At 36.8% G+C, this 72,089-nt stretch overlaps 2 protein-coding genes and 1 pseudogene across 2 annotated transcripts; all 3 read left to right on the forward strand.

The window, feature by feature from the left end:
* Nucleotides 1–5,869: 5,869 nt before the first annotated feature.
* Nucleotides 5,870–18,022, forward strand: LOC107798889 (proteasome subunit beta type-1-like). The gene is made up of 7 exons (XM_016621922.2): nucleotides 5,870–6,030; nucleotides 6,104–6,211; nucleotides 13,889–13,970; nucleotides 15,869–15,998; nucleotides 16,094–16,236; nucleotides 17,365–17,451; nucleotides 17,756–18,022. Exons 1-7 carry the CDS (start codon nucleotides 5,984–5,986, stop codon nucleotides 17,828–17,830), a joined length of 672 nt encoding a protein of 223 aa, XP_016477408.2. The 5' UTR covers nucleotides 5,870–5,983; the 3' UTR covers nucleotides 17,831–18,022.
* Nucleotides 18,023–19,948: 1,926 nt separating this feature from the next.
* On the forward strand, nucleotides 19,949–21,606 carry LOC142175094 (uncharacterized). The gene is made up of 2 exons (XM_075241588.1): nucleotides 19,949–20,585; nucleotides 20,659–21,606. Exons 1-2 carry the CDS (start codon nucleotides 20,467–20,469, stop codon nucleotides 21,284–21,286), a joined length of 747 nt encoding a protein of 248 aa, XP_075097689.1. The 5' UTR covers nucleotides 19,949–20,466; the 3' UTR covers nucleotides 21,287–21,606.
* Nucleotides 21,607–30,751: 9,145 nt separating this feature from the next.
* LOC142161793 (AAA-ATPase At5g17760-like) lies at nucleotides 30,752–33,929 on the forward strand (annotated as a pseudogene).
* Nucleotides 33,930–72,089: the final 38,160 nt, after the last annotated feature.

The following is a 72,089-nucleotide window of genomic DNA, read 5'->3' on the forward strand; positions in this document are numbered from 1 at the left end:
CATACAAGAAGCTGAACTCAGCAATGCAGAGTGGATAAGGAGTCGCTATGAACAATTGGCCCTTATCGATGGAAAGAGGATAAACGCAGTATGTCACGGCCAACTTTACCAAAATAGAATGACTAGAGATTTCAACAAAAGAGTCAAACTAAGACAGTTCCCACCAGGGCAACTAGTATTGAAGAAAATCTTCCCGCATCAAGATGAAGCCAAAGGGAAATTCTCTCCCAACTGGCAAGGTCCGTACGTGGTTCACAGGGTCCTAACAGGAGGAGCACTCATACTTGCAAAAATGGATGGGGAAATCTGGCCAAAACCAATCAATTCAGACGTAGTCAAGAGATAATATGCCTAAATTATTTCACATTTATTTTCTAATGTAATTGAACTATGCTTGACCTAATTCCCGTTTAAGAGGAGATACGTAGGTAACCTTATGGGTTCGGTCATATCATAATAAAATTTTCATTTCCCCTAAAATCAGAAACTAAGGCAGAATTTTGAGGAGAGTCCTCAAAATTCTGGAGCAAGTCCAGCCAGTGCCATCACATGCCAGGAAGTCAGTAATCAGTCAAGAATTGGGGCAGAATTTTGAGAAGGATTCTCAAAATTCCGAAGAAGATTCAGCAGGGTCCAGTATCCGCAAACAGTTAAAAATCATCTACCAAACTGAGGCAGAATTTTGAGGAGGATCCTCAAAATTTTAATATAAGAGAGATGCAATACCTTTGAAATGTGTCACAGTCGCTAGTTCATCAAAAATTATTTGATATATCAATACGCTTCCAAAACAATTCTATTTTTTTTCAATGATTGCATATTTTTCGAAAATTCTATTTCCATAACAGTTAGGCGCTACCTAGGGGAACTCGAATGGGGATTCCAGAGCGGAGCAGAGCAAGGTCGGTAGACGAAGCAAGAACTAACCTCCCCTCAAAAAAACTTACAATTTTTCTTTGAATGCAAGCACATTTGATGTAACGGTAGCATTCGCGAAACATGTATACACAAAGCAAATTCACCATCCATCTGACCATCAGATACCGAATATATCTCCAGCTAAGACATACACTACCCTTATCTGCTATTCTCTCTTTGCATGGGACTAATCCCTGTCCCCCACATTTGTATGGGACTAATCCCTGTCCTCCATTTTTGCATAAGTCTAATCATGGACTCCACATTTACATGGGACTAATCCATGTCCCCCACATTTGCATGGGACTAATCCATGTCCTCCGTATTTGCATAAGTCTAATATCTGACTCTATATTCGCATGAGGCTAATCCCTAACTCCATATTTGCATAAGGCTAACCCTTGCTTCCCATTTGCATGAGTCTAATCTCTGACTCCACGTTTGTATGAGTCTAATCCTTGACTCCATACTTGCATGAGTTTAATTCCTGAATCCATATTTGCATGAGGCTAACCCTTGCCTCCATATTCGCATAGGTCTAATCCTTGATTCTATACTTGCATGAGTCTAATCTCTGACTCCATATTCACATGAGGCTAATCCGTGCCTCCATATTTGCATGAGTCTAGTCCTTGACTCCATATTCGTATGAGTATAGTCCTTGACTATATATTTGCATGAGGCTAGTCCTTGCCTCCCCATTTGCATAAGGTTAATCCTTGCCTCCCCACTTGCACGGGACTAAGCATTGTCCCTCTTTGCACAGATATTGCTCTATTTCTACTACTATCTATTTGCTTTTCAATCAGGCTAAGCTCTGCCCTCCATTTCACAAGACTAAGCCTTGTCTTGCTACATCATATTATTGTATATCATGGGCTGAAACAATGCCAATCTATCCAAAAGTGTCATAGTCTAAAGGCATCATTCTCATAGCCGGAAGACACCATACCATGGCCTGAGGATCTCTCGAACTTGCATATCATTATTCAAAGGCGTCATGGTTAGGAGGCACCATTTTCATGGCCTGAGAACACCATTTCATGGACTACGAATCCCTCAATAAACAATTCATGGTCCATGACATCATGGTCCAAGGACGTCATCTTTAACCATCCGAAGACAACCTTCATGGTCCGAAAGGAATCTGCATCATGTTTAAATTTTCGCGAATACGTTTGTAGCATAATTTATCTGGAGGTAACCAGTAAGAAACCACTATCCTAGCAGGATCAATCTCGCTCCAGTTCCCTCCAACCGTCCGAGCCTTAACCGCTCACCGTAGCCGTTTCCACATCTCGTGTCTGTTCTTGCAATAATTTCATTGGCCTACTTCGCGGGTGAATCCAGAACTACACATGGCCTAATTCCTATAAAACTAGGGATATGCAGGCAACTAGAAAACCGGAGTTCGGCCTCTATCTTTCAAAATATCCCATCCGGTCAAAATTAGCCATCATTTCTTTACCCGAAAACTCTTTCATCCTTCTCGGGTAAAGAGGGGCAGCTGTTGATACCCAATTTGTTTTTATATATTTTTTATATGTGTAAATACCATTAAAATAGCATATATATGCATATATAAGTATGCACAAGGTTTTTATAATTTTTTCATAATTTTAAGGATTTAAATTGATTTATTTCCTCCCCTTTTATTCATAAAATCCCAATAATTATTCCCCAAATTATTGTTATGATGGTTTATTCATTTAATTTCTATACTTATACCAAAATATGGTTAATCTATTTTTATGCATTTTTATAATTGCATTTGGTATTTTTAAGCTAAATTGCATATAATTGCAATGTTAGCCCATTTAATGTATAATTACATTTTATATGCATAAAATTGGTCCCTATATTTTAAAATGATAATTACATATTTTAAATCATTTTGGTATAGAAAATTATTTTTTCAAAAGTTGTTTATTACTTATTATAAATTAAATAGGGAAAAGTGACTATTTAAATTATAGCCGGATTTGGCATTTCAATTGCAGCCCAAATTGGACCGAACCCAACCCAATTTCTTATTAAAATACCCAAACCAGACCCTATATACACTTATCCAAACTCGGAACCCATCTACCCGGTCAAATCCTGGCCGTTGATCTCCCAGATCAACGGTCCATACCCATTCTTTCCTTTTTAAATCCTAATACCCCCTAACCCTAGTCATTCTTTATAGCCCACCGCCTCTAAATCCTCTCATCTCCTCTCTTATCTCAACCTAACCTTAAATCCTTTTCAACTGCCTCCTTTCTCCGATCTTCTCCGGCGACCACTCTTCAACCTCAGGCCTCCAATGGCTCCTCCATTGCCTTGCTCATCCTCTCTGAGGCTGTCAAGGGCCCTGGGTCATGCCAACTTGTATCTAGGGTTGCTGTTTTGGCTGTTCATGGCTTCTCCGGTGTGATTTTGGGCAAAGTCATACTATATTTGTTATGATCTTTGAAGTTTTAAGCAGGTTCTTCCATCTGTATTTAGGTTTCTTTTAAAACCCTAATTTTCGTTTGTATCTCTTAGATCTGGGCCATTTTTAAACGATTCGAGTCTGTTACTTCTAAGAAGTTCGAATTTTGAAGAACAATCCATACTTCCTGGCCGTTGATGGTCTTGGGGAAGAAGGCCACATGTCCTCGAAGGCCTTGCTCGATCCAAGACATTGGGTCTTGGTTTAGAGGGAGTGGTAGTGTTACATAAGTGGGTGGGTGGAAGGGTATTTGCGGCGGGAAGGGTGGTTGATTTGCAATTAGAAACCGTTGGGAGATTTGCATTAGTGTGGGAGTCGTTTGTGGAGTTGTGAGGAGTGGAGTTAGTTGATATAGAGGAGGAGGAAGTATTGCTTGAGTAAGTGTTTAGAGGTTATGATTGAAATAATTTTGTTGAAGATTGTATTTTCATATGGTTTGAGGTTTCTTGGGGAGAAGGATTAATGGTGATTGGTTCTTTAAGGTTTGGTGACATTTGGCCAGTGGGTTGGGCCAAGTGTATGTCAAAGTTGTGGGTTGTTTGAAGATTTGGACGTTCAATTGGATTTGTAGTAGTATTTAGCATAGGTGTCAGTAGGTTAAGGTTTAGTGTGTTGCATGGTTTTGCTATGCCACTTGGCAAAATTGGATTAGCTTGTGTGTTATTTGGAGATGTGGACTGCCTAGAGGGTATCGAAGAGGTGGTTTTGGAGGAATGTTTGTATTTGAAATTATCCGTTAGGGATTTAGAGTTGTAGGAATTATTGTCTTCCTCCATGAAAGATGAGAATTTATTAGAGGTACGAATACTATTAATGTCCTCTTTTATGGAAGAATGCATTCTAGTTGTGGGCATGTGATCCAAGGCTTTTGGGTTTTCAAAATCTTGGGAAGAGGAGGTGGTAGTGTAATTAAATAATGAAGGCTCTGAAGACGAAGAGACAACATTAAAATCAGATTTTTTTGATTTGTAAATTTTCTTTTGAGTGTTAAGGTACTTACCTGATGTTGCATCAATTTTGTTTTATGGCTATACCTGTTTTGGAATTTGGGGAGGCATCGCGACTTTGTTTTTTTTGTACGGAGTGAAGCTTCTCTGTATTATTGTATTTGTTGGAGTTTTTTCTCTTCGTGAAGGAGACAGTGTGCCACTTATCATTTGGTAGAGGATGTTCGTCGTATGGCTTTTGAATTTCCATGACTACTGGGATTTTTGGGATGTATGGGCAGGAGGTGTTAGTGTGTCCTAGCCGACCACATTTTTGCATAAATGTTTTTCCCTTCATATGATAGTTGTTGGAGGTGAGATCCAATTAGAATGCTAGGTTGGACCAGATTCTCTAGTGGAATCTCAATATATAATCTTGCATAGCGATCCCTTAGTGTTGCACTGGTGCATGCATCCACCTTTAGAAACTTTCTAATAGAATTCCCAATCTTACTTAGTATTACTCCATCATAGAATTCCGCAGGTAGTTATGGTAGGCGTACCCATGCGGCCGTGTGAATATGTTTTTCTTTTCATGCTACAAAGTTTGGTTCCAATTATGTAACTGATAGGTAGTGACCATTAATGAACCAAGGACCATTTTGTAGGGCTTGGATCTTGTTTTCTTCCTTAGTGAATATCACAAAGTAGTCATGGCCTAGGTCGATCAGGAGGAATGGCTTTGTGGGTTTTCATAGTTTGATGATTTTCTCCATTAGATATTGGTATTGTATACGCTTCCCAATTAGTTTAATAATTAGGGAGTGTTTCCATGAAGAGTACATACGGCTTCAATCTTCATCTGTTAAAATGGATGTGTTTGATGCCTTTGGTGTTCAGTGTAGTTAAATCTTCTTCCTCAATCTTTTCTTCCTCCATAGGTTGGGTTGAGCAAGAGGGTGGGGATTCAACTTGGTTGGCGTTGTTTTCGAGGTGTATTGTCCCAGAATCTGCCATCATTTCGTAAGCTAGGAGTTTGTTTTTGAAAGAAGATATTTGCCCTATCGTATTCATTGGTTATATCGAGAGGTTTTGGGGGAATGAAATTTCCCAGATCAATGTCTGGGTTTTGAATGAGTTGTTGCATGAAGGTTTGAAGGTGGTATTGCAATCTCTAGTGTCTAGTTCTGAATAGTACATTTTAGATGAAATAATAGTTTCACACTAAAAAATCCAAGTCTTCAATTTTCCACGTGAACGGACAATGTCCAAACACAAAGTATTTGGTTAAGTTAATGAAAAAGAGTAGTTGAGTTAAAATTGAAATTGAAGAGTATACAAGAAATAAATGGACCAAATTATAACAAACACTGTTTAACAAATAATTTTTGATATATTCCAAATATTGGTAACGTACGTACTTAAAAAAAGCAAAAAATTGCAGAAATATGACACTTCTTTGGGTGGTCTTTTACTATTGACCCCTGTTTGCTTCATGGACAGAACATTGGGCCTAATGAGGAAGTAGTCGGGGGCCTTCTAATAATAAGCCCATCTTACTGCGTAGAGTCGATGACTTGTTGAAGACGAATCATCAGTTCTTCCCTCTTTCTTCAAATTCAATCTTCTTCTTCAGCCCTAGCTCTCTCTCTCTCAACGAATCACCATGACGAAGCAGCAAGCTAACTGGTCTCCTTATGACAACAATGGCGGGTAATGTTTCATTAATTACTATTGTTTCCCTTGTCCATGTCGGTGCTTATGTCCTATCCGTACCACTTTGCAGAACGTGCGTGGCAGTAGCAGGAGCAGATTACTGTGTAATTGCAGCAGATACTCGCATGTCCACTGGCTACAACATTCTTACTCGCGATTACTCCAAGATCATTAAACTGTACGTTTTTTTTTGTTTCAGTTACTAACTTGTTTTTTGTTCCGTTGAGCTGGTTAATATTACGGAATAGGCTAATCACAGCTTATATACTGCATTATATATTTGATTGTTGGAGTCAATGCATTGCAATCTCGAAAAATTAAGTTTGGTTGGTAATTGGAAGCCTAGTTAGTTTGGTGTTTCCGTAGATAGTAAAAGTAGGCCTTCTATACTGCACAATTTTATCATAAGCTTTGGAATAGGGGAGAACACTAGTAGCAATTGGAGTGGCACTGGGCATGGCTTTACCTTTTTCCGTTAATAATGTGGCCTCAAAGCAATTGTCTGCCTTCTCCTTTTCTTTTTCTTTGCTTAAATACTTGGATAAAATGAAGTTATTTTGTGTTGGTTGAATATGAGTAAACTGTTAATACATGGAGTAGTAAATATTTAGCAAAAAATCTATTTTAACTGCTAGCAAATTATTCAAATTGTTGCTGTTTCCGTATCAAGTGAATGAACCAAACTATTATTTAATTTTTTTTATAAAAAAAAAAAGACTAACAAAGAACCATCACTTCAAGCCATAACTATTTACTTAAAATTATAATTATTATATTATAATACAAAGAAAAGAAGAGAACTAATCTCATTTAGGTGATGCTAGACAATTGAGAAGGAGAGGAGGCTGGACTAGAGGTGTTAATAGTTAATCGGGCGGGCTGTTCTGGGCTGGACACGGAAAAAAACAGCCCGTCCAGTTATCGTTCCGAGCTGGTTAGTGGGCTGGGTTCCGGGCTGTTACGGGCTGGGATATTTTGGGTTTTTTGGGCCCGTCAGGGTTCGGGCTTAATAGGTCCGGACCGCGCCGGGCTATTTTTTTTTTTTTAAAGTATATTTTGTTTTTCTTATTCAATGCTATTGATACTTAAGTGTTTGCAAACTTTTAAGGCTTAGAATTAAACTTTAATTACACCAACAACTCTTCTAACTAGCACTAACTTTAAAATTGAAATTTGAAAGTAAGTGGCTAAAAAAATTATTTAATAAGACCAATAGGCAATATGTAAGGATCAAACTCCGAAAGCTTTCATTTTATATTTTCATTGAATAATAAATAATACTTCAAATGAATTTGCAAGTTCTATATTTGATTTTTTTATTTTTGAACTTGCAAATTAAAAATTTGCAACAATTATAAAAAATAAGAAAGAGTACATCACATGCTTTGCATCATTTTTGTAAGTTCATCCATGTCAACATGAGGTTCTTGGTTTCCGGCATTACTTGAATCGGAACCATAAACCATTATATCTCCAATTTCTTGGTCCTCCGCTTCATCTACCTCTTCACGCTCTTGATTTCGTCGTTCTGATCTTATTCAATCTCCGAAGCACACTAGAATTTCCAAAGCGTTGTTTCCCAATGAATGACAAGTATCTCCTAGTTGCTTCCTTGCTTGGCTAAATGCGCTCTCTGATGCGACTGTTGAAATCGACACATTTATCACGTCTCGAGTCATGGCCAAAAGAACAGGAAATTGATTTGAGTTGCTCCTCCACCGACCTAGCGGTAGAAATTCCTTTGTGCGGGGCTCTGGTGACTTTTGCAAGTAGAATTGGAGTTCATCAATATTCCTGCTACTGGTTTGTTGATGCTCTCCTAGTGTAGACCAAATCAAATAATCTTCAACATCATCATTATCATCCAAAGCACCGGTCCCAGATGTTGAAACTGAACTTGAAGGAATATTTGCATGTACAGCAGCAAAAACATCAACAATGTTAGCATAATAATTATAATAAGTTTGTAAATGTTTGCGTAGATCAGAAATACGTTTCAATATAAGGAGTTTCAGTTGGTCCAATATCCATATAAACATATAAAGCAGTGATTAATTGACGACAAGTGGCCATTTTGATAGAAGGGTTTAAAATAGCACCAATTAGGTAAATAGGGGGAATTGGGTAGATATTTTTTAAATTTATCTAGCATAGATTCAACAACAGAAGTATATCCTTCTTTCTTCTTCAAATTATGGAGTAAAAGAGAAATTTCAGCAATATGAACTAAACCATTTGCAATAGTAGGATAACAAGCTCCAGAAAACTCAAGTGTAGCCACATAAAATTTTTGTAAATTTTTTACAACATCTTCGATGGCATCCCAAGTTCTAGATGTTAACAAACGGTTAGGATTGGTACAATGAGAATTAGCAACTTCAGTTATAGGCATTTTATATTTATAACAACATTTTAAGAATAAATAAGTATAATTCCACCTAGTAGCTATTTCTTGAGGCATGAGTCTTGGTTTAGTCCATATTGTACACATTTTTCCCTAAATGCATTTAATCTAACACTTCTATTATTTCCTTGAATTACACCAACAACTCTTCTAACTAAAGTGATCTCATCTCTAAATAATTCAAGGCCACCCTTCACAATTAAATTATAAATATGACATGCACATCTAACATGAAATGTTTCAAGAAGTGGGGGGTGTAGATGCAATTTTAATATTGTAATAGCAACATTGTTGTTAGAAGCATTATCAAATGACATACGCAAAACTTTTTTTGCAAGATTATAAAATATAGCAACTTCATGGATTGTATTATTTATAAATGCACCGGTATGGCTTTGATCTTCGTCATATTTAAAAGTAATAATATGTTTTTGCATACAAAAATTATGATATATCCAATGGCATGTAACAGTCAAATAATCATTTCCACTTACAATACGGCCAATATCAGAAGTAAGAGAAACTCTACAAGAAAGACTGACGAACAAATAACGGATATATGTATGATATTGTCCAAAAAGCCTAAAGATATCAGCTCTACAAGTACTTCTAGGAATACCGTTCCCCCTCCCTTACCTCCGGTCTCATGTTTATAAACTTCCTTACAAATTTTACATCTTACATAATTTTTATCTTTTTCAACTCTTTCAAAAAAATTCCAACACTTCTTAATCTTCGATTCTTCTTAATAGGGAGGGGAGGCCTACTTGTATTACCATGACCTCCACCCCTAATATTTTGAGTTTGACTAGCATTACTAGGTGTAGCTGGTGATGTTTCAAGATTATCAGGTGATTGAATATCATCTAAATTATCATCTATACCATAATTTTCTTGAAGTCGCTCATAATTTACATTTAAATTTTCAGGTGAACTTTCAGAAATATGTGTAAAGCTACTAGAAGAACCAACACCACCTCTTGATTTTTTAGAAGTTTTACTCTTGCTACTACCGCCCCTACTAGTGCACGCTATTTTGGCTGCTCTTAATATATCTATTAAGTAAATTAAATTAATAATTCTAAATAATAAAATAAAAATATACACCAAAGAAGAGAAAGAGATGCAACGAGTGTACCGGGATTCCGGATGTCGCACTAAATTTGATATCAAACTTCAGTTGATAGACCTATACGTGATACCACACTTCACTTGAATACTTGATATTTGATAATAATAATTTTGTAGTGGCTAAACTAAATATTTGATGAAATTTGAAATAATAAGTAAATGAGAATTAAAGAGCAATAATCAATATTATCAAGAGAGAATTAGAGTAGTAAGAGAGTAAATTGTGAGAAAAATGAAGAAGAAGGGGGGCTATTTATAGTTTTAAAAGGTTAAAATTGTAATTTATCAATTATTAGAGGGTGGGGGGCTATTTTCTCAAGGGGGTAGGCCGAAATGGCCATTTCTGCAAAAAGGGCCGTTGCCCAATGGTCATTTTTGAATTTGACCGTTGGCAACGGTCCAGAAATTTAAAAAATAAAATAAAATTTTTTGTAACGGTAACCGGGCTATAGCCCGGTAAAAATCCGATAACGGGTAACCGGGTTCCGGTGCACCAGTTACCAAAATTTTGTTCGTCCAAGCCCGTCTCCCCGCCCAACCCTTCCCAGCCCGTCTCCATCCCCTACAGTACCGGGCTGACTTGGGCTGAACTGGGTCTAACCGGGTTATGAACAGGCCAGCCCGGCCCGATTAACAGGTATAGGCTGGACCAAGGGGTGGGAGAGTGCTGGTTGGCAAAGGAGAAAAAGGGAGTGCACAAAAGATCAGTATGCAAATCTGGATTGCATTTCTGTTTTGATGAGTCATGTGTGGACTATTTGCAGTTCTGTTTTACTTGTTTGCTTGACGAGGTTTGGTCACTACATAAAATAAAAGTTAGCATGAGGCAATACCAAGTTCAAACTTGTGGCTTCTTTTGAACCCACTTGATCTCTGCAACACGGTTCGTCTTTTATGTAAAACTAGTTTCTCGGCACGTGCGTTGCACGTGTATGCCGAGTCATATAGTACACGATTTAATAAAATAATATCAAATTAATAAAACAAAATTTTAAATAAATAAAGAATAAAGTACGTACAAGATTTTTTGAATGATTAACATGGATCTTCATCATATAATGGCTTGTATATCAGGGTCAAATAATTGGATATCGCCTGAACCTACAAAGATGAAAAATTAAAATTTAATTAGATTCATGTGTTGGTTCCAATGATCCAATCTAATACCATAGTTTGAAAATCCATTGCAAAGAGACAATTAACTTAAGACAAACAGAATAATATGTGAATGTGGTGCAATGGTAAAACAGGCTGAAACATAAGCTGCTAATATCTTCATTAAAGTAAATGTATAAAACATAATCGATTAAGTTAGGAATTTAATATTGCACAAAAAAACTTTATAAGGTTAAGTAGCTGAATATTTAATTTGAAATATCTTATTTAGTGATTAATTCAAAAATATTACTTTGAGATTGTTTTGACAATTAATGTCCTTCTTTCTTTTTTTGACGTTACAATAATTACTATTATTACGCCGGTGTTCTAAACAAGTTTGGGGTTTCTTATCTTTTCATGCTAAAGTATTAATTTATTCTCCAAGTTCATCATTTAAACGCAATTTCATAGGTCATTTAATATCTAAAGGACTTGAATATGTCACTTGAAGCACAACTGAAGTTAACATAGTTTGACAATGCTTCTTTCTCATGGTGGAAGTATACATTTCGAAATACAAAATTATGGTCAAGCATATAATGCTAAATATTGCTCCATCTGTTTTAATTTAGATGACACACTTTCCTTATTAGTCCGTTAAAAAAAACACATTTCTATATTTGAAACAATTTAAATTTTTTATTTTACCCACTTTTACCTTAATGAAAAGCTTTTATAGCCACAAAAATATCATGGCCCCACAAATATTTTGCCCCTCGAGCTTTTAGGACCACATATTTCAAAAGTATTCTTTTTTCCTTAACTTTGTGCCAAGTGAAACTACATCATCTAAATTGAAACGGAGGGAGTAATGGATTATGCTTCTCTTAAGAGACGCCAAATTCACAAAAGTCGCCAATTTTAAAATAATATCCAAAAATATCAACATTATTTAATCTCATAACAAAACAACTTTCAAGTATAGGCACAAGATCCTTCCAAATAAAATATTTTAGATCATTTCCCACTATGAAACTATATTTTCACGTACTCTTATACAGTCAAACCTCTCTATAACAACCTCGTTTGTTTCGGATATTTTTGGATGTTATAGCGAATTGTTGTTATAGAAAACATATATTATAATAGAACATGAGATTTGGTTCCGAAAAAATTTGGCTTCTATAGCGAAGTGCTATTATATAAGAATGCTGATATAGAGAGGTCTGACTGTACATGTAACAATAATAAACGTCAACTAACGACTTTTAATTTAGTAATAAAATAATGAAGTTAATTTTAATATTAACTAATTCATTCTTAAATACAATAAACATGTATTTCAAGATCATCATAAAGATATCATGTATCCTAACATTTATATCGATTGTGTTTCATCAAAAATACAAAGTCAGAATATAATAAATAAATAATAAGTAAAGTTATGGAAATGCCTGATTTTGTTGCTAGATTCTCCTTGATTCATCCCCTAGAATCAGAGGCGGACCCAGGATTTGAGCGCTATGGGGGCACCACTGTATGCTAATCACCAGCGATAAAATTCTAAAGAAGAAAAAAAAAAACCGAATATATATATATATATATATATATATATATATATATATATATATATATATATATATAAGAGAAACAGAGATTTCTTCGCAAAATGGGTGTATGGGAAGAGAATGAATAAAATTAATTAAGTTGACTATTGTGTATTAGTATAAATTATAAATGAAATAAAAAAGAAGAAGATAAAAGTAAAAAAATAATTTGCTATTAAATATAAATTATATTGTAATCAAAGAACTAAAATATTAATAAAGTTAACTATTATATATTAGTACTAAATTATAATTGAATTAAAAAAAAGAGATAAAAGTAAAAGATAAAGCAATTTGCTATTAAATATAAATTATATTGTACTCAAAGAATAAAAATAGAAAGGAGGGGAAAAAAAACTAAAGGGCCAAAGGGGGTTTCGAACATACGTCCCCAGCAAAGTTAGGAATTTAAGGCCACAAATCAACCACTTCACCCATCCGCCTCTTTGTTTCTGGGGGCACACTTAAAATATTTAAGGTGTCCCATATATATATATATATATATCGAGACCCCTCACCTCACCACATAGGTCCGCCTCTGCCTAGAATCATAGACCAAAGCTTACATGTTTCTATCCTCTCTTGGATTTCAAACTGATGCAGATCAGAATGCTAAGACCTACAACAAGAAATAGCAACCGTATTTAAGGCAAATATAAAGATCTCGCCTTGAAATCCATCTGATGCCCTTCATTTGTCGCAAGCAACCATCGTGACTTTTCTATCATACTCTTGAAAGTATATTAAACTATGAACTATGCAAATCTAATGTTGAAATATTACATATTGAGAAAATGATTCAACAATATTTCCAAGACTCATGTAGTATATATAAGACATGGTTGTATGTTTTTTGTTTTACCCACTCAACTATAACTCGGCTAAAACTTACACAGCTAAAGAGTTAGAGGCACTAACAATGGACAAATTAAACAGTAATATTAAAATTTATATTTATATATTTAGCACAAGACAATGTCAAGGCAATTAAAGTAGTAATTTTCTTTTGAATTCATTTTAATACTACTGCTAGAAATTGAATGCTATAAGTACGGGGGACTTTTATATCATGAAGTAATAATTGCAATATTTGTAAACATTTCCATCTCATATCTTTTGGCAGCTGATGCCGAAGGGATGCGTCCAATGGCAATTAGATCTGCCTGTTCTTGATTTGACGTTATATTTTTAAAGAGTAGAAAAATTAGTTAATTTAGAAGGGCATTTAAGTAATTTGACTTTTTAGTTATAGGGTTCCCACTTTTATAGTAATGTAGATGTATTCTACCTTTAGTACGTAAAAACTGTATTTGCTTACTACCATGCATATAGTAAATCCTTTTGAGAAGCGGATTGAGAAACCCACTACCCTATATGTGCCTCTGGCATGGGAGGGAGAGAGTGCAGCAATGGTTGCACTTCCAGGATAAACAATAAAGTTAGATACCAGGTCTCTGCCTATGAATTTTAGCATGATAGAATGAATTAAAAGGATATGCCGTAGATGTAATTTTCTTCACTTTATGTCATGATACTAATTGGTTTCTCTCCTATCTTTACACGCAAACCTTTTTCTAATACACCAGCCTTGTGTGTTAACTATCTGACTATGTAGAGCGGATAAATGTGTGCTGGCGTCTTCAGGATTTCAAGCTGACGTGAGAGCTTTGCAAAAGGTTTTGGCAGCTAGGCATCTGGTAAAATACTGAAGTTTTTTGCTAATCCTTTTTTCTTCAGACAGTTAGGTAGGGAGCATGCAAGCTGTCGTCGTATTAACTTTCAGTGCGCTTCACCTGTTTGTGCTATCTGATCTTTTCATGTGGGAGCAGATGGGCTTGTTGAGAACAACAGTACTGATTGTTAGGTTGCATTATGTGCTTGCTTTATTATATGAAAAGAGATCACATTATGTGGTAGAAAGACAGCAATAGAGGCCATAGTCTGATACATTAGATTTAAAATAAATTTAGCGGGAGGAAATGATTGTTTGGCAGGAGGGGGGGGGGGGGTAAAAATGAATCCATAAATTAAAGCTCTTCGTGTTTAAAGGAAATACAAGATCAGAAAAGATCGAATCTTACAAAAGATGCAAGTTGCACACATAGAGGATAAAATCGTTTGAAATGGTTTTGGTCATGGTTTACATAGATTGGTCCATAGGTGTAAAGATGGAGATAGAAGGTATTAAAAAGGGACGAGATAGACCTATATTAGATTGAAGGAACTTATCTCGAAAGACCTAAAATCCCTCGAAATACATGCAAATTTAGGGGGAAAAAGTAAAATATAATAGAAGCAAAAGGTACATGTTGGCGACACCAGCATTAAGGCTTAGTCATGGTGCCATGCTTTATTCGCCCCAACTTGTTTGAGACTGAGGCATACTTATTGTTGTTGGAATGAAATTGTCCGAATGAAGCGAAATGGAAGGTGAGGATTCATATGCCGCCCCGACTAGTACGGTATTGAGATGTTGTTGTGGGGTCTGGTTTTCCTTCTTTCTTTCTTCTTTTTAAGGGGAAATTTTGGATTGGACTGACGAAGGTATTGAATAGGGTACAAGAAGTTTTGGATTAGACTGAAAATTCATTTGCCCACAAGCATAAACTGTATAATGTTTTTCTTTTTAATATTTCTTTAGTTGTTACTTTTCATTTTTATTTAGTTTTATCACTTTATAACAACTGTAGAAAATACAGAAAATTCAAATATAAAAAACAAAAAGCTCTAGTAAATGTGGAAATTTAGTGTTCCATACTTAAATGTTAATTGTATTATGAAATGGATTGATTATCTTTCCCGAAGAAAAATTGATTTGAGCTGGTTACTTATTATAGCTTATTGATATGTTTAAGCCAATGTTTTTGTCTTTGAAATTTTTTTGTTCCACTTTTGGTTCTGTCCGTATCAAATGCAAGATACAAGCATTACAGTTCCATGGAACTAATAGTTACAGTTCCATGGATAATTACCAAAATATATCTATGGTTTGCAAATTGGAAAAAGGTCGGAAAATTGACTTGCTTGGGATTGTGTCTGGTGTTTGCTTAATGCAGGATGTGGTTCATAGGTAGGTTGTTATGTAATTACATGTGAAGTTTGGCTTACTTTTTAACAAAGAATTAGCCCATAAGTGAGTGAATGAAAAGTTAAATTTGATCTAATTTGTATTGTATTTGAGTTTTCAGGAATCATAAAAAGCGAGTACTTAAGTAAAAGACTACAAAGGAAAATAAAAATTAGTCCAATAACTGTAGAGCAGGCAAGTGCAGCTTAAACTCTAATTAGGATAATAGTTTACTAATGCAATGAAATTCTCATAGCAGGATCCTTGAACACCACTTCCCTTTATATATTTACAGTCTTAGAAAAGCAATTTTATTCACCATGGTAAACCATTTTGCATTGAAGCATGGGAGGAGGGGAGGAGTAATTTCGAAGCTGCTTAATGTTGTTTAATTTTGCAAAGTAAAGGTGCAATCACTTGTAATTTTGCCTCACATTATAATCTGGTTGTATTACAATCCCCTATTAGCATTTACATCCTTAATGAGATATCGGATATGACGTTCTGATGTTTGTTATTTGAAAATAGATCTACCAGCATCAGCACAATAAGCAGATGAGCTGTCCAGCTATGGGCCAGCTGCTTTCAAACACGCTATACTACAAACGTTTCTTCCCCTACTATTCGTTCAATGTTCTAGGTGGCCTTGACAATGAAGGTAATCGGTTATCGGTGGAAATGTTCTCTTCGGGTTATTTATTTGTAGTGTTTGCTGGTAAGCAGCTTATATAATATCATCCATAAATCTTGTAGGAAAGGGATGTGTCTTCACATATGATGCTGTTGGATCATATGAGAGGGTTGGCTACAGCTCTCAAGGTTCTGGTTCAACTCTGATCATGCCTTTCCTGGACAACCAACTGAAGTCTCCCAGCCCTCTCTTGCTGCCTGCCAAGGTTTGGTCCATGCTTTAATGAGAAAATTTCACATAAGAACAACTGGACTCCCTACTTTTCAATTTTATAGCCCATTTTTCAATTTACAACCAACTAACCCAAAAATAATAGGTTAATACTCAATATTCAACTCCAATAGATTCTCGAAATTACTATTTAATTTCTAAAAAAGATTGCTCAAGCTTTTAAAATAATTTTTGAATCAGTAACTGTGACTCAAATATTAGTTCAACAAACCAAATCCATTTGGGTGGTGAAAATTAGATTTTTAACAAGCTTAAATATGTGGGTTTAAATTTTGAATTTGATTTTATAAGAAATTTAGAGTGTGTGTTATTTAGAATTGTTAGAAATAGTATAATGAGGTTGTATATAAAATTTGAAGTCATTTAATGGAGATTTGGACTGGTTTTGAACAAGAATTGTAAGTGAAAATCGTGGAAGAAGTTCGTCTACAGACGCTTGTATAAAGGTGTATAAGATGTGCTTATACACTATTATACAAGATTATACAAAATTATACAAAAAGCTGACTTCGTCTTCTACCTTGCGTCTTTTCTGAAATTTAACTCAAATCTTGTTAAAATCTACTCCAAATCACTTCAAATTTAAATTTTTAACTCCTTTTGATATTTTCAACCAATTAGAACAACACCCAATTCAAATAACTAACAAATTCAGAAAATCCTATTTTCTAAAGCAAAGCTTTGACTGGCCTTCAATGGTAGGCTTCTACTCTTCAATTTTTTGACATTGCAAATAGGGGGGAAAAGCAGAAAATACACGGCCCTTTGAAGCATATGTAGAAGATGTAACAAGAAGAGAGTGAAGGAATGGTTGTGAGATTTAACTCCATAACTTTTAGAAGCAATGGTTGTAAAAACACAGATTTTGAATTTGCTAATGCTTTCAAAATATGTACAATATGGGCTAGGTAAGGTAAAACTTAAAAATATGGGTCATTGTTTTGTTATGGTGTGAAGTCATGTGTATTTTCTTGTAATTCTTTCTACTTTAATCTGTTCAAATTTTCTCTCACATAGATGAAACATTGGATATTCTCCTAAAAAATGAGGAGAAAGATAAAAAGATGCTCTCTTCCTAATGAAGATTCCATGACCTCCACAGGATGCTGTTACTCCACTTTCCGAATCAGAAGCCATTGATTTAGTTAAGACATGTTTCGCTTCAGCAACAGAAAGGGATATATACACTGTAAGTCATTTATATGATGCCTTTTAGGCAATCTGTTGTAGAATTCAAATTCGTTTACTTCTTGGACTTTGGGTTCATTAAGCACGACTAAACATCCAATTGCCTTTCCCTTTTTCTCCCCTCCCCTCCAGCCCCTACTTTGGCTTTGCTTTATATGTTTCACAAATACCTGTTAAGTGGTGAAATATTTAGGTGGTCTTTTCCTATATACTTAGTTGACTGGTGAAACTTTGTTTCACATTATTAGGAAAAAGCTTTTACTATCAGCCTATATTTCTGAATAATTTGCTCCGCTTAATTGCAGGGTGACAGGCTGGAGATAGTCGTATTAAATGCTGATGGCATTCGTAGGGAAGAAATGGATCTGAGGAAAGATTAATTTCTTGTGTCTCGTTCCTGAGTTTCTTGTTTCATTTAGCTTGTAAGGCGAGATTGTGTGTAGACAGTTAACTCCACCAGATATTTCTGTAGATCATTGCCCATCAGTTGTTAATTTTTTATCATTAATGAACTGAATTTCGTATTATAAAATATTTTACTAATTTATTAAAAAGATTGGCAGTTTAAACTAGTAGTAATTTTGTTTGACAAAGGAGGTAAGAGGTTCAGACTTCAGAGGGGTTGGTGGTATTCGTTGTCAGCTTCTCCTGCCAAGTGGTGTCCTTGGGAAACTATCTGTGGGGCTTCTTCCAAAGTGGATTTTAATTATCTGGTAAGCTTTCATAAGAAAGGAAACTTTTTGGCTCAAATTGGTATGTACAGTGGACAAGCTTTGGGATCAGAATGGTGCTTCTGTTTCCTTAAATTATTATGGAAGGCTCAATTCTGTATCTTCTGACATTTGGCTAACGTCTCTTTCGAAATGATGATATATATGCAAGTGTATTGATATTAGTGTCTGGACGCTGATCATACACAGGAAATATCAGGTCATGGTTTAATCATGTTTATATTTTGCTCTTTTTGTTGTTAACTGGTTGCTTGCATGTATGTAGGAGTACTAGTTTTAAGGGATGATTGGTAAGCCCGATCTTTCTTTTCTGTCCCCTAATTTGGCTGGAATAAGCAGTTAATACTCTCTTAAAATTTTTATGACCTTTCTTCAGATTTTAAGTAGAGTCAAGACTCAACTTCAACCAAATATTGTCTGGGTGCGTACTTTTTTGTCCATGAAATGCTATTTTTTCTTTTAAAAATTAACCTTTCTTCTGATGCCTCAGTTTGAGCATATTGCCAGCTGTTTGTGATGTTGAAATAACAATACTAGAAAAGAGAGATGACCTGGAATTAGGTTTGGATTGAGACCGAAAAGGATCTTTCTCCACAAATAGCACTATGTAATCCCACGCCTATCCTAAATTCCTAATCAAAACGGTGGTATTCTACATCTAAAGTGCAACTTTTTACGGAAAAGGTTGGCATGCTAATGCTGTTGTAGTTTGACCTCATCTGGTTCAAACATCTGTTCAATATTTTTATTTGATGAATGGAGACAAAGGGGCATTTTCGAATATACTTCATATTTTTCTCATGGATTTATGTTGTCCCACTAGGTATAATTTATTAAAAGCACGATCATGAATTTCTGCTTGTCACAATTTGGACCACTTTAGGTTCCTTTTATAGAAATTTTAGAGCTCATACAATTGTGTATATGGACAAGTGTCAGCCTCAGACGCTATAAAGTACTTCATTTAATATATCCAACGGTCGTTTTACTTACCAGCACACATATAGCTTCCCCTTCCTCCCCGGCTGAGATCGATTATTATTTACTATAATAAGTTTTTCCTTATTTATGTAAGTTCTGCTGTCCTATCCATGTATACAAGAGTACAAAGCAGCATTATTTAATTCTTTTACCTTGTTTGGATTAATATTCTAATTTATATTGGTTTCAGAAATTGACTAGTTTCAACCCAAACTAACTTGGTTTTGGTTTTTCTTGTTTGAGTCCGGAACCTTTTCGTTGTCTTTTGGGACAAAAGATACACAAATAGGTGTAAAAAAAAGTTACATTTATATATATAACGCTAAATCACACCACGCTATACCTTAACAGTAACTTTTGCCGTTAAGATATAGCGTGGTGTGATTTAGCGTTATATATACTGACATTTACTGACACAGGTATAGCGTGCTGTACTTTCACGCTATATATAGCGTACAAATACAACACGTACCCCTTATTATGGGCCCACCAATAAGTTAACTGATATAAAAATAATTTAAATGTGTATAGCGTATATTCAAAGAGCGCTATACATCAAAAATTTCAACCCCCCCGGGCTTGCACATTTCCTATATAAAGGGGTTAGGATTTTAGGAAAATCCATTCACAAAAAATTCTAACTCCCATTCAGTCTTTTCTTCTTGTTAAATTCTCAAGCATTTTTTCGTAATGTCTGAAGAGCGTAGAATAAGAGTTTCATTATATTGGGGGAGGGGTGGGGTGGTGAGGTTGTGATGGAGAATAACTCAGTGAGGTATAGTTTATCTCCACGGGGTCATGTTAAATTACCACTTACAATGGAGTACGATAAATTGATATCGTTGTTATGCAAAAAAATGAGTGTGAGGAAACACCGAGTGATACTTAAAGTAATCGGAAGATATCCGTATTCCGTCACTCCGCAAGGGTATGCTTTTTACTCGGAGTTAAACATCTACGATGATGAAACTTTGAGGGATTTTCTGAGGACTCCGGATGAATATCGGGAATTTCTTGTAATCAAAATGTTGGATATGTACGTCAAGGTCGAAGATGTTCCCAACAATGAGGTTGCCGGACAGGTTCCGGGTAACCCCCAGTCATCGAGTGGTTATTCTGGAGCAGTTTTTTCCGGACAAGTTCTGGATGAAAGAGTTTTCCTTGATTTAAACTTATCACCCCCTGTTTTCCTAATTCACAAGACGAGTGGTAAACTTTAATTTTCCTTTGTGTTACGATTCTACATTTTTGTTGTATTGAATTTGTATTAACGCTCATACATTTAACAGGGGTACCGACCAGATATGAATTTTACAAATTATGAACCCAAGCATAGTTTTGGTATGTTGGATCATGGTGGTCCATCCGGTAGTCATCACCTAAATAAAAATGTCCATCATGGAATTTCATCACATTACGACTTGTAAGTGAAGTGATACAGCTATATGGAAAGTATTTATTAATTTCAGTAGCTTATTATTTTGTTGATTGTGCAGTGAAAACGAGCAAGTTGAACCACATGTACTCACTCAATTACCCGAAGATGACGTATTAAATCGGGATCTGGCAGATGCACAGAGTGAGGAAGAGAACAGTGATTACGACAACAATGCTGATGAATCTGGAGACGATACACCCTTTCCTTGTGAGGATGGTGATGAGGAGGATGAAAAGGAAGGACCTGATTCGACCAGAGAGTATGCTCCACCCCCTAGACGAAGTGTGTACGAGTCCCAAGTGCCGTTTCATTCAAGGGAGATTCCTTACCTTGATAACTATCCAAGCATGCCGGAAGTGGAAGCTCTCACAAGGGATTTTGATGAAATTCGGATAGCAATGTGGGATGAGTCTAGACCAACGGTGCTGGCAAAGGGCATGCTTTTTCATGATAAAGCGCGTGTAAACAGGTCTTGTAAAATGCACAATGTAAAAGAGTGTCGTGAGATGGCGGTATGTGAGTCAAGTCCGGTTGTATACAAGGTTGTTGATTTTGTCCATGTGATTGGATGTTGCGTGCGAGCAAGAAGAAGACAGGTCTGTGGAAAGTGGGTAAATACATTCCCACCCACACATGCGAAATGGACACATTCAACGGGAATCACTTCAACTTGGATATTGACTTGATTTCTCTTGTCCTTATCCACACATCGAAGCGTCCATAAGGTATAAAATCAAAGAGTGCATTACATCAGTCCACCAAGAACATGGCCATACCATTACCAAAAGAAAAGGCATATCTCGGGCTCAAACGAGCGTTTGAAATAGTCTATGGTAACTAGGATAAGTCATTTGCAGCTCTGCCCAGGTACATGGCCGCACTGCAGTACTTTAACCCCAGGATGGTTGTTGAATGGAAGCTTGAGCGGAGTCCGGGTAAACCAGAATATATATTCAATTACGTGTTCTGGGCGTTTAAACCAACAATTGATGGTTTTTCGCATTGTCGGCCCATAATATCCATAGAAAACACTCATGTCTATGGAAAGTACGATATCAAGCTATTGATAGCCGTGGCAGTAGATGCTAATGGACATATATTTCCTCTAGCTTTTGCTATGTAGCAACCCCTTTGGGAGGGTACTACTTAGGAAAACAAATCTAATTTCCTATTTACAAAATATTAAAAGAGATATTAATAAAAATATTTAGAATAATTTTAGTAGCGGAAGTAGGCCCATGCGAAAAGGTTGAAAGTGAAATATATATATTTATTTTAAAATACACCATAATTTTATTTTAAATGAAATACAATGTCAAAACATTAACAGATTAAAGCAACTTCCTAACTGATTTATACAATCATTCAAAATCACCGCAAGTTTATATTGTACATAAATTTCAAACTATCGGGTATATATAAAAAACAAAGGAAACTAGTTTTCTCCTTTTCTACATATTTACAAGAGAAAGTGTAAATTCAGCATATTACAAGTCTTGAGTTATTAAAACACCCTAATACAATAAAATAGGTTACAAATTCAAGCTACAAGATTTTGGTCTTTAAAATCCAACAAGCCTCCAAATAACATAAGTGTGACATATATATATATATATATATATATATATATATATATATATATATATATATATATATATATATATATATATATCATGTATATCATGTACACGTCCCAAAACTATGCAAACCAAGGTGCATATGCAAATATGATCTCCATAAATTCTCCCAAAGAGACTACTTCACCCTGGCCATCTTCAGATTTCATCCCGAACATTTCCTACGATAGAAAACAACTATCGCTAAGCATAAAGCTTAGTGGTGTATAAACTTTAGGCTTGAAGTCATTAAATTCTCCAATTCCCCTTTTCAGTCATAGTTAGCTCAATTTAACATAATTTAAAATAAGTGAACAAATATATCAAACATACCAATATCAAACTTTGAAGTGTTTCCAAATATCAATAACAATGTTCAAGAGTCTAGAAAGTGTATACTATCAATTTAAGGAAGTATACCAAATATCCATTTTTCGCCCAATATGTACGTCATGCCATCACACTAAGCATAATCAGATATCAAGATGGACCGAAGCCCCAAATTAAGTAGGGTCAAAACCCAATAGACAAGAGAATCAAGAACCATATTAAAAATGGCTTCCTAGTTCGTACTTAACACGGACAAATTCCATAATCCAAGACGAACTACAAATCCAAAGTCAAGATGACAAAAGATACGAATCAAGAGGCATGCCAAGTGAGTGACCAAGTCACTGCCACAAGAAGGAAAAAGTCCCAACAAGAATGCAAAATGATCAAACAATCCGTACGAATGGGCGATTTAGCAAATTTCTTACAAGACTTGATATAATCCGAATATAACAATATAATTCGAAGACAAGAAAAATAATATATCAGGTTATTTCAACATATTTCCAGCAAGCAAAACGAGTACAAGTTTATACACAAACCTTGGTATTTTACCACAAAACAGTTCAATCACAACTTGGGGACGTTCGAATCGTCTACGCCGTAAACAAACCAAATCTGTCCACTTCCTCAAACACTTCCCCTTTGATTTTTTTCAAGGGTTTATATACCTTAAATATATAATCAATTATCTAAATAAGTTCAGTGATTTAACAAGTCAACTAAACATGATATTGGTGAAAATTACCCAAAAACGTTTGAAACAGAAATTCTGGACAGTATCACTATTCCGAGTTGTGACTCAGCTTTGAAGATCTATACGGACAAACTAGACTTTATAGTCTTCACAAAAGTTGTAGATTTATGTCTTACCGTTTCAGAACATCTTGAATCACCACCATATCAATTTTTAACAAAACGTTATGCTAAGATTACTAACAGCAGTACATGGAGTATTTCAAGAACTGAAAATCTGGGCAGCACCTGTCCTGTACTTTTTGACCCTTTTCAGGTATATACCAACAAAACTAGATTTTGTTTCCTTCATAAAAATTATATATTTATGAAATATCTTTCCATAAAGTCCTGGATCACTTAAATCGGAGCTCTGTACAAAATGATATGTAGAAAATACTAGTAGATGTCTAGTATAAAAACGAGTTTAGAAACTTACCAAGAGGAGCAACTTGATCTTCACCAAAAACGAATTTTGTGCGTTGATTTAGTAGAAATCCATGGTTTTGTTTTTTTGATGAAACTTCAGCTTCTTGTTCTTACGGAGGAGAGAGAGAGATAGAGATAGAGAGATAGAGATAGAAAGATAGAGATAGAAAGAGAGAGAGGTAGATAGTTATTCTTCTTTGTTTATGAAGAGTAAAAGAATAGGGAGTTTATGGATAAATATGAAATAAAATGGTTCCCCAACTACTAAATATTCTTAGATAAATACAAAAGGTTGGAAACCCAAAACTTAATTATATACTATATTTACTAACAACTCGTCAAAATAATATTAAGTGTTACATATAGCAACACCATGGAACTTCATTGCCAATATTAACACAACCTAAAGTAAGAAATTTTCATATATTGACCATTCTATATTTAGGAAGTGCAAAGTAAAATATTTCCTCGTTATAAAAAAAATGCTCAATCAAGAATGCAAATATTGTAAAAAATTTGGGGTGTTACATGCTATTTGTGCCAATGAAAGCCAAAAGATTTGGACGTTGTTTTTGAACCACTTGAAAGAGCACATTGTCAAACAACATTCCGGTATTTGTCTAATATATGATCGGCACGGTGGTATCTTAAGTTCTGTGGAAAACTTGTCTGCGTGGCAAAAACCTTATGCCTACCACCGTTACTGTGTGAGGCACTTTAAAGCCAATTTCCAGAAGGCATATCCCAACAAGGATCTGCATGATTTGATGTGGATGGCAGCAACAGACCACAAACAACATAAATTTCGGAGGCACATGGAATCTATTAGGCAAGAAGACGAGGCAGCCTATCGTTGGTTAATGCGGCATGACCCTGAAAAGTGGACTTTACATGCGGATGGTGGCAGACGTTGGGGAACTCTAACTACAAATGTGTCAGAGTTTTTCAACGGGTTATTGAAGTTCGCAAGAGGATTGCCTGTCACGGGCATGGTACGGATGTCATTCAAGCAGATGGCGGAGAGGTTTGTTGAGAGGTATGCAGCTGCAACGTCATTGATGGAAAGGGGTGTTGATTTTATACTAGTGCCGATGAAGAGATTTGAGAAATACAGATGGCGAGCACATTGGCATTCATTTTTGCAGTATGATAACAAAAGAAATGTTTTTGAAGTTCGCACTGCTATCCATCGAAATCGAGGGAATAATGTACATACTGTAAATGAATCTACAAGGTTATGCTCGTGTGGGAAATGGTCCATCTACCACATGCCTTGCTCACATGCCATCAAGTGCTTTCAAAAAGTTGGTTTAGGTATAACCAACTATGTTGATCAATAATATAGTGTTGTGAAGTACCTAAACACATATAGTGGGTAGTTCTAGCCAGTGGGTGCTGAGCATTATTGGCCGCCTGAGCCATTTAAAATGGTGTGTAACAAGTCCTATTTGCGTTGAATATAGGTGCAGAAGAGAACGTGTATACGAAACCAAATGGATGTTAGTGATACCGTATATGCTCGCAAATAGGACACGATCGTCGAAAATGTCCTTTGGGTGGTAACAGTAATCAAGCTCGTGGTGGATGTTCTTCTATTGTGCCTAACTATCAATGAGTTTATGTTGTAATATTTAGTTGTTTTGTTTATGTTGCAAGATTTATAAAATAAAATTATGTTTGTTAATTATGAGTTGAACTTTTCCATTTCAGTTTTGTTAATGATAATTAAAAAAATTATATATTCAGAAGAACTTGAAACAACATTGAAATTTCATAAAGCTGATTAATTTAATGTTAATTATGTTTGTTTTTTTATTTATTTGTGTTGTCTTGTCAACCTGAAAAAGCTGCCCAACTGACATAAAGTTGATTCGTACCCGTCAGAACCTTTAACACGCAAAGCATAACGCGGTCAAATACTACGCCATGTGTATATATAGAGCGGTGAAATAATACGTTATATGTGTTGTCTTGTCCAACTGAAAAAGCTAGCCAACTGACATAAAGTTGATTCGTACCCGTCAAAACCTTTAACACGCAAAGCATAGCGCGGTCAAATACTACGTTATGCGTATATCTAGAGCGGTGAAATAATACGTTATATGTGTTGTCTTGCCTATAAATAACAGGCTCATTCTAGTTATTTTATGCACTCAACAATAACTAAAATATGCACAAATGTCTCAACCTATTTATGTACCAAGGTACAAGTGTGGAAAAAAATGCCAGATGCGAAGTTGTTGGGATAATGGTGAAGCTGGACGCCGCTACTGGGAATGTTTGAACAAGTTTTATAAGGTTCCCGGCAAACCTATTTGCGATTTTGAGGTATGGATTGATGAACACTGTTATCAGGAATACTACAAAGAATTATTGAACGATCTTAATGATTTTGTTTAAAACAGTGGGAACGTGAAAAAGAACATAAAAGGGAGGTTGTGGAGTTGAAAACGAAACTTAAAGAGGTAGAAGATGAAAAAAAGAAGCTGGAAGAACAATTTAAGTGGTTGGAGCAGAAAATAATGGGCGGTAGTGACTAAACATTGACATGTGTTTGTTTAGTGTATCGCTTTATCTTTATGTTTCTTGTGTCGTGTATTTTTATTAGTTGTATTGACTTTTAATTATGTTAAGTTGCTATGTTTGTGTTTATGTTTGTATTTGTGTTTGTGTTTTAGTATTAAACTAAATTAGTTGTAATGAACTTTATTTTTATTAATTGGAATAGAATTTAAGTGTTTGTGTTGTAGTACGAAACTAACTAATGAACGGAGAGTTAAAAAAGTAATGCGCGTATTATATAAAAATTGTTGTTAATGTATATACAAAAATATTATTTACATCAAAAAGATAAAACAAGAAAATCAATGTGTCCTGCATCCAGTGTACTTCAACGCAGCCGCTAGCCTGAGGCGCATCCCATCCCGCTTGGGTACGCTATCAGGATCGTCATCATCAAGTCGCCTCCTAATAGCCGGATGTGCTGCATCATGAACATCAGTGGTGCTGACAGGATCAGTAAAAGGGGCCGCCAGTCTAGTAGAAACCTACATAAGAATAGATAGCTCAATATAGCGGCGCGACCAAACTGGCGAAGTACCCGCTCCAAGGCATGATGCTCCACAATATCGAGGCATATGAGCGGGGCAGAAGTGCTCCAAATCAATTGGCCGGCCCAGCAATAAGCTGGTAGGCCAGCTATCAAATCATCGTTGTACGGTGTCCAGATGAACTATCAAATAAGAACACAAATCATGAGTATGCGCAACACTAAGTTAATCTATACCAGGTAAGTTTAGGTACATATTTACTTGTGCGCCCTCCAACAGATCCAACACATCCCTACAGAGGGGGATATTATGATAGGAATCATACTCTCATGAAAGTGTACGGCGGAGAACCCACCTCCTGGATAGAGGGAGTTCCGGAAGTGCTACATTAGGAGGTAATTGTGGTAGAGGTGGCTGAACCTGCAAGAACTGCTCCCAAGCCCAAACCTAACATAGAAAGTTGACGTCAGGTTTAAGATAAATTCTAACTAGGTAGAGTTGGAACTGATGAACAGATTATTCGAATATATTGTCACCTGTAGAAGCGGCAGAAAACCACAAACATCTCTCTGAGTGCCCATGCTTGCCCGACACATACTCCTGTACATGTAGGCGAGAACATCAGCACTCCAGCTGTAATAGGGTAACTCATCTAGCAGCTGAATATAATGAAGAAATCTCAGGCTGACTAGGTTCCCCGAACTGTTCGGGAACAAGACCCCTCCAAATAGAAGAAGCAACAACAACCCCGTATACCGAGTAATATGTACCTCCTCTGTATCGTTGGTAATAATGGGGTGGAGTACCTCCAGGTACTGTCTAATAGGGGTCAAAGAAAACCGACTGGCACCCGACGAAAATATCTCATCCTCTGGCCTGAAACCCGTGAGCTCCTGCAGCATGTCCCAATAATCATCGCGCGACATAGATCTCATAGCAATAGGCAGTGAAATGGGCATGCCATCAACGGGTAGGCCATATAAAACCTCCACGTCCTGAAGCGTGATAGTGGCCTCGCCAATGGGCAGGTGAAAGGTGTGCGTCTCCGGTCGCCACCGCTCAATCAACGCTGTGATCAAAGCCCAGTTGAACTGCATCCGCCCGATCTCAATAATCCTATAAAATCCCATATCCTGTAGGCGCTGGACTACACGCTCGTGGAGATCTCTGAGCCTCAAAAAATCCCACAGGTTGTCCACTCTCCTAGCGCGGAGAGTCTGGGATAGTAACTCCCCTTCCCATATATGGGCGGACCTATGATCGCCCTGTAACACTAATATCTCACGAGAGTAAGGGCCGGGATGTATAGACGGCGCGCATCCATGTCGTCAACTGTAAATTAAACAACATTAATTGTATGTTTAATTATATAATTATAAAAAATATATATACCTATTGGGTTCCAGGCTCGGTATATGAGGCCCAGTTAGGGGTGGGCATACTTTTGTCGGAACCGAATAAATCGACCGAACCGATTTTTTTTATTTCGGTTTCGGTTATTCGGTTTGTTCGGTCGGTTTCGGTTTAAAATTTTAAAATTTTGGTTTCTCGGTTAGGTTTTCGGTTATTAAGTTTTTTAGTTCAGTTAACCGAAAAACCGAATTATTAACATATATGTTCTTTAAGTTATATATAGGCTAAGCCCATAGGTAATAAATTAATACTATTAGGTCCAATCTATCAAAGACTCAACTCAATTAAGTAAGTCCATCAACTTTCCAATCTTAATGACTTTCAGTCTATTAAAACTTCCATAGCATATGTGATAGATACCGGGAAAATTTCACACAAAGTTGTAATTTACACTATGTTTGAATTTTATGATCCATAAAGTGTGCAAAGTTTAGTCTATTTTTTCTATAAACACAATATTTCCAATAATTTCAAAGTTTTGGGAAAAATCAATAAATTCGCCAATCGTATTATTACATAGAAGGAGTCCAATATGATAATGTTCAAACCGAAAACCGAAATAACCGAACCGAAATTAGAATAACCGAACTGAACCAAACTTATTTCAGTTCGGTTTCGGTTACTACTTTTACAAAATCGAAAACCGAATAACCGAACCGAATTTCTTCAAACCGAACCGAACCGACCGAATGCCCACCCTAGGCCCAGTAGCACCAACTATCATGAATAAATATTTGTGTTAAATTCAACATTCTGATAATTTTGTGTGTGTTTGTTTTATAATTTAAATTCTTAATTTATAATTATTTAATTGTACAAAATATATATACCTATTGGGTTCCAGACTCGATATTTGAGGCCCAATAGCACCAAACTATCATTAATAATTATATGTGTCAAATTCAATATTTTGATAATTTTGTGTATGTTTGTTTTAAAAATTTAAATTCTTAATTTTTAATTATTTAATTGTACAAAGTATATATACCTATTGGGTTCCAGGCTCGATATTTGAGGCCCAGTAGAACCAAACTATTATTAATAATTATGTGTGTCAAATTCAATATTTTAATAGTTTTGTGTATGTTTGTTTTAAAAATTTAAATTTTTAATTTTTAATTATTTAATTGTACAAAGTATATTTACCTATTGGGTTCCAGACTCGATATTTGAGGCCCAGTAGTATCAAACTATCATTAATAATTATGTGTGTGTTTGTTTTAAAAATTTAAATTCTTAATTTTTAATTATTTAATTGTACAAAATATATATACCTATTGGGCTCTAGGCTTGATATTTGAGGCCCAGTAGCACCAAATTATCATGAATAATTATGTGTGTCAAATTCAATATTTTGATAATTTTGTGTGTGTTTGTTTTAAAAATTTAAATTCTTAATTTTTAATTATTTAATTGTACAAAGTATATATTTTCATCTACCAATATAAGCAATACTTAAACTATAGGGATTCTACGCTAAAATACTCTACAGTTTACTATGCTAACAGGTTCTACAATTTACTATGCTAATAAATAATCTAAACTAAATATAAACAACAAATACATTTTAATCACATAAATTCACAAAAATACATATAACATTTTAGTTTCACAAAAATTAAACACAAACCGGCATGGAAACAGTAATATCTAAATCCTGATATTAACAGAAAAAATTATTTCTCAATTTTACATTTTTTTAGAACACTAATATCTAAGTCTGGAAAAATATAACATACTAGTTTCGCAAATAAAACATAAAACGATATGGAAACACATTCAATCAACTAATAAATATGCATTATTATATAAGTTTCGACATAAAATAAATCGAAATACCTCGATGTAATGTTTTGTGTGAAAAGTTGAATCCGAAAGAGTGAAACCACAATAATATGATTCTCTACTACGATGTGGGACCTACGTTCTTAACATTTTGTGTGACAGGTGGGAACCACAATTTTTTTTACAAAAGACGCTGGGGGGGAGGGGACCAGAAATGGCTTGAAAGTAAAAAAATGGGGGAGGCTCGTTTCTGGTCGGGGAAGAAGACGAGGGGCATTATTTAATTAGGGGTATAGCGTGCTGTATTTGTACGCTATATATAGCGTGAAAATACAGCAGGTTGTACCTGTGTCAGTAAATGTCAGTATATATAATGCGGAAAAATACCACGCTATACCTTAACGACAAAAGTTACCGTTAAGGTATAACGTGGTGTGATTTGACGTTATATATATATATATAAATGTAACTTTTTTTATACCTATTTGTGTATCTTTTGTCCAAAAAGACAACAAAAAGGTTCCGGCTTTCTTGTTTCCCCAAGATTTTAATGATTCTTTTTTTTTCAAAACACCGCACCAAAATCAATACCAAAATAAAATCTAAAAAGCCATCTACTATTTCAAGGATCTCACTCGTTATAAATTTTCAGTTACTTGTAGAAAAGGAAAATTTCACTCCCTTGGGTAGTAGGAGTCGAATTATAAAAATTAGTACTAGTATTAATAGTTCATGCAAGTATTACGAACTTGTCTGCTTTTTCCAAGTGGTGAAAAGGTTTATGGAAATTAAGATGGCGAGTTTGTCGAGCATTCCTTCAGCCTCGTCAATGTTCCAGGCCTATGCCTCAATGAATGCTTCAATTACCCTTTTTAAGACAATGTTGAATCAAGTGGTTCCTCGTCAAGTCCAGTACTATATTGTCTCCAAAATTCGCAGTTATTATCGTCCTCATTCATCAAACATAACTCTGGTTATAGGAGAAAAAGATGGCATAGCTATCAACAAAGTCTATAATGCTTATGAAATCTACTTGTCAGCCAAATCCAACCCTGAATTTCAACGTTTCAGAGTTAGCAAAAGACCCAAAGACCCAAAAGTGAACGTAAAATTCGGCAATTGTGGAAAAATTACTGATTCTTTTGAAGGGATTCAATTGGTCTGGAGATACGTTCACGAAGCTGTCTCAAAGAACTCCTCACAAGACGGTGATTCTGGTCGAGGTAACTTTGCTTCTGAGAAACAATACTTTGAGCTAAGCTTTAAAAAAGCAACACAATGAAAAAATCGTGAATTGTTACATCCCTTTTGTACTTGAAAAAGCCAAAGTCATGTCTGATGAGAAAAAGGTTGTTAAGTTGAATTCTCTAGCTAATGGTCCAACTTTTAATTCTATACTTTGGGATTCCGTCAACCTTGAGCACCCTTCAACTTTTGAGACACTAGCATTAGAACCAGCACTGAAGAAAGCTATAATAGAGGATCTTGATAGGTTTTTAAAGAGGAAAGAGTTTTATAGAAGAGTAGGAAAAGCTTGGAAAAGAGGATACTTATTGTATGGACCACCAGAAACAGGGAAATCAAGTTTGATTGCAGCAATAACTAATTATCTAAAATTTGACATTTATGATATAAACTTGTCTCATATAAGGCGAGACTCGGATTTGAGAAAGTTGCTGTTGAGCACGAAGAATAGGTCTATACTTGTCATTGAAGACATTGATTGCAGCGTGGATATGCCTGAGAGAACTCAAAATCGCACTAATCATGCTGAATATAGTCATTCACGAGATCCTGAGGTTAGTTTCCTCGTCACTCAAATTCCTTCCCTTTTTTTTATAACCGTAGTACCCACACACCTCAACTAATTCCACAGGAACTTCTTCCTTATATTTGAATCACGTAATCTAGTGTTGATTAACTATATTATCCTTCATATTGTACTTGTAGTACTATTTATCATGAATATACTTACAATGCACATATATAGAGACTAGACTACTACATTGTATGTATGTGTGTGGACTGTGCAGAGTATTGAGAGAGAGAGAGAGAATAGCAAGGGCCGAATTACTTAATTTTTCTTGTATGAATTCGAATTTAGATTCTTCCAACTTTCTAAAATAAAATTTATAAATTTAGAAAATTAAATTATAAGTCACTATAGTTAGTAATTCAAAAATTTATAAAATATTAATAGTGTCATATAAGATGGAGTAATTGGCACGCACCTGAAGATTTTGGTAATAAGCTTATTAAGGTAGCTTTTGTGGATATATAATAGTCACAATAATGCTCAAGCACAAGCGGCCTTTTTTGGGATCAATTGGTGTACCACTAATGGCTATTCTAACTTTACTATCGAACTAGACTCTTTGTTGGTAACGAGTATGTTCAAGAATGGGAAAACTAATAACTACAGATTGACTCATTGAAGAAAATAATTGAGGACACTTCACATATCATGAACCAAGCCAATGTTACCCCAATGCACTGTTTTAGGGAGGCAATCTAGGTGGCCGAGCATCTTGCTAACTGCTAAGCTTGCTACATCCAACTCTGAAAATAAGATTTACTTCTCTTTTCAACAGCTTCCTAGTGGTGCCAAAGGCCCTTTCATCTTGGACAAATTTCAAATGCCTACCATTAGGACAAAATATGAGAAGGCAAACCTTTTTGTTAGTTAAGCATGTTTAGTCTTTTTTGTCGAACAGGGGTGTAACGTTATAATACTTCTCCTGTCTTTTTTGAAGGACATCCTTTGTCCTTGTGTTGTAATCTTTTGAGGTAAGGCCACATCCCTGTCTATCATTTCAAGATAGTACAACACTCTCAGCTAAACTGGGGAATTAATAAAAAAAATAAAAAAATTAGTCCCTCATTTGTGTTGACTTGTTAAAAAAGGGCAGCCTGGTGCACGAAATATTCTGTATTTATGTGGGGTTAGGGAAGAGCCGCACCTCAAGGGGTGTGATATATGTAGCCTATGCAACTGTTTTAGGGAGGCAATCTAGGTGGCCGAGCATCTTGCTAACTGCTAAGCTTGCTACATCCAACTCTGAAAATAAGATTTACTTCTCTTTTCAATAGCTTCCTAGTGGTGGGAAAGGCCCTTTCATCTTGGACAAATTTCAAATGCCTACCATTAGGACAAAATATGAGAAGGCAAACCTTTTTGTTAGTTAAGCATGTTTAGTCTTTTTTGTCGAACATGGGTGTAACGTTATAATACTTCTCCTGTCTTTTTTGAAGGACATCCTTTGTCCTTGTGTTGTAATCTTTTGAGGTAAGGCCACATCCCTGTCTATCATTTCAAGATAGTACAACACTCTCAGCTAAACTGGGAAATTAATAAAAAAAATAAAAAAATTAGTCCCTCATTTGTGTTGACTTGTTAAAAAAGGGCAGCCTGGTGCACGAAATATCCTGTATTTATGTAGGGTTAGGGAAGAGCCGCACCTCAAGGGGTGTGATATATGTAGCCTATCCTGATGCAAGCGCGAGTGACTGATTCCGCGGCTTGAACCGGTGGCCTATAGGTCTGTGTTGACATGTTGATTTTTTTTCTTCTCCTTTTACAGCTTACACTTGGTGGATTATTAAACTTCATAGACGGGCTATGGTCAAGCAGTGCAGATGAGCGGGTCATTATATTTACCACAAATCACAAAGAGAGGCTTGATCCAGCGCTGTTGCGACCTGGACGAATGGACATGCACATCCACATGTCGTACCTAACAAGTGAAAGTTTTAAGGTGTTGGCTGCTAATTATTTGGAAATCCACGATCCTCGTCACGGGTATTTTCGAGAAATACAAGAGTTGATTGAAGCTATTCAAGTCACCCCTGCTGAGGTTGCTGAGGAACTTATGAAGAGTGAAGATGCCGACGTTTGCCTTGGAGGTCTTGTCAATTTTCTTAAGAGAAAAAGGATCTTGTGGCGTACAAATCTCAATCCCTCGGCCTCATAATCATAATCAGTGTTTCCTCATAACATAGGCCCTCGGCCTTATTCAGTCAGAATCTCACAAGCCACTCGGGCAACAGTAAAACATGGTGCTCAGCCCAAAATATCATTTACGTGTTAAAGCAAAGTAAACAGGGCTGGAGTTATGAAAATAGTAGAATATAGCATGACTGAGTTCAAGTATAAAGTCAAAAAAGTGAGGAAAAATAAGTAAAAATCCCCTAAGGGTTCAAATAATTGGCATGAGGCCCAAATATAGCATTCAGCCTAAAACATGATGATAACAAACAGTTTTCAATCAAATACGCGGTAAAACAATCATTCGGGAAGGACTAAGTCACAATCCCCAACAGTGCACGACCCCACGCTCGTCATCTAGCGTGTGTGTCACCTCAATATAGCACAACGATGTGCAATCCGGTGTTTCATACCCTTAGGACAACATTTACAATCATTACTCACCTCTACCCGGTCCAAATCTCTAGCTCGCAATGCCTTTGCCCCTCAAATAGGCCTCCAGATGCTACAAATCTAACCAAAATCAGTGTAAAACCATCAAAATATGCTAAGGGAACAAAGCCCACTCGAAAGAAATCAAATTACAACACAAATCCCGAAATTTGCCAAACCCGACCCCCGGGACCACGTCTCGGATTCCGATAAAAATTACATCAATAGACTCCTTATCACTCCCTGAGTTCATTCATACCAAAAGCATAAAAATCCAACCACAAACTACCCCTCAAATCCCAAATTCTAGGTCTCCAATTACAAGCCCTAGTTCTTCAATATTAGGCTTAATTTCCACGATTAATTAGGTAGAATTCATATTAGAATCGAGTATTAAGTCCATGAATCTTACCTCCAAGTGTTTCTCCTTGAATTCCTATTCAATCCTCTTCAATAATCTCCAAAATCGCTCAAATATGGTGGAAGTTAACCCCAAAATCGCGGACAAGATGACCATTTAAACATTCTGCCCAGGCCTCAATTCCTTTTTTGTGAACGCGGTCAACGCCTCGCGTTCGCGAAGCACAATCTAACTTTGACCAAATTTCCTCTTACTTGAACACGTCTAGTCTCTCACTAACGCGTTGGTTCCTTAGCCCGACCTTCGCGAACGCGCTCCACTTCTCGCGAAAGCGATGAACAAATCAACCTCAAACCCAGCTGCCTAACTTCCTCTACGCGAACGCGGAGCCTCCCTCGCGAACGCGATGCATAATGACCCCAGCCCTTCGCGAATGCGGAGCCTTCCTCACGAACGTGAAGGCTAAATCCTCAGCCTCAACAGCTAACCCTTCGCAAACGCGAAGGCCATTTCTCTGCAACACTGAACAACAGTTTTCTGCATTTTTCCAAGACATGAAATGGTCCGATTGACCACCCGAAACTCACCTGAGGCCCCCAGGACCTCAACTAAACATGCCAACATATCCCAAAACATAATTTAACTTGTTCCAACCTTCAGAATGCTCAAAACAACTTCAAAATACCAAATTCGCATCAGATTCAAGCCTAAGAATTCCAAATTTTTTTACATTACACTTTTGATAAAAAACCCAACCAAATCATGTTCGACTGACCTGTAATTTTGCACACACAACCCAAATGACACAACGAAACTACTGCAACTCTTGGAATTCCATTCCGATCCCTATATCAAAATATCACCTACCAACCGGAAAACGCCAAAAATCCAATTTCGCCAATTCAAGCATAAATCTACTCCGGACCTCCAAAAGACATTCCGATCACGCTCCTAAGTCTCAAATAACCTCCCGAAGCTATTTGAACCATCGGAATTCATATCCGAGCCCTCTAACACATAAGTCACCATCCGGTTGAATTTTCCAACTTAAGCTTCCTCAGATGAGACTAAGTGTCTCAAACCTTACCAACTCCTTTCCGAACCCGAGCCAACCAACCCGATCATTTATAGAACTGATAGACAAAGCAATAAGAAGTAGAAATGGGGGAAATGGAGCGGTAACTCATGAGATGACTGGCCGAGTTGTCACGATATGTATATGGTATATGGAAAAAGGTTACGGTGTTATATATGCACCACCAACTGATCAGCTGGTATACGTTGATGATTTTGCCCACATTGGCTAATATATATATATATATATACATATATATATATATATATATATATATATATATATATATATATATATATATATACATATATGTATATGGGATATGGGGAAAGATTATGGCATTATATACGCACCACCACCTGATCAGCTAGTATACGTTGATGATTTGCCCATAGTGGCCGAGATGATGTGATGGGATGCCCTCAGAGGCATGATGAATTTATGAACACATGTACCTATGCACGACATAAGATTCATACGCATATGCATAACACTTATACATATTTAATGATTTACATAGCTATCCAGATTACAATTATAAACAATCAGTTCGACTCATAGACATGATTTGTTTATCGATCTCTCAACATAATGTGTTTCTCAAATACTTTTAAACTATTTATAACATGTGATGTTGCTATTTTTTTATGGTTATACTATCAAGAGAAAAAGTGATAAGATCCTAAGTTTTAGATACTCTATGTCCTCATCAACTTACCTCATTAATTATTCAGGAAAAGAGAAAAGAGGATAATACCGAGTTGCTCCTCTGCTGATCTAATATACAATTTAGAGAGATGTGCTTTATGGAAATTTCGAGTTTATAAGAATTTTTTGAGCTTTATTTGCATGATTTTCTTGTCTATGCGTCTCTTACTAACAACCTTGTCTTTACTTTTTCATGCATATGGAGGATTCATGGTAGTTGCCTCTAAACGTTAAGTAGATGGCGTCCTTCTGCATGCTTGCTTCATTGCCCTTAATGCTCTTTGTTGAAAGCACTAATTTGGATCATGCTCTTAAAGTGGAAGAGAAAGACTTTTACTGTTACATCCTGTACCTTAGCATTAAGATGTGTCGTATTAAATTCACTTACTTAATTGTAAGAAGAAAGGGATAGACGAACACACTTTGGTAGTCCTTGGACTTCTCGAGCGTATCTTCTATTCAAACTTCAAATGATTATTAAATGATTTAGTGTCAGTATATTTTTATTCAACTACCGTATTTACGAGAACACTGCTGATAAATGAGGGATAAGTGCTTTAATTTTGGATTAGGTGATACAGGCGCTTATTCTTATACGGTCTTTCATCATAAATCTTGTTTGAGATTGAAGAATGACTTTGTTTGTCTCTTTCAATCAATATGTTCCTCTCGTCCTAATTTTGATGCTTATTTGAGTACATGGCTATAGCAAAAACGAGCGATTAACACAAATTCCTTTGAGAATGTTGAGACTCTACCTCATTCGGAGTGCAGCCGAAACTATAAGTCATCATTTCAGAGTTTTGCTACATACTTATGGGTAGGCCGGTACCCTGTCTCATTTTATGTCAAATAATAGGCTTTGTAGACACAGGTTTATTATGTATAGTATGTTAGAGGCCTTGACAACCCATATGTATTCATGTTTTATGAACGATAGTTCATTGATTATAACATTTGCCCACTTACAATCATACATTACGAGTTGTGGCCATGTTGGCCCATGATAATTATAAAAGGAATGAATGAGTTATAAAGTGGTTCGCTCGGGCCACTACGACACCGAGTGCCAACCACGCCTCCCTAGATTCAGGGCGTGACAAAGTGGTATCAGAGCAGTTCTGTCCTAGGGAGTCTACAAAACCGTGCCTAGTAGAGTGTCACTTATGGGTGTGTTGCACACCACATTTATAACTGAGAAGCTATATGTCATTTAGGAAATGTTACCCTTGTTTTGTTTCTAGATCATGCCATAGAGTTGAGTTGTAAGAAGTCAGTATGAAACTTTCTCCAGATTTTGTATGCACCAGGGGTGCTATCACAATAGAGCTTTAAGGAGTAATTTTCACCTATGGGGAAGGAAGGTTATGAAAGAAACAGAAGATACAATGTGAGATTGAAAGGTAAGTAAAGTAAAGGTGAAGAAGATACGCGATACTCAACTACAAAAGGTTGTGAAAAGTCGAGACCTCAGATATAGTTTGAGTTTTAGTTTAGTTTACAGAAGAGGCCCGAATAAATATTTTGTAAATCTTTGAGAGTTAACATTCGAGGACAAATGCTTCTAAAGGGGGAAGGATGTTACATCTCGTACTTTAATATTTAGAATAAGTCGTAGAAACCCATATGAGATCAAAGGGATTAAGACCATTCATGAGATTATAGAGCATTCGTGACTATATTATTGTAAGACCCCGTATGTTTAATAACCTTGATACCGTCATATATATTTGATATGATATTTTGAGTGGAATATTTTTGTAAAAAGTTTGAAAATTATGATTTTATATAGTTATTAATATTACTACTTTCGAATATGCTTAAAATTTTATACCATAATATGAGAAAGTTTATGAGATTTTCTTTGTTGTAAAGATATGAATAATATTTTTCACAAAAAAAAAGAAGGTTATCTTTTTACCATTTAAAAATTAAGTGTACGAAAATTTGTACTCTTTATGAGATTAGAAAAATTAGAAGTTGAGAAAATATATGTATATTTACATGGATATTTTAATGAAATAACAATGTATATATTTATTTTATTTTGTACCACATAACCATGATAGTAAGTTATATAAAGTCTATTAAAATAAGTAGTATTTTAAGTAATTTGAGACAACTCTTAATTATATGGATAATTGGTTAATTTTTAATTTAAGAGGATAAGTGTAAGAGTTGTCTTGTCCACGTGGGACCATGACAACAAAAGTAATATGTGACTAATGTGGGGCTAACGGTGGTGTCACAATTTGGGGAGGCTTATCCTTGTGAACATCAATTTCCAAAAGAAAGGCACTCAACTGATTTATGGCAGAGCACAAAAGAAATATCTATGTGATATACACTTGCTCTACTGCAAATCCGGTGATATATAAGTTAGACCAAATAAATAAAATTTGGGTTGAGATGCAAACTTTAGGTGGCTTGACACTTTTTGCAAGTTTTCTGTCATCCCAAGCAAGGATAGACGTTCTTGGGGTGATGAGAAATAGTATTTATTTCTCGAAAGTTCATTTTAATGGAAGGAATTGTTTAGCAAGAAAAGCTGAAATTTTTAACCAAGAAATATGTTCTTTTTGGTTTTTAAGCTTGGCAAGGAAAGAGCTAAGGACATTGCATATTGCTGGTGTAGGAAAGGGTCGGGGAAGGGGATATGGAGCTGGAAGAGGATATTTTGGCTTTCATTGAGATATCTAAGAACCTAGATGCTTTTTCAACAAGGTAAAACTTGGAAAAAGCTGGAAGAATGGATTTGGTGGAGGCTATAAAGAATAGAGGAGGGTGGTGTTTGTTTGGTCGGAATTGTGAGGATGATGAGTGTAACAGTTTAAACATTAATTAAGTTAAGAGTGTGAAAACGGATTTTTCCCTACTCCAGGTATGTTTAGGCCATCCCTGCTTTCTTTTGGCCTGATCTATATGACACAAACAAAACGACAAATGCACAATTTCCATACATGACTCTATTCATAGAAATATTATAAATACATACATTTTTGATTCCCTATGTGTCATATTATTCTATCATCGGTTCATGGGTCTCAGAAAATATGTGAGGTGATAAAGTCTATTTCATGATATTAATCAGAGGCATAATGGTCTTATAACACTCCGAAAGATTTTATTGACGTACTTATCATGCATTGCATTCATTTACATTGATCCATGACCAGATGGCGTTATATACGCGTATATATATAAATGTATGTATATGGGATATGGAAAAAGGTTATGGCATTATATACGCACCACCACTTGATTAGCTAATATATGTTGATGAATTTGCCCACAGTGGCACCAGATGACGTTATATACGCGTATATATATTAATATATATGTATGAGATATGGGAAAAAGTTATGGCATTATATACATACCACCACCTGATTAGCTGGTATACGTTGATGATTTTGCCCACAATGTCACCAGATGGCGTTATATACGCGTATATATATATATATGTATGTATGTATATGGTATATGGGAAAGGTTATGACATTATATACGCACAACCACCTGATCAGCTGGTATACGTTGATGATTTGCCCACTGTGGCCGAGATGATGTAGTGGGATGCCTTCAAAGGCTTGGTGATGCTATGTACGTACAGACCTATGCATTACGTGATATATATACGCATATGCATTTCCTTATAAATATTTCATGATTTACAGAGCTATCCAGATTTACAAGTATAGACAATCAGTTCGACTCATAGACCTGATTTGTTTATCGATCTCTCAACATAATGTGTTTCTCAAATACTTTTAAACTATTTATAACATGTGATGTTGCTATTTTTTTATGATTATACTCTCAAGAGAAAAAGTGATAAGATCCCAAGTTTTGGATACTCTATGTCCTCAGCAACTTACCTTCTTAGTTATTCAGGAAAAGAGAAAAGAGGATAATGCCGAGTTGCTCCTCTGCTGATCAGATATACAATTTAGAGAGATGTGCTTTATGGAAATTTCGAGTTTATAAGAATCTTTTGAGCTTTATTTGCATGATTTTATTGTCTATGCATAACTCTTACTAACAATCTTGTCTTTACTTTTTCATGCACATGGAGGGTTCATGGTAGTTGCTTCTAAACTTTAAGTAGATGACGTTGCATGCTTGCTTCATTGCCCTTAATGCACTTTGTTGAAAGCACTAATTTGGATCATGCTCTTAAAGTGGAAGAGAAGGACTTTTACTGTGACATCCCGTACCTTAGCATTAATATGTGTCGTATTAAATCCACTCACTTAATTGCAAGAAGAAAGGGATAGACAAACACACTTTGGTAGTCCTTGGACCTCTCGAACGTATCTTCTATTCAAACTTCAAATAATTATTAAATGATTTAGTATCAGTATATTTTTATTCAACTACCGCATTTACGAGAACACTGCTGATGAATGGGGGATGGGTGCTTTAATTTTGGACTAGGTGATACAGAGGCTTATTATTATAAGGTCTTTCATCATAAATCTTGTTTGAGATTGAAGAATGACATTGTTTGTCTCTTGCAATCAATTTGTTCCTCTCATCTTAATTTTGATGCTTATTTGAGTACATGGCAATAGCAAAAAGGAGCGATTAGCACAAATTCCTTTGAGAATGTTGAGACTCTACCTCATTCGGAGTGCAGTCGAGTCTATAAGTCACCGTGTCAGAGTTTTGCTATATACTTATGGGTAGGTCGGTACCCTGTCCCATTTTATGTCAAATAATAGGCTTTGTAGACACAGATTTATTATGTATAGTATGTCAGAGGCCTTGACGACCCATATGTATTCATATTTTATGAACGATGGTTCATTGATTATAACATTTTCCCACTTACAATTGTACATTACGAGTTGTGGCCATGTTGGCCCATGATAATTATAAAAGGAATGAATGAGTTACAAAGTAGTTCGCTCGGGCCACTACGACACCGAGTGCCAGCCACGCCTCCCCAGGTTCGGGGCGTGACAACAATATATGGACCTTTCCAATTTAGAGCAAATTTTCCTTTAGCTTCTTCATTATGTGGGAGAATACATCTTAGAACGAGTTGCTCCACTTCAAATTTCTTGGGTCGTACTTTCTTGTTGTAGGCATGGGCCATTCTTTGTTGGTACAACTACTCGTGGCAAACTACGGCCAATCGCTTTTCATCAAACATAGTTAAGGGTTCCAACAGGTTTTGATCCATTCTTCATTCTCAATCTCGGCTTCAACAATGATCAGAAGAGAGGGAATTTCAACTTCTACAGGTTTCATTCAAACTTGGCTTAGGCTTGTTCTCATACTGTTCCGATTCTTTGTTTTATTTCATTAACCTTATCTTCATTGCATTCTGCTTCTTGATTCATTATTTCGAAGTCTGACAGAATTTTAGGATCTGGGCATAAAATCAACAAGCATGTCATGTTATTAAAATATACATTTAACAAAACTAAAAGAAAATAAGAAAAGTGACAAGAGTAAGAAAAAAGAGACATTCATGGACGATCAAATATTGATTTTTTTTTTTTTAAGATAGAAGGGTTTACATAATAAAGTAAAGACAATAAAGTAAAACATCCGGATTACACCCTGATATAATCCGGATGCAAAAGGATAGCAAGAGCGGCTACCGAGACTCCCATATAACAGGTAACTTTTCATGGTTTGGAGACCGTTTTAGCTTTCTCTTATTCTGCGACAATGGTTAAAATGACTTTTAGTGCTGGATCAAACTCCCTATCATCACAAATCATTTCAATTAATAGCCTATTGTTGTGAGTAGGAAAAGGACTGTTGGTCACATTGGGAGCCTCTTCATCCCTAAGAACGATTTTTTTAGTTTCAATCAAGTATTCAACTACCCTCTTGATGGTCCAACAATCCTTCGCATCGTGTCCTATTGCTCCAGAGTGGTATTCACATCTTGCATCAACTCGGTGTGAGGGGGACTCGGGGTTCGGTCAGTTTGATGCCACTGGCTGCAACAGACCTAGCCTAATTAACTTTTGAAACAAACTTGAATATGATTCACCAATATGGGTGAATTGATTCCTTCTGGGAGGCTCTCTGGAGCGAGGATGGTATTGGGGAATATTTTGTTGAGGATTATATGGAGCTTGGTGGGGATGGGCGTTTCTGGGAGGTGGAGCTCGGTTTTGTATATAATATTGTGGCCTCATGTAAGGTTGCACGTTCATCACCATATAGTGAGGCGGTGCCACAACATAAGCAGTATCTTGATGGGGTAATAGTGTTGTAAGTCCTTAGAAGGCATATATAATTGGTTGAATGACCTGCGGATCTCCCTCGAGCTCGAAGCCATCATTTCTCCCTCTTCTCTCCTATTTCTGTTCACCGAATCACTCGAGCCATTCTGAACGGCCTGTGATGTTTCCTTGAAGGCGACCTGACTTAAGATTCAACCCGTTTTTAAACCATTTTTGACCATCTTCCCAATTTTGATAGCCTCAGCGAACGGCTTACCCATAGCAGACATCATGTTCTAGAAGTAGTCCACCTCTTGGGCATGTAGGGAAACTGAAACCATTTCTCCCTCATCCACTGGTGGCTTTACCCCGGTGGCCTGCTCTCAGCACTTGACAATGTATTCACGAAAATTTTCCGCAGTTTTCTTTTTTAGATTGAACAAAGAGTTTCTATTGGGAGCGATGTCCACATTATACTGGAACTGGCCGACAAACTCTCGGGCCAGATCATCCCATACATGCCAAGGGGTAATTTCTTGATCCATGTACCACTCGGAAACAATTCCGATGAGACTTTCTCCAAAATAGGCCATTAACAACTCCTCTATTCCACCAACTTTTGATACTCAATTTTCTCTCATATTATATATATATATACACCTTTAAAATAGTGCATATGCATTATCATTTCATTTATAAGCATACACAAATATGTTTTTATAGTTTTTCATAATGTTTAAAGACTTTAAACCAATTTATTCCTGCATTTTATTATATATAAATACTCAATAATTATCCTCCAAATTATTTTATGATTATTTAATCATTTAAACTTATCATTCATACCAACATAATGTTTAAATATTTTTCAGTGCATTTTTATAATTACATTTGCATTTTTAGGGCTAATTGCACATTTTTGCAATAATAGCCTATATTAATGTATAATTACATTGTGCATGCAGAAAATGAATTTTTACATTTTTATAATGTTAAGTAATTTTTTTAATCATTTTGGTATACAAATGATATTTTTGTTATTTATTAATTACTTTTATAAATTACTTATTTATTAAATATTGGGTATTTAAAAACTAGCCTAAATTCTACCTATTTTCGGACCAACCCCAAGCCCAATTACCTAATACACTAGCCCAAAATACCCCATACCAAACCAAATAACCCCAGCCCAATCAACTAAACCTACCCGACCCAAAACCCCCTTTTAAATCATGGCCGTTGATCTTAGAGATCAACGACCCGTACTACTCCTACCCTTTTAATTATACCCAAATCCCCCTAACCCTAAATCATTTTCACATGCCCGCCGCCCTAAGTCCTCTCTACTCTCTATTCTTCTCTAAAGAAACCCTAGCCGCCACCTCTCAAAACCCTCCCCAAATCCCTCTTCTAATGGGATTTTCCTCTCATCTCCTTACCATATTAGTATGTTTTCGCTATTGATGGATTCCCCATGGTATTACCTAATACTTGCCTAAACATGGCAAATATTACCACTTTGATTCTGTCCGATTGACTCCTATTTCTTGAATCTGGACGATATTCCGTTTACACACGTTTATTCTACACCATGTGAGTTCGATTTTGTCTATATTTTGTTGATTCTTACTTACCTTAAAACTAGGGCTTACAGATTTTCTTCAAATCGAACCAAAATTGGTTCAAGCCTTTGATTTTGAGTGTTACCTTGTCTATATTTGTCTTATTATGTGTGAGTTTTATTCTTTCTTTTACCAATTTTTCACTTGCCTTAAAAGTTAGGGTTTTCAGATCTTGTCTTCTTAATTAGTTCGATTCACTGATTTTTGGTGCTATTTGTGTCCTTATTCATTTTTGTGTGTGAACATTCTGTTAACATTTTGATTCCATAAAATTAGGGTTTACTTATTTTTTCGATTTTTATTTTGATTTTGCATGATGATGCTTCGTTATTTGTGTTTGATTTACACTTTTCCTATTTACTTGCTCGATCTCTGTCACTATATAAACCCCTCCCTATTCCCCTTAAGACAGGACTGAAATCGTTATGAAATTCACTAAAAAACTGAAGTTACTATTCTTTTGTTTTCTAAATACTTTTGTTCTATATTCTGGTTCCTGGCCGGCTGAAAGCCAATGCTAGAAATTCTGGGTTCTTGCTAGTGTGGACTTTGTTCTTTCTTGTTTTCGCTTAACTGGTGAGTTGCTAAACTTTTGTCCTATTTACCTGTCATTGGTATTTGTTTTCACTTTTGAAGATGGTGGTTTAGTGTGTTCTGGGCTATTCCCGTATGCAATTCTGACTGTCTTACTTCAATGTTAGGCCTTTCTAATCTAAATTCTATTGTGTTTGTAGTTTGAAACATTCTTTGGACCTGAGTTAATTAAGTTCTCTTTAAGTCTGTCTAGCCTATGTGTTACTGATGTTTAGAACCTTTGCATTTTAGCCTCTTTTATGTGTTTGATTTTGGTAGCAATCCTGTTACTTAAACATGCCTTACTTACATAATTCTTGTAATGACCTGCTTTCATCCTGTTTGAATTCTGCTGCCAGTCAATATGATTCTCACTAGCATATACAATTAACATAATCTGAATCTTTTCTGTATTATGAGTATGTGTATACCAAACTTGCAAACTTGTTTTATTAATGTGTGATTACTTATGCACTAGGTGTTGAACTTGTTCTTCTGAATCTTTGCTAAGTTTGCTTTTAAAACCTAAAGCCTGTTTGATTATTTGCTCTAAGTGCTCAACTTGTACTCTTCTGTTCTGTGCCTTAGCTGTTGTCCATCTTTATTCATTATCACTTATGTCATTCTAAATTCCTTATTCTTAGCCAGCTGAAAGCCAAGACTATGAAGGCTCTGGCTACTAACCTCCCTAGTGTGAGCATTGCTCGGGGTCCAATTGAGACTCTTGTGAACTCTGGCACCCTAGAACTTGGTCCCAAGTCTATCCCTAAATCTCCTCTGTTAACCTCCCTTGTGTGAGCACTGCCCTAGGTTCTTAAAGCCCTTGGTAACTCTGACACATTAGGGTCCAAGGTTCTTTGCCATATTTGTCCTAATTGCTCAGTTCTGTCCCATTTCATTTGTTGAATAAGCCAATGGGCTTGCGTATGTATTTCTGATGGCTACTGGGTTTTAGCTATGAAAACTATCTTCTGGGATGTTGTGAACTACGTGAAGCCTACCCTGAACGGGTGTACTTTGGGTCTGTCTTAGGCCCACTATAGTTATGTTGTAACTTTGTATTTTATTTTATTTATTGGTCCAATAATAATGTTGTAATAACTATTGGGGAATTAGTAAATTGGGAAAAAGGGGTTTATCTTAGTACTTGCATTAAAATGGGTAGAGATCCTGCCTATAGGTGCTCTACTTTGCTCAAATTTGTTTAGTTATTATGTGTTAGAAATCCTGCTTATAAGTTCTCTATTTTTCTCAAATGTGTTCTGCTTTTACTTGTTAGAAACCATACATATAGGATATTAAATGACTAATATCTCAATGTGCACATGCATTAGGCTATGTAGGATTCTGTTAATTTACATGATACCTAATCTTTAGTTTAGATACCATGCCTATAGGATCTAAAATCAGTCTCAATCATGACTATAGAAATCCTGTCTATAGGGTCTAAAATCGATCTTCATTATTACCCTGCTCATTTCTTTTAAGTGCTAATGTCGAATTTTCAACACTGCTAATTATCATTATTAGAAACCATGCCTATAGGACTCGACTAAGCAGTTCTGAACATATTCCTGTGGTTACCATCGTTAGTTACTGCGTGAATAACCTAGATATCATGCCTATAGGCTTAATCTCTTATACGTATAATCAGTAGGCAACTGCGTAGTCTTTTAGAAATAGTAATAATAAATTGGCTTCTATATATGAAATTGTGTTCCTAGTAAAATCCAGAATCACTTAGATATCATGCCTATACGATTCAATAACTTTAATCAGTCTAAAACCTGCAGCTTTCAAATGCTCAATGTGTTTGCATGCATTCGTTGTCAAAGTGTAGAGGCTAACTTGAGCCTTTAACTGCTTTTATATGAAGTCCAACTTGTTTTGCATGTCGATTATTTTTATCATTTTGATCAGCCTAAGTCGAAGTCTAGAACTACCTAAATAGAGGTCCAAAGCCTCCTGGATTATAGGCATGAGATGGGTAGTGCACACATAAGGCACGGTTTAGAACCAACTAGTGCGCTTTAGGTGACAACTTAAAGATAGTAATCGGGTAGCAGGAGATGATAGTCTGTACCCGCTGAATAATATGAGTAACACCCCATCTTGAGGGAGTTATGAAGTATTATTTATATTGCACAGGGTGATCCTTTAGGCTAAAATATTTAGGACCCCCCACCTTGTCTTTCAATCAATTATTTGCGTTTAATAATGAACTTCCTAAATTCCTTGTTTTCGTATCTTTGATCACATAGACTAATTCATATAATTGAGTTCGGTTGGGACCCACAGTTGTGGACCTCGAAGAGTGCCTAACACCTTCTTTTCGAGGTAATTTAGAACACTTACCCGATCTTTGGTGATGCAAACTAGTCAAACAGAGTTATCTGCAAAATAGGTGCCCTAACGCACCTCAAACCCGTTAGGTGGCGATTCTCTCTTTTAACACCCTCCCTTAAAAGAGTTGTCACGTGTCGAAACTCAATTTCGCGAGAAAAAAGGGGCGCGATAGCATGGCGACTTTGCTGGGTATTTTAGGCTCTTACCATAAGTGAACGTAGTCTATATGAATTAGTCTTCTCTGCTAAGTGTGTTTTTATTATCTTTGTTATTACATGAAAATTCCACTCCTGTTTCCTTTTTATTTTCTACTTGTACACCTTTTTCCCCGTTTTCCCTTTATTTAAACTCACATGCAAATCTCTGCTAAATTTGGTCAAAACATGCGCTTTCCTTTAGACATTTTTAAGAATTGATACATTATATCTCTCCCCACCCTCACTCCCTTATCTACTTTATTACACTTTCCATATTATGCGAACTAACTTCTTCCTTGTTTTTCTTTCTTTGTATTTACATTTTATTCAATACTGCATTTACTGCTTTCAACCTGCAAACATATTTGACAACATGTTGTTTTATATTTGCATAAAGCATGTTCCACATCATATTCCACTCGTGCCTAATTAATACCATAGTAGCACTTTATGAGTGTCCGCGCTCTTCCTAGATCACCCTTTAAATTTGGAAAGGCTTATTTGCGGTAAAACTAGTCGATCAGTGGTGCAGTCGACAGTTCCGTGCCTTTCCCGCTTAAGTTGTCCGCTTGATGGTACCGGTCTAAACTCTTCTAGAAACCCCACTCTAATATCAACCGTACATGCATCATGTCCAAACCTAGTATGAGTTAGAATGCTCTCCGCTAATGACTCGCTAAGACAATGCCTTCTCCAAAGTCCACCTGGATTTCCATAGTCCCGATGGACACAATCACGATCTGTGCATTATTTGAAGAAAACATGCCAAAATATTGATCATTAATGTGTAAATAGCCAAATCTTAAGGGGGAAAGGGCTAACTCTATTTGATTTGCAAAAATGAGGCACGAAGTCTCCAGGTTCGGCATGGTTCGGAACATCGCACCTTTGCTGCTAGATTGGTGAGAAAACCTCGCACCAAGTAAAAAAAATTAGGTGAAAAGAGTCCTCGGGAATTTACCCTCTATGTTTGACATTCAACCAAACAACGTACTAATTGAGGCAGCTACTATGTTTTGGGATGAGAAGAGAGTCATTTTCCATTTTGGTGACATAGAAATGACTCCCCTTTTGGAAGAAATAAGAGGTTTCACTGGGCTCCCGTGGGATAGTTCTGGTTTGTTGGTATCGAAAAACCACACTCTTCGAGATTTCTTGAAAATGATGGGTTTCAGGAAAAATGATGATTTAATCTGTTTGAAGAAGTCTTATATACTATTCTACTTCCTTTATGAGCGTTATGGACACAACATGTCATACTGCCTTTACCATGATGAGTTCGCCATCACTTCTTTGGGTTGGACTCACCACCGAGTTTTTATGTTCATTGTCTGTTTTTTGGGGATGCTGGTTTTTGCAATACAAGGAGAAATGATCCACACTCGCCTAGCTATGGTCACTAAGGCTTTAATGGAGGGGATTGCGTGGCAAACTTACACCATTGTCCATATGATTTTGACTGATATTTATCGGGATTTAGACAATTGTAAGAAGGGGTATAGGCATTTCGAGGGCTGTAATCTGCTGCTGCAAGTATGGTTGTTGGAACACCTTCATAGGGGAGAATACCGTCAAGAATTTCTGCGACGACCACAAAATGACCACATAGCCTATCACCATCCGAAGAGAATGACTTTTATCCAAAACAGGTTTGTGCAACCAGAATATGTTGTGAGATAGGCACACTTCTTTAGCAATCTGACTGATGACAAAGTACATGGGATGTTCGAGTGGTTCCCTAGCAGTGAATTCATCATCAGGTCCAGAGATACTCATCATCTAGTGTTAATCGGATTAAGGGGGATTTATCCTTATGATCCTATCAGAGTTATGGGACAAGCTGGGAGAAAGTAGGTTATACCACGAGTTTCCAAAATAGTTCAGTACAAGGTAGACTTCCAGGGGAATTCCATTCCATTTAAGTTTGAGGCACAATACATGTGGCATCAAAAGGTCATTGTGGAGAAAGATACCATCGATCCAGATCGGTATCATGCCGGCCATGTGCACTTCTATCCATCATGGTTGGTAGATGATATAGCAGGGGATTTCAAGCCAGGGATTAATCTGAAGAATAGGGTTATAGACGACACTACTGAAGCACAAGTCAAATATAGGATGCTGCGTAAAAGGGTATTCGAGTGTGAAGCTAGGCATTTGGAACAATATAAAGCAGACATGGAAGCAATTAATGAGTGTAGAGAAATCACTACTAAGTCGGCGGAGAGGTTGGAATATTTAGAGCAGGGGTTGATGGAGGCTGAAGGGAAGATAAGAAACAGGGTTGCATGTTGTCAAAACATGGATGGCAATGAAGGAGGGCTCATAGCAAGGGCATAGCTTCTGTTGGACATGCGCGACCTAGGGAATCTGATCAATGGGGCAAAGAAGGCCAAGCATGGAGAAGGTTCTTCTGGGACCCAATAGATTAGGAATTACGTTTTACTTGCTTTCTAGACTTATTTTAAGCTTTGGTTGTAATAAGGCAAATGCCATTAGTGACTCTTTATGATTATTGTCGTTTTAGTAGAGATTTGGTTCATTTATCATATTAATGAAGTGGCGCAGTTATTGGCATCGGTTTTCTCCAAATTTACATGTCGCTTAGGCCTACCTCGGGCACAATGAGGTCCCCAAATTAGGACGCGAATTTATAATTTCACAATATGTGTTTGAATACCGCAAACATCCTTCTAATACTCCTTATTGACTAGTTTGTCTTTTTGTTTTTCGTCTTTTATTTATTTGTTTATTCCATCCCCTAAGGTTGATTCGTGCATACTAGCATCATTATCATATCATACCAGAGCTAGAGGTCCTCCACCTCCTCCTCCTCCTCCTCTAAGTGATCCTAAAAGCAAAGGAAAAACCAAAATGGATAACACAAGCAATATCAGGAAAGACAATGCTATGCATGAAGAGAATGTCAAAACTTCAGATGGCCGAAGCACTCCAACACATAATGACATAGTTTTACGGTTGGAATAGAAGATATTGGAGTTAAAAGGGGAACTTGATCAGGTCCGAAACTTGGCAAACCTTTCCCTTACGCTGAATGTCCCCGACGTCAACCAACAAAACATAAAAAACCCAATACCTCCCCAAAACACACAAAACCAACAAAATCTTCCCGCACCTTACAAATATGCCACACCTTCTCAAAATCCCAATCCTCCACCAGTACCGACTCCTCCACAACATCATCATCATCCAACCTAGTATCCACAATCCATTACCTACCACACTCCTCAAAATGCACCATAACCTAACCCCGATCCTCAAAACTCTACCAACGACCACTATCAAAGTAACCCCATATACGTAGAAACCTTAGCCCACACTCCACAACAGACCTTATACATACCGGAGTCCGCCAAGAAGGACCTGCTCATCAAGAACATGGCAGAGGAGCTCAAGAATCTTACTAGTCGAGTCTAGGGTGTTGAAGGCGGTAAAGGCATCAAAGGTCTAAATTATGAAGATTTGTGTATTCAGCCGGACGTAGAACTACCAAAGGGTTACAAACCTCCTAAGTTCGAGATGTTCGACGAGACAGGTGATCCGAAGGTACATTTGAGAACATACTATGACAAGCTCGTAGGGGTTGGTAAAGATGAAATAATCCGCATGAAGCTGTTCATGAGGAGCCTCACTGGAGATGCCTTGTCTTGGTACATCAATGAAAACCCCAAAAAATGGGTTAACTGGGTAAGCATGGTGTCAAATTTTAAGGATCGGTTCAGGTTCAATAAAGAAAATGCGCCAAGCGTCTTTTACATTCAGAATCTTAAGAAGAAGCCAACAAGAACTTTCCGCAAGTATGCTACTCGATGGAGGTCGGAAGATGCAAAGGTAAGGCCAGCGTTGGAAGAAGAACAAATGAACAAGTTCTTCGTCAGAGCTCAAGATCCACAATACTATAAGAGGTTGATGGTTATTGAAAACCATAAATTTTGTGACATCATTAAATTAGGAAAACGAATAGAAGAGGGAATTAAAAGCAGAATGGTGACAAACTTTGAGGCACTCCGAGCTACAAACAAGGCCTTGCAGTCAAGAGGTATGTTTAAAAAGAAAGAAGTTGGTGCAGTAGTGGTAGCCTAGGGTCCAAAATCTACCCTCACATACCAAACACCACCACTCACATATCAGCCTTCACCTCCCAGATACCAATAATCCACCACCACTTACCATACCTATAATACCCAACCTGCATATTATCACTCATCACTACTAGCTCGCCAAAACTATTAAAAGCCAGACCAAATTTTGACCGTAGACCACCCAGACAATACACTCCTATTGCTGAACTCATCGATTAGTTGTATGAAAGATTGAAGGCTGCTAGTTATGTCACTCCTATTCGCGCCGTTGCCATGGAAAATTCCTCTCAGTGGGTCAATCCAAACAAGACATGTGCCTACCACTCGGGCATGAAGGGTCATACGGTTGATACCCAATTTTTTCCTATAATGCTTTTAAGTGCATATATACCTTCAAAACTATGCATTAACATCAATTGATATTTTTCCATAATTTTTATATTTTTAAATTAATTTATTCTAGTATTTAATTTATATAAATAATCACAAAATTGCATCACAAATGGCTCTATAACATTTCATTGATTTAATTTTGCTATTCATAGCCATATTAAGTTCAAATCATTTCACAAATGGCCAGATTTACACCTTTTGGTTACAATAGCAATAATTTTGCAATTATAGCCCATGCATACATCACTGCATTATTTACAAGGAATTGGTTCATTATATTTTTAAAATATTGAATAAATTATTTTAAAACACTTCTATGCATGAAAATTATTTTTTCTTATTGTTCATTATTTTATAAAATAATTGTTATTCAATTACTTGGGTATTTAATAAATAGCCCTTTTATTTTCAGATTTAACCGTTTCAAACCAGCCCAAAACCCCTCTAAATTGGCCCAATTCCCTTAAGCCCAAACACACACCTGCCCGACCCAATACCCCTATCCAATCCTGAACGTTGATCATTTTTGATCAACGGTCTGCAACCCATCTTATGATCAACGGTCTGCAACCCATCTTACCATAATTAACCTAAATGACCCCCCAAACCCTCTCATTTCTCTCCATCACCCCTTCATCATTATCTTCCTTTCTCTCTAACCTCTCTCCATTAAACCCTAGTTTCTCAAGCGCCGTGACCGGCGTATATCTTACTGTTATGATGTTTTCTTGTCTTCTCCGGCCAGTCTTGGCCTCTTACACGCCATGGCTATTTGATTTCTTGGATCTTTGAGAAGATCTCAAAGAACCTAGCTGGTTATGGGGTGAAACCTTCGTTTATTAGCATGTCTCAGGCCATTTTCTCGACTGTGAGTGAGAACTTCTCTTTGTTTTGTTATGAATCTATGGTTTCTAAACCTATTCTCTCGTCTCTGTTATGTTTTCTAAAAACCTTAGTCTATTGCCTTCGATCATTTCCATATCTGTATAGATCCGAGATGAATCGAGCACTATTACATCTTTTTCTCTAAAAAATTCTGGTTTTAATCGACTGTTCTTGCTTTTCCCTAAAACTAGGGTTCATTACGAGTTGTTTCTCAAAGGTTTTCTGACTTCTGAGTACTTAATCGACTCTCCTTTTATCTTCTTGACTGATTTTTACCAGAGTATTCAAACCTTAGTTGATTTTGTGATTTTTTCTAACCTTTGCTTCGATTCTTGATACTTTCTATGTTACCAGTCATATTACTTTGCCCTATTTCTGGGACTTAAACGTTTTCTTTTTCAAAACCCTTATTCTATGATTTTTGCGCTAATTAATCTCTATTAGGGTTCACATCTATTTTTTGGCTAATTTTTGTATTTTTTGTGAAGTCTACTAGTTTATTTTCTATTTATGGGAGTTGATATATTTTCCAAAATCATTGTTACTTTGAAATTTGGTTGATTGATTTGCTCTGCTAGAGATTTGTATGCCTAATTCTTGCCTGTTTACCTATTTACGACCTTAATTAGTCATTCTGGCCTTATTTGATTGCCTGTATATTTTCTGACTCCTTTACAGATTCTTCCCTTAATTAGACCCCTGATTATTTTAATCCGAACTACTTTATTTGATTTGATTTGAACTTCTTTCCTTAATTAGATTCCCTATTATTACCGTTTGGCTAATTGCCTTCAAATAAGGGAGGTTTATTCCGAACCCTTATGTGATTGGATTCTGTGACTTCCTTAATTGACTGAAATTGATTCTTTTACCTTAATTTTGCTCTACTCTTGAACTGCTATATAAGAACTCTCATTATGCTCCTTCAAGGAGGGAACTAAGTTTAGAATACATATACGCACATTCAAAATCTCTCTTCTTTCATTGTTACTTGTGCTAACTGTTGGTCTAGCGGGCTTAAAGCCAAGGCTAGATAGTGGAAGTGTACCAGTTTTACATTTTGCACTTTGCTTCCTTAACTGGTATGTTTCCATCTCTAATGTCATTATGAAGTTCAAACCTATATGATTATCTGTCGCTCCATGTCTCTTCTGCACTAGTTTAATTACTTATGTACTTAATGCTACATTCTTTCCTGTCTACTGCCTTGATCAACATGTTTAAGTTCATTATTCCATGTCAATCACTTTAATCATCATGCTATTCCTGTTTAAGTTTCCAGCCTGTTTATTGCTTTAAACCAATGTGTCTACTTTTATGTTTAAGGCTCTTATCTCTTCTATCCACTAACTTCAAAGGATATGATCAATACCATGTGGTTAAAAACCCCTGCCCTCAGCATGAGCATTTCTAGACTTAGTCTTTATGCTTCACTGTCTACCACTTTAGCATCAAGTATGATTTCCCTGCTAAGGATCTGAATCAGTAGTCTATGTTCTAATGCTATGAATTTCGTTGCTAGATGTCAATTAATCCTTGTCTGTCCTTGTTACTCAATGTGCTCTCTCTTGTTTTTGTGTTTCTGAATCCTGTGTACCCAACCCCTGATCCCTATCTATAAAATTGCTTGTCCTCCCCTAGAATTAAGTAATAAACGAATTTGAATCTGGGCACTTTAAGTTTTGTGACTGTGCTGTTGTTTGTTGAATCTTTCTGTTTCTCAGAATTGCTTAAAAAAATATTTTCACTCTTAATATGTTTTTCCAAAAAAACTGTTTCCACTCATGAAATACTTTTTCACTCCTAAATGTTCTTCTCCTATATTGTTTTCCAAAAATTATTCCAACTATGTCAAGCACTCTCACTTCTACTTTTAGATTATTTAACTTCTGCCCCTCTAGTGTGTGTACTGCTTAGGGATTCTTGAGATCCCTCTAAACTCTGGCACACCAAGGCTGTCTCTTCCACACTGCACATAACCAATCCTTATTTGAGAACGGTCTTGGTATGAGCACTACCCGGGATCCTTGAGATTCTTAGGAAACTATGACACACCAAGACATACTATTGGCTATGAGATATTTGTTTTATGAGATTGTATTGAAGGTCTGGCTTTCCCAGGTTTCCTTTGGGCCTGATGTAGGCTCCCTATTACATAGTTTCAATTACTTATGTAATTCATTTGATCCTGGTCTGTAATACAATTCTTTGTAAACGGATATTGGGGTAATTAGTGAAAAGAGGAAGGTTCCTATATGATTTTTGTGGGAAACCGGGTAGATATCATGCCTTAGTTTACATATATGTTGATCTGCAGTAGATATCATGCCTTAGGTTTATATATAGTAGAAATCATGCTCTTAGGTTTATATATATATTTGCGGCAGAAATCTTGCTTTGAGTTTATATTATGATAGAAATCGTGCTTTATGTCTATATGCTATGTTACTTGCATCAGAAACATGTCGTAGGTCTATGTTATTTGAATTAGAAATTCAGCCTTAGGGTGCTCACGTTTATTACCTTTTCATATTAGAAAACATGTTATAGTCCATCACTTCTTTTTCTTCTGATTCTGCATAAGTTGTTATCGCCTAGGAATCCGGTCATTAAACTACTGTTGTAATCACGCTTAATAAAATGACCATCTCTCTCTGCGCATTAGAAATCCTGCTTTAGGACTCTGTTTGCATTGGGCTCTAAACCATGTCTACGTTGCTCAAATGAATAACTGTCTATAAAAGGTTTTAAAATAGCCCCACACACAGACATCATGTTCTAGTATAAACCTACATGAAATCAGTTTTGTAACATTAATCGCCTAGATCAGCATGCCTATAGGACTGGATAATTTCAAGTTGTTTTAATTAGTTCTCAGAATTATGATTACATATAGAACAGCGCCTAGGCAAGCCTTAGGTAATTAATGGTCTTAAAACTGTAAAATTATGCTCTGTTTATGTGTGAAACTGGCCAGTTTTAATAGGCTTAAAAATTAGTAGGCAAATTGATTAGAATTCCGCCACTTTGCCTTAAAACAAAAGCTGCATATTTGTGTTTGTGATGTTCATCTAGATATAATGTTCTAGGGCCTTCTGAATTTCTTTAAAATTAGTTGTTTGAGACGTGCTATGTATTTGTTTATGTGTGGAGGTAAACATGATCCCCCCCTAATTGCTTTCTTATTTTACAGTCCTACGTGTTCTTTGTTGTCGCTTAGATTTTACCTTTTAAATACCTTAGGATTGTCTAGAACTACCTAAGTATAAAGGTCCTAAACACCTCCGGGATCACAAGGAAGGGACGGGTAAAGCACGCTTAGAGTTTGTTAATTAAACTCGTTTATATAACCACTAATTGGAGGGTAATGGGTAGTAAAAGGATATGATGACTTCTGCGCTAATACCACGTGTAACCCCTCTAGTTGAGGAAGGCTTACCGGGTATTGTACAGATGTGATCCCATAGGCTGACCAACTTAAGACTTCCTTTCTTTAATTTAAGTATGTGTGTTTGGAGCATCTAAACTTCCTTGATTATATATGTGTGCTTAGACTGCATAAACTTCCCTTATTTGCAAATGTGTGCTTAGACTGTTTACCTGTTAAATGACTAATTCACATAACTAAGTCGGTCGGGACCCACCGTTGTGGACCGCGGGGATGCCTAACACCTTCCCCTCAAGGTTATTTCGAGCCCTTACCCAATCTCTGGTAATGAAAACTAGTTATATGAGTTAATTGCTCTAGGTTCCCTAACACACCTTAATCCATTAGGTAGAGACTCTTCAAATACCCAATTCCCAAAAGGAAACGAGTTGTTCCCAATGAATGTCGAAACCCAGACTCCGAGAGGAAAAAGGGTGCACGACAGCATGACGACTCTGCTGGGGATATTTTAGGCTCTTACCATAACAAATTTATTTTTGTGAATTAGTCTTAAGCATGCTTTATCCCGTGCATCCTCCCCCTTATTTGGATTTAATTGCTTATTTTCAAGCATTTATGATTTTCTTTATTTCCCGAAACTGACTTGTCTATTTGTTTTCTTTTTCCATAACTATCTTTCAATTATTTAAATATTGCATTTATCATTTTTTAACGTGCAAATACTTGACAACATGCTATTTATAGTTGCATAAATCATGCTCAACATAATATCCCACTCGTGCGTAATCAATCATATAGAAACGCTTGATGAGTGTTTGCGCTCTTCCTATATATCACCCTTTAAATTCAGAATGGTGTATTTGCAGTAAAACTAGTCGATCAGTGGTGCGTTTGACGGTTCTGTGCCTTTTCCGCTGAAGTTGTCCGCTTGAGGGTCTCAGTTTAGACCTCTATAGTAACCTTAATCTGATTAATTGTGCATGTATCATGGTCAAACCTAGCCGGGTTAATATGTTGTCCGCATAATAACCCTTTAATACAATCCCCGTCCAAAAGTCCAAAGGGTTTGCCATAATTCCAACGGACGCAACCACGATTGTGTGCAATAATTTTGGAGAAATAAGTGCTAATATGCTAATCATTATTGTATAAATAGATGAACCTGGAGGGGGAAAGGGCCTAACCATATTTTTTTTTGCAGAAAATGAGGCACAAAGTCCCCAGATTCGGTATGGTCGGTAGCATACCTTTACTTTTGCTAGATTGGTGGAGGGATCTTCCTTTAAGTGACCAAAATCATGTGAAATGAATCTTAGGAAATTTGCCTTCACTATTGGATCTTCAACCAAACAAAATGTTGATCGAGGCTACCACTATGTTTTGGGACAAGGAAAGGGCCGTGTTCCGCTTTGGGGACATAGAAATGACTCCTCTTGTAGAAGAAATAGGGGGATTTGCTGGGTTGCCTTGGGATAGCCCTGGCATGTTAGCACCTAAAAATTGCACCACTAGAGGATTCCTTAAGATGATGGGGGTGAAGAAAAATGATGATTTTGAGTGCCTGAAGAACTCCTACATACCTTTTGACTTCTTCTATGAAAGATACGGTCACAATAGTCCTTACCGTATTTTTTATGATGATTTGTCAATCACCTCCTTGTGCTGGGTTCATCGTAGGGTCTTCGTGTTCATTGTGTATTTCTTGGGCATGCTGGTATTCCAAACCCAAGGGGATAGAATCCATACTAGGCTGGCCATGGTGGCCAAAACTTTGATGGACGGAATTGAGGGGCAGACATATACCATTGTCCCTATGATAATTGCAGATATGTACCGGGCCTTGGAACGCTGTTAGAAAGGGTCCAGATTCTTTGAGGGTTACAGTTTGCTGCTACAGGATTTGTTGTTAGAGCATCTCCAAAGGGGTCAATACTGTCAGAAGTTTCCACGAAGGCCGTGGAATGACCACATAGCTTTCCATCACCCTAAGAGAATGACTTACATTCCGGACATGTTTGCTCAACCTAAGGATGCTGTAGGATGGATGCAGTTTTTCAACAAGTTGACTGAGGACCAGGTTCAGTGGATGTTCGAGTGGTTCCCCACCGACGAATTCATCATCAGATCCAGAGACGTCCCGCATTTGGTGTTGATTGGGTTAAAGGGGATATACCCTTATGCTCCCCTCAGGATTATGAGATAGGCATGCAGGAGACAGGTCATACCACAAGTCGCTAAGATGAGTCACTTCATAGCTCATTTTCAAGGTGGCGCCATCCCATATAAGAATGAAGCTCAACATATGTGGACTTTGAAGATTATCTTGGAAAAGGATACCATCGAGCCAGACTGATATCATGCGAGTCACTCATACTTTTACCCCTCATGATTGCATGATAATCTGTCAAGAATCTTCGAGCCAAGGGTTGGTCTAGGAAACTGGGTCATAGACGAAGTTGCCGAAGCAGAGGTGAAGTATAACAAGTTGCGCAAAAGAGTTCGAGATTTTGAAGCTGAGCATATGGTGCAACATAAGGCCGATATGAAAATGATTAATGAATGGAAAGAAAGGGCTGTTACATCTTGCGAAAGGTTGGAATATCTGGAGCACATTTTGATGGAATTGGAGGGGAAGATAAGAAAGAGAGTCACCGACTGCAAGAACGCTGAAGGAAACGAAGGAGGACATTTAGCAAGGGCATTCTTACTACTGAACCTGCACGAGCTGGGAGAACTGATCGACAATAGCATCCAGTTTGGAGAGGGTCCTTCTAGGACCAAGTAGATTAGGTTTACTTGCTTTTCTTTTAAGTGTAATAAGGCTAAGTGCCATTAGTAACATTATTTAGTGTCATTTTGGGTCTTTTTTTTACATTAATGAAATGAGGCAATTATTGGCACTGAATTTCTACAAATCTATTTGTCGATAGGCCTATCTCGAGCACAACGAGACTACCAAATTAGGACACGAATTTATATTCTCGCAATATGTGTTTAAATACTACAAACATTACAGAACCTTTACTGACTTGTTTACATTTTATTTTTCTTTATTCTTTATTCTCACCCCCTAAGGTTGGTTCGTACATATTGGCATCATCAGCATATCACACCAAATCTAGAGGCCCTCCACCTCCTCCTCCTCTAAGTAATACAAAGAACAGAGGGAAATCTAAAATGGATGACTTAAGTGGTATTCAAAAGGAAAATGCAGAAAATGCAGAAACTTCATACGGTCGGAGTACTCCGGCACCAAATGATTTGGTTTTACGTTTAGAATAAAAGATATTAGAGCTACACGAAGAACTCAGCAGCTCCACAACTTAGCAAACCTATCCCTCACCCTGAATGTCCCCAATGTCAACTAACAAAACACCAAAAATCCAGCACCTCTCCAAAATACACCAAACCAGCATCCACAAAACCCTCCCGCACCGCATCAATATACAACCCGACCTCAAAATCTCAATCCCTTAACGATACCAACTCCACCACAACAACATCATCAACCAATCCAATACCCACCAACCGCTATTTACCACACTCCCAAGAACATACCACAACCCAATCCCGATCCTCAAAACTCAACCAATGACCAACACTACGTCCAGGTTCCTGCACTCACCAAAACAACCCTAGATATGTGGAAACCGTACCTCAATCTACTCAACCAACCTCTTATACACTAGAATCCCCTGAGAAGGACCTGCACATGAAGAACATGGCTGACGAACTCAAGAAATTGACAAGTCAAGTTCAGGGTGTCGAAGGAGGCAAAGGGATAAAGGGTTTGAATTATGAAAACTTGTGCGTACAGCCAAATATAGAATTGCCAGAGGGTTACAAACCTCCCAAGTTTGAGATGTTTGACGGTACAAGTGATCCCATGGTTCATCTAAGGACCTATTGTAACAAGCTTGTCGGGGTCGAAAAGGATGAAAAGATCCGGATGAAACTTTTTTTGAGAAGTCTTACAAGAGACTCTTTGTCTTGGTACATCAGCCAGGATCCTAAGAAATGGCCCAACTAGGTGAGTATGGCATCTGATTTTATGGATCGATTCAGATTCAACACAGAAAATGCGCCAGATGTTTTCTACATTCAGAACCTCAAGAAGAAGCCCACCAAGACTTTTCGCGAGTATGCTACTCGTTGGAGGTCAGAAGCGGCCAAGGTCAGGCCAACTTTGGACGAGGAACAGATGAACAAGTTCTTCGTTCGAGCACATGATCCACAATACTATGAAAGGTTGATGGTTATTGAAAACCATAAGTTCTCTGATATCATCAAATATCTCCACTCACGTACCAAACACCTCCACCCACATACCAAACACCCCCACTCATATACCAAACACCTCCACATACATATCAACCCTCATTTCCCAGATATTCCTAGCCGGCCACTGTCCATCACACCTATAATTCCCAACCATCTCATTTCCAGTCTCCTCCAACTCGCCAAAATAACTCAAGACCACGACCTAATTTTGACCGCAAATCACCTAGACAATACACCGCTATTGCTGAACCTATCGACCAGCTGTATAAAAGGTTGAAGGCCGCTGGTTACATTACTCCTATTCCCATTGTGGAAGCGAAGAACCCATCTCAATAGGTCAACCCGAACAAAACCTATGCATATCACTCCGGGATGAAATGGCATACCATCGACGAGTGCCGAACAATGAAAGACAAAATCTAGACACTGATTGACAATAAGGTCATACAGGCAAAAGAAGCTGCACTCAACGTCCGCAACAATCCTCTCGGATCATAGGAGTGGTGGAATACATGTGATAGAGATATACGAAGAGTGGGATCCTAAGGGGTCAATCAGGCTTATTCGAGAGGGCAATGACTTTAAACCTGCAGTCACCCTCACCCTCATTGTATTACAATAGCAGTCGCCAGTCAAAGTTGAGGTAGCCGCATCGGTTCCATTTGAGGTAGAGGTAGCTCCAACTTCAACCATACCCATTCCATTTGAGGTAGAAGTGGACACACCTTTCACAGTGACAGTATCAACCACACCTCCTTTCAAGTCAAAAGCAATACCCTGGGATTACCTCGCCAAAGCTAAGCGAAAAGGAAATGCAAAGATGGAAGAATCTGATGCTGCACAAGGAATGACTAGGATCGGAAGGGTCTATACACCTGAACACTTGGGAGGTTCAAGTAAGGAGGCCACTACCAAGTTGGCTGTCATTGAAATAGGGCCAGATGATCTTTGGAGGAAAGTACAAGCAAGGGAATACTCCATCATTGATCATTTGAACAAAACCCCCACTCAGATATCCATCCTATCACTGTTGTAAAATTCAGAGGCGCACAAGAATTCTTTGATGAAGGTGTTAAATGAAGCTTACATGCCTAACAACATCACCTACGGGGAAATGGCCAATATGGTAGGGTAGGTGCTGAAAAGGTATAAGATAACCTTCCACGAGGATGAACTACCGCCTGAAGGGTTGAATCATAACCGAGCATTGCATATCACGGTACAATTTGAAGACAATTTCATTGCCAGGGTCTTGATCGATGGAGGTTCAAGCCTCAACATTTCTCCGTTGGATACTCTAAAAAGATTGGGCAAAGGTTTCCATGAAATATGGGCAGGAAGCATGAATGTGAAAGCCTTTGATGGGTCTCAAAGGGCCACAATTGGGAAGATTAATCTTTGTCTGCAGATAGGGCCAACTTGGTTCGACATTGAATTCCAAGTGCTTGACATAATAGCTTCATACAATCTGCTGTTGGGCCAACCCTGGATACATGCCACTGGGGCTGTGGCTTCCACATTGCACCAGGCCGTGAAGTTTGAATGGAAACATCAGGAGGTGATCATCCACGGAGATAGGAGTAACCCTATTTACACTAGTCAAACCATCCCGGTTATCGGGAACAGAAGAAGTCTAGAGGGTAAACTTATCATCATATCGAACATGTCAATAATGTTAAGAAAGACAAATGGTGAAGTAACAAAATAGAAAGCATACTAGCATGTTCTGGGTACGAACCCAGCAAAGGGCTTGGGAAGAATCTCCAGGGCATTATCATGGTACTACCTAGGGACTCAGATACCAGTATACATAGCAGGAGTATGATGATTGGTCGCCTCCATGGCGTGGACCTTATTACCCTTTCAAGCAACCAGTGCCACATTTGGGTCACACTTTTCACTAGGCTGATACAATATGGGGAACTGCAGAAGAATAAGAGTTAGCTGGGCTGAGAAATTTGTTCCTAGAGGACGAGGATATGGATTGCAGTGCAATAATTGAGGAGGAGGAGGAAGAAGGCCTCACCATTCAAACTGTGGATGTCATGCCCCAAACATAGGGAGGTGTGGCTGGCACCCGATGCCGTACCGGCCCGAGCGAACCATTCTATAACTTATTCTTTATGTGACCATCATGGGCCAACATGGAAACAACTCATAGTGCATAACTGTAAGTGGGCAACACTGTATCAATAAACTATTGTTCTTAAGACATAAATACATACGGGCCGTCAAGGCCTATGACATACTATACAAACTGAAACTTTGTCTACAAAGCCCCTAAGATTATTTGATATCAAATGGGATACGGTACCGGCCTATCCATAAATCTGAAGTAAAATACTGACACGATGGCTCATAGATCCGACTGCACTTCGAATGAGGTGGAGTCTCACCGATCCTTCACTGAATGCTAACCTCGTCTACAATGAGAGTTCATCAAATTGATTACTTATACATGCAGGCATGAATGCAGCGTCCACAACAAAGGACATCAATACAAATAATGTACCAAGTATCTAAGGCATGTAAATCAATATATAAAGGACATGAAAGAAACATAGAGTGCATGATTCAACCTGTAAGTCTGGATAACTCTGTATATCATTTAATACTTATAGTGTCATGCATATGCGTATGAATGTCATGCCATGCATAGGTACATGTGTTCATGACATCATTAACCTCTGAGGGCATCACATCATATCATCTCAGCCATTGTGGGCAAAATCATCATCGTGTGCCAGCTGATCAGGTGGTGGTGCGTATATAACGCCATAACCTTTCCCATATCCCATATACATATCTATACGTGTATATGATGCCATAACATCATCATGCCTCTCAGGGCATCCCATTATATCATCTCGTCCATTGTGGGCAAATTATAAATGTATACCAGCTGATCAGGTGGTTGTGCGTATATAATGCCATATCCTTTCCCATATCCCATATACATATATATACGTGTATATAACGCCATCTGGTCATGGGTCGATGTTCATGTATAAATGCATGAAATGCATATGAAATAAGTTAATAAAATCTCTCGGTACGTCATAAGACCATTATACCTCTGATTAATATCATGAAACAAACTTTATCAACTTTCGTATTTTTTGAGACCCATGAACAGACAATAGAATAATAAGACATATGGGAATTGAAAAACATAGGCATCTATAATAACAGAAGCAAACAAGTACCTGGACAGCTATATCACTTGCATCGACAGCATAAACCAAAGATGATTGCAGCTCAATGATCAACGTAAAACTCTATCATTGTAGCATGATCAGATGATTGATTGTTAGGCACCCATTCTTCTGCATTGGTGTATAAAATTGCTTTCAACAATACATGATCACATATTGTCTTGGTAGAAACCAAAATCTTGGATGACCATCCAAGATACTTATTTTGGAGCATTTGATGGGAATGCAGAAAAGAACCTTACAAGGAGAAGGAAACAAAAGTGGAATAATGGTTATATTATGACACTTTTCCAAGTATTGTGAGTCATTGTGTCAGATAGTGGGCTGCCACGTTTCCCTTATTTGGGGAGATTTAAACTTTACCCAATAATTAATTAATTAATTAGGTAATATCCCGCTACCTAGTAATTAACCAATTACCCGCATAATTAAGAATTGTTTCAAATTACTTAATATACTGTCATGACCCTAAACCCGGATCCGGTCGTGATGGCGCCTCTCGTGAAGACAAGTCCAGCCGACACTTCCCATTTCGGTATTTAACAGTTAAATAGTAATAAACAGTCTAATCATGATAAAATAATCCAAGGTTTAAGCAGATAACAACATAATTTGCGGAATACAACCCAACACAGCCCGATACCGGGGTGTCACTAGTCATGAGCATCTAAACAATTCCGAATACTCAGAGAAATCTGGAAAGTTTAATACAGTAACTAAGAACATGGAGAATAAGATAGGGAAGAAGCTCTGGGCTGCGAACGCTGATAGCTACCTAGAGACTCCTCGATCCACTTGAGCTGGAAAGATCAACACTCGGGAGCGGGACCAGATGCGCCTGAATCTGCACACGAGGTGCAGGGAGTAAGTACTCCAACTCAGTTAGTAATAATCATAAATAAGGACTGAAAGCATAAAATCACGTAAAACACATTTGCAGACTATAATAAAGTAGTAAAACTAGTGAAAGATATGTGAAAGTCATTTAACTCGAATTAAACTTCATGAAAATCTTTTTTCAACAATTTAAGCAGGTAAATGTCAAGCAATTAAGGAAAATAAACACATAAAGGTTCTCCCCTCGGGCACAGTATCAACAAATCCGCCCCTCGAGCAATATCTTAGAACAATACCAGCCCCTCCGGCTATATCTCACATCACAATGGGTACTCGCGCTCATTGGGTGTGTGCAGACTCCTGGAGGGGCCCCTTACTGCCTAAGCGCAATATCAAGATATCTCGTGGCATCATCACTAGGCTCTCGGCCTCATATCAATCAAGCCACCTCGTGGCGTACATGTCTTAGTCCCTCGACCTCAAATCAAGCTCAGTGTTTCCTCACAACATAGGCCCTCGGCCTTACTCAGTCAAAAATCCTCACAAGCCACTCGACAATAGTAAAACAAGATTTCTCTGCCCAATTATCATTTAAAACATCATATAAGTGTTAAAACATAGTAAACATGGATGAGTATGAAAACAAAAAAATATATCATGACTGAGTTCAAGTATAAAGTCAAAACGGTGAGGGAATATCAAGAAAAATCCCGAAGGGTTCAAATAGTTGGCACGATGCCCAAATATGGCATTCAGCCCAAATAGTGATGATAGCAAATAGACTTTCAGTCAAATACATGGTAAATAGTCGTTTGGGACGGACTAAGACACAATCCCCAACAGTGCACGACCCCACGCTCGCCATCAAGCATGTGCGTCACCTCGATATAGCACAACAATGTGCAATCCGGGGTTTCATACCCTCAGGACATCATTTACAATCATTACTGATCACCTCAATCCGGTCAAATCTCTAGATTGCGACGCTTTTGCGTCTCAAATCGGCCTCCACTCGCGTCGAATCTATTCAAAATCAGAACACATCATCAAAATATGTTAAGGGACCCAAGCCCAAGCAAAAATAATCAATATACGACACAAATCCTGAAATTACCAAAACCCGACTCCCGGGCCCACGTCTCGGAATTCGACTTTTCTTACATCAATAGATTTCTTATCTCCCCACGAGTTCATGCATATCAAAAGTTCTAAAATCCGACCTCAAATGGTCCTTCAAATCCTTAATCAAAGGTCTAAGTTTCGAAGCCCTAGTTTCCCCAAACTTTGATCCTTAAATTCCATAAATTACAAGCATAACTCGTGAAATAATATCATATAAATGAGTTTTAGGTCCAAAAGCATTACCTCAATGAAGTTCCCTTGAAATCCCTCTTCAAAATCATCCAAAAGCTCCAAAGCCGACACAAAAATGGTGAAATAGCTCAAAAATCGCAAAGGACACAATTTATACCTTTTGGCCTAGGCATTTTCGCATCTGCGGCCAATTTACTGCTTCTGCGATACCGCATTTGTGGTCAACCAACCACTTCTGCGGTTTTAACTTATGTTCCTCTATTCCACATCTGTAATCCCATATCTGCATCTGTGCCATCACAGGTGCGGTCCTTCTAACCGCTTTTGCAGTTTCCTGCCTACTTCCCAGCTTCCGCTTCTGCAATCATTTTCCCACATATGCGGCTTCGCACTACGGTCCCCAATCCGCTGGTGCGGAAATACGAGAAGCAGAAAAATGTGCAACTTCACAAAATCTCAAAATCCTCCATCAACCATCTGAAATCACCCCGAGGCCCCCGGGATCTCAACCAAAAGCATAAATATATCCCATAACCTTATTCAAACTTGTACCAATCTTCAAAACACCTCAAACAACATCAAATCATCCAAAACACATCGGATTCAAGCCTAAGTTTCCAAAAATCTTCCGAATTCCGCTTTTGATCAAAAACCCAACCGAACCATGTATGAATGACCTGAAATTTTGCGCACACATCCCAAATGGCACAACAGAACTACTGCACCTCTCGGAATTCCATTCTGACCCCTATATCAAAATCTCGCCTACTAACCGGAAATCGCCAAAATATCAACTTCGCCAATTCAAGCCTAAATCTATTCTGAACCTCCAAAACGCATTTCGATCACGCTCCTAAGTCCTAAATCACCTCTCGAAGCTAACCAAACTATCGAAACTCACATTCGAGCCCTTTAACACATAAGTCAATATCCGGTTGACTTTTCCAACTTAAGCTTCCTCAAAAGAGACTAAGTGCCTCAAACCTTACCAAATCCTCTCCGAACTCGATCCAACCAACCCGCTCACATATAGAACCGATAGACAAATCAATAAGAAGCATAAATGGGGAAAACGAAGCGGTAACTCATGAGACAACTGGCCGGGTCGTAACATATACTACTCATTTTTAATACACTTTATATATATCCACTATCATGGTCATGTGGTATCATATAAAATTAATATATACACTATTATTTCATTAAAACATCCATGTAAAAATATATATATTTTTTTTCAACTTCTAGTTTTTCCTATTCTCATATAAAGAGTAAATTTTTTGTATGCTTAATTTTTAAAATGGTAAAAAGATAACCTTCTTTTGTGAGAAAATAATTTCTATCTTTACAATAAATAAAATCTCATAAACTTTCTTGTATTATATGTATAATTTACCTTATTCAAAAATAGTAATAATGATAACTATCCAAAATTATACTTATAAAACTTTTACTAAAATACTTCACTTTAAAAGAAAATACCACTCTAACATAATATCTAATGATATCAAGGTTGTAAACTTATTGAGTCTTATAATAATAATGTCTTAAACCCTCTACAACCTCCTAATAGACATAATCCCTTTGAACTCATATGGATTACTATGGTTCACCCTAATATTAAAGTACGGTATGTAACATCCTTCCCCCCTTTTGAACATTTGTCCTCGAATGTTAACTATTAGATATTTACAAAATCTTCACTAGGGTCTCTTTTGTAAATTAAACTAAAACTCAACCTCTATCTGAAGTCTCGACTATTTATAACCTTTTATAGTTGAGTATCTCGTATCTTCTTCACCTTTACATTACTTACCTTTCAATCTTGCATCGTATCTTCTGTTTCTTTCATAACTTACCTTCCATATAAGTGAAAATTACGCCTTAAAACTCTACTATAATACCCGCGCCTTTGGTGCATACAAAGCTTGGCGAAAGCTTCATACTAACTTCAGCTCTATGGAACGATCTGGAAACAAATAAGGGTAACATTTCCTAAATACCCTATAGCCTCTCAATTATAAATGTGGCGTGCAACACACCTATAAGTGAGACTCTATTAGGCACGACTTTGTAGACTCCCTAGGACACGACCTGCTCTGATACGACTTTGTCACGCTCCGAACCTAGGGAGGCGTGGGTGGCACCTGGTGCCGTACCGATCCGAGCGAACCATTCTGTATCTCATTCTTTCTGTGACCATCATGTGCCAATATGACAACAACTCGTAGTGCATAACTGTAAGTGGGCAACACTGTATCAATAAACTATCGTTCTTAAGACATAAATACATATGGCTGTCAAGGCCTCTAACATACTGTACAAACTGAACCTTTGTCTACAAAGCCCTTAAGATTATTTTACATCATATGGGATAGGGTACCGGCCTACCCATAAGTCTGAAGTAAAACTCTAACACGATGGCTCATAGATCCAACTGCACTCTGAATGAGGTGGAGTCTTACCGATCCTTAGTTGAATGCTAACCTAGTCTACAATGAGGGTTCATCAAATTGATTACTTATACCTGCAGGCATGAATGCAGCGTCCACAACAAAAGGACGTCAATACGAATAATGTACCGAGTATGTAAGGCATGTAAATCAATATATAAAGGTCATGAAAGAAACATGGAGTACATGACTCAACCTGTAAGTCTGGATAACTCTGTATATCACTTAATACTTATAGTGTCATGCATATGCATATGAAGGTTATGTCGCGCATAGGTACATGTGTTCATGACATCATCAAGCCTCTAAGGGCATCCCATCATATCATCTCAGCCATTGTGGGCAAAATCATCATCATGTACCAGCTGATCAGGTGGTGGTATATATATATATATATATATATATATATATATATATATATATATATATATATATATATATATATATATATATATATATATATATATATATATATATATATATATATATATATATATATATATATATATATATATATATATATATATATATATATATATATATATATATATATATATATATATATATATATATATATATATATATATATATATATATATATATATATATATATATATATATATATATATATATATATATATATATATATATATATATATATATATATATATATATATATATATATATATATATATATATATATATATATATATATATATATATATATATATATATATATATATATATATATATATATATATATATATATATATATATATATATATATATATATATATATATATATATATATATATATATATATACCATAACCTTTCCCATATCCTATATACATATATATACCCGTATATAACGTCATCTGGTCATGGGTCGATGTGCATGTATAAATGCATGAAATGCATATGAAATACGTTAATAAAATCTCTCGGTACATCATAAGACCATTATATCTCTGATTAATATCATAAAACAAACTTTATCAACTTACATATTTTCTGAAACCCATGAACAAACGATAGAATAATAAGACATATGGGAATTGAAAAACATAGGCATCTCTAATAACAGAAGCAAACAATTACCTGGACAGCTATATCACTTGCATCGACAGCATAAGCCTGGATAGTTATATCACTTGCATCGACAACATAAACCAAAGATGATTGCAACTCAATGAACAACCTAAAACTCTATCATTGTAGCATGATCAGATGACTGATTGTTGGGCACCCATTCTTCTGCATTGTTTTATAAAATTGCTTTCAACAATACATGATCACATATTGTCTTGGTAGAAACCAAAATCTTGGATGACCATCCAAGATACTTATTTTGGAGCATTTGATGGGAACGCAGTAAAGAACCTTACAACGAGAAGGAAACAAAAGTGGAATAGTGGTTATATTATGACACCTTTCCAAATATTGTATGAGTCACTCTGTCAGATAGTGGGCTGCCACGTTTCCTTGTTGGGGGAGATTTAAACTTTACCCAATAATTAATTAGGTAATATCCTGCTACCCAATAATTAACCAATTACTCGCATAATTAGGAATTGTTTCAAATTACATAATATACTACTCACTTTTAATTAACTTTATATATACCCTACTATTATGATCATGTGGTATCATATAAAATAAATATATACACTATTATTTCATTAAAACATCAATGTAAAAATACATATATATTTTTTTCAACTTCTAGTTTTTCCTATTTTCATATAAAGAGTAAATATTTTTGTACGCTTAATTCTTAAAATGGTAAAAAGATAACCTTCTTTTCTGAGAAAATAATTTCTATCTTTACAATAAAAAAAATCTCATAAACTTTCTTGTATTATATGTATAATTTACCATATTCAAAAATAGTAATAATGGTAACTATCCAAAATTATACTTATAAAACGTTTCCTAAAATTTATACTTCACTTTAAAAGAAAATACCACTCTAACATAATATCTAATGATATCAAGGTTGTAAACTTATTGGATCTTATAATAATAATGTCTTAAACCCTTTATAACCTCCTAATAGACATAATCCCTTCGAACTCATATGGATTACTACGACTCAGTCTAATATTAAAGTACAGGATGTAATAGTGGAGAAGGGATTTGTTCTTAGGAACTGGACGACCACACCATCTCGGGCCCACCGAGTCCCTGGGTAGCTTGGCGATCAGCTTAATTTTATTTCTATAGCCATGCAAGGCATCTAAGATATTTTCAGTAATTTTGTTTTTAAAGACTTACTTGTTTCAAATAAATGCTCGATTCATCGAGCCTAATTGTTTTGGATGTTTTCAGTTCTAATCAGTGCATTGCTATTTATTATTCATTAGTATCTTTCACACTTTTTTTCTACAAAGTTATTATTACTTTTCCTGATGAACCGGTGACTGTGACGTGTAATGAGACAACGCTATATTAGGATAGTGACTCGGAGGAAGAAGATGAAATACCCGAGGAGGTTGTCAGAGAAGTTGAGAACTTTGAAAATAAGACTAAATCTAACATTGACGAAACTGAAGCAGTAAATTTGGGAGATGCCGAAACCGTCAAAGAAAATCGCATAAGCATTCACTTATCACCAATAGAGAAGGAGGAGTACATCCGTTTCCTGTAGGAGTATAAGTATATCTTTGCATGGTCATATGATGACATGACCGGTCTAAGCACTTCCATAGTGGCTCACAAGTTGCCTACCAATCTAATGTGTCCGTCGGTGAAGCAGAAACTCAGAAAGTTCAATCCAGATATGAGCCTGAAAATCAAGAAGGAAGCTACTAAACAGATCAAGGCCAAAGTCCTCAGGGTAATTGAATACCCAACCTGGTAAGCCAACATTGTACCAGTTCCGAAGAAAGATAGGAAAGTCAAAGTATGCGTTGACCATCGAGACTTAAACAGAGCAAGTCTCAAGGACGACTTTCCACTGTCAACTATACATATCCTGATCGACAATTGCACCAAGCATGAACTCCAATCCTTTATAGATTGCTTCACGGGTTATCACCAGATCTGGATGGATGAAGAAGACGCAGAGAAAACAGCTTTTATTACACCATGGGGGGTGTACTGCTACAAGATGATGCCCTTTGGCCAAAAGAACATCGGGGCTACTTACATGAGAGCCATGACAACCATCTTCCATGATATTATACACAAAGAAATAGATGTGTATGTGGACGATGTCATTATCAAATCCAAGAGGGTCGTAGATCGCATATCAGACTTAAGAGAGTTCTTTGACAGGTTAAGGAGGTACAACTTAAAAGTGAACCCCACAAAATGTGTATTCGGGGTTCCTGCAGAAAAGTTATTGGGATTCATTGTCAGCCGCCGAGGGATCGAGCTAGACCCGTCCACAGTTAAGGTTATTCAGGAGTTACCGCCACCTAGGTGCAACAAGGATGTGATGAGCTTCCTAGGATGTATCAACTATATCAGTCGCTTCATAGCACAGTCTACAGTTATATGTAAACCCATCTTCAATATGTTGATGAAAAATGCTAAAACAAGTTGAACCGAAGATTGTCAGAAGGATTTTGACAAAATCAAGGAATACCTGTCTACAATGCATGTCCTAGTCCTGCCGGAACTGGGGTGGCCTTTGCTACTCTATATTTATGTATTAGATGGAGCCTTCAGATGTGTTCTGGGACAACATGATGAGACAGGGAGGAAGGATCAAGCCACATACTACTTGAGTAAGAAATTCACACCTTACAAAGTACGATACTCTTTGTTGG

This window comes from Nicotiana tabacum, chromosome 3 (genome assembly GCF_000715075.1).
Source record: "Nicotiana tabacum cultivar K326 chromosome 3, ASM71507v2, whole genome shotgun sequence".
NCBI lineage: Eukaryota > Viridiplantae > Streptophyta > Magnoliopsida > Solanales > Solanaceae > Nicotiana > Nicotiana tabacum.

What these genes read in the sequence shown, in the direction of transcription:
- LOC107798889 (XM_016621922.2), top strand. Translation starts at nt 5,984, where the DNA reads ATGACGAAGCAGCAAGCTAACTGGTCTCCTTATGACAACAATGGCGG. An exon ending in TACTCCAAGATCATTAAACT is followed by an intron (nt 6,212 to 13,888) that starts GTACGTTTTTTT and finishes CTGACTATGTAG; the next exon opens with AGCGGATAAATGTGTGCTGG. An exon ending in AGGTGGCCTTGACAATGAAG is followed by an intron (nt 15,999 to 16,093) that starts GTAATCGGTTAT and finishes TAAATCTTGTAG; the next exon opens with GAAAGGGATGTGTCTTCACA.
- LOC142175094 (XM_075241588.1), top strand. Translation starts at nt 20,467, where the DNA reads ATGAATTTTACAAATTATGAACCCAAGCATAGTTTTGGTATGTTGGAT. An exon ending in ATTTCATCACATTACGACTT is followed by an intron (nt 20,586 to 20,658) that starts GTAAGTGAAGTG and finishes TTGATTGTGCAG; the next exon opens with TGAAAACGAGCAAGTTGAAC.